Below are 72,089 nucleotides of genomic sequence, written 5' to 3' on the forward strand. Positions count from 1 at the left end.
ACAACAACAACATTAATCATCATTTCACTTATTTGTAACATACTTTTTCTAATACGTTTTCTAATCAATTCTTAATTTTAACACATTAATACTTCATTTGATCATACTTGTCATGTTAGAATCATTCTTAGACATATTCCATCGTCTTCACCACTGAGTTCATTCCGTGGGCCTCCCCATTTGCAATGGAAAAGTCCGGTATGACCTCACTTACTCCTGCAAGGTACCAAACACTGTGCAATTTAATCCAACAGCATGTATATTAATCCCATGGCATGTATATATTCCAAGATGAAACAAGCTGAAAGCAGGCTTAAAGTCATCTTTCCTGACAGCAGCAGTAACATACAAATATTATTAAAAAAATTTTTTTTTTCTTTAGATTATGTCTCTCACAGTGGACATGCACCTAAGATGAAAATTTCAGACCCCTCCATGATTTCTAAGTGGGAGAACTTGCAAACCGCAGGGTGTTCATATATATATATATATATATATATATATATATATAATGTATGTATATACAAGGTCTGTTAGAAAGTTTCCGACCTTTTTATTTTTTGCCAAAACTATATGGATTTGAATCATGTGCGCTTGCATCAGCCAAGCTTGAACCTTCGTGCGCATGCGTGAGTTTTTTCACGCCTGTCGGTTGCGTCATTCGCCTGTGAGCACGCCTTGTGGGAGGAGTGGCCCAGCCTCCTTGTCGATTTTCATTGTCAGGAAAATGGCCGAGCGACTGCCGCTTTGCTGCATGAAAATTTTTTCAGAAACTGTGAGACAGCCAGCTGGAAACCATTCAGAAAATTCAGATGGCTTTCGGTGAAGATTCAATGGGCATCAACACAGATTAAGGAGCATTACAACCAGATTAAAGACGGCCCATAGCGGCTGAGGGCGCGCCGCGCTTCGAGCGGCCATCGACAGGATGAAATGCCCAGATCATTCCAAAGTGAAGGCTGTGTTGATCCGGGACATTGTGGTGACTACCAGAGAAATGGCAGAAAAGGTGGACATCAGGCATTTTTCGTCAGATTCCCTGTTAAGGAGATTTTGTAATGAAAAAGACGTGCGGAGGCATTCGCGCGTCGGGACGAAGCCGCAATGGCGGAGAACAAAGCAAGTCCGTGTTGGAAGTCTCACGGGTCTGCCCAGGTCTTCCACCATTCAGAAGATTCAGATGCTTTCGGTGGCTTTTTAGTCGAGTGTGTATCCGAGAAATTGTGGAGACCTGGGCATGTCACAACATGTCCCGTGAGACTTCCAACACAGACTTGCTTTTGTTCTCCGCCATTGCGGCTTCGTGAGAACCTGTATTTGTTTAGCCCATAATTAATCTTCAACCCAAACATAGACATTATGAGTGATGAACCACCAGAATAGAAATCTTGTTTTCTAGACAAAATAAACGAGTGATTGTTTCAAACCCCTTGGGACTAGGAAAGAAAAAACTCATGTGGTGAAGAATCCACAACAGAAGGCAAAACAACATTTTTTCTGTTGCTCAGACACAGAATGTTGAGATTTTTCCATACGAAGAAGACTCTGAAAGTCAGAAAAGCTGAACTTCTCATTTTACAAGTCATTCCTGCAAGTGCTTCCCGAGATGACGTGGGTTATTTGTGTGGAGTAAAGAATGACAAACATTGTAACCAGTGGTGGACACAGTTCCGCTAATCTGCTAACCGCTAGTTATCGAAGCTAATGTTTTCATTATCGGATTAGCTTTTCAGATAACTTTGAAAAGCATCATCGGACCATTATCTTCCGATAAATTTTGGTCTGATAATTTTAAATCGCTAATATGTTTATTTTTTGTTTGTACACAGAAATTGATGTACGGGTGGGAGTTTATAAGCTTTTGCTTCTGCCCACCCCTTTCGCTGCACTAAATTGATAAATTGTTTGAGTTTGGTTCTAGATGTTTTAATTTTGTTTCTCCTTGACTTGTTTTGTAATGAGAGGTGTTGTCTGTGTGTGCATGCTGAATAAAATCATTCCTTCATTCATGTTTTAGCAGGTAAGTGAATAAAGCATTAACAGCTAAAAACCTTTGTTAAGTCTGATATCAAAGATTTTAGCACGTACCTGTTAAAGGTCTTGTAGTAGAAAAAAACACTCTATTCTCTGGCAATAGAAGAGCTGAAATTTAGGAGAAACCACTCTATCCTCTGCAGTCAAAGAAATCACAAGATAATTCCTTTGACACCATACAGCTCACCAGCAATATCACCCAAGTCCATCCAGAGGCATACAGTTTTAACGTATGGTTTGAATTTTAACAAAACTCATTTTGGACATGTTATTTAAATTAACATCACTTCTGAAGTTTTATATAAAGCAAAAATATTAGCTATATGTTTAGTTTTAAAGTACTGCATGAATTTGAAGGTTTTAGTGTGGATATGCTGTTGCAGGTGGTGCATTACGGGTAATGCCAGTACAGTCACGACAGGAGAAATTCATTTGAGACACTCTGATCAGGCTCCATACGGACAACAGCATTAAACTCTTTGTATATTGGTGCCTAAAACTCTCATGAATATATTCTCTGGGTTTATAGACGTTGTTACTTGTTATTGTGTTTGTTTTAAATGTCAGAAGAAGCTCAGGTTGCTTCTTTAATATTTTCCTGTTTGCTCTATGCCCAGTAGATACCTGGCCAGAGCAGTGTGGCTCTGGCCAGTAGTGTTCATGGCAGTATTCGCCCTAAGTATTGAGATATCCCATAAATTATAATTCTTTGTGCACCTGGTAGTTGTTGCTGCCTCTTGCTGCAGCTAAAGAAAAAAAATATACATTTTGGTTGTATAATGTTCATTTACAATTGTCATTGTGGATTCTGTTGTTAAAACCGCAGAACTCTCTGTGCTAATAAAAAAAACCTGTACACAAAGGATTATGGGTAAGGGTCGAAGCATCTGGGCACCAGTAGATGGCAGTGTTTCTATGCATTTTAACCCCGGTTACATCAGACGGTTGTCAAATCACAACTTGACTTAGTTATGGCTTTAACAAAATTGCTTTTTAAACATATAATTAAAATGGCATATTTTACAAAAGCACATTTAAATACCACACACACGTCACGTCACATTAACGTGTTGGTTTTTACATAGAATGAATGATCAACCAATCAGTGTTAGTGAAGGCTCATTTACCCATAATCCCTTTGACATCTGTCTTGTTTGCTACAGAATTAGTGCATTATTTAAAATTAAAAGATATGTTATATTTTAACTTGTACAAATGACAGAATTGACATTATAAATAAAGTGGAAGAAAATGGATGGATGGATGGATGGACATTAATGGAGTTATTATCTATCTGTATTAATTTATTTAAATTAAACCATAGGTCAGCACTGCTTTATTTTCCAAGACCACCGCCTCACTGCGACACTGCTATTGAGTAGAGACTTGAGCTTTGCTGCTCCTCTCAACTGCATCTCTGCTGCAAGCTATGTAGTAAACAGGAGCTTCCAGCAGGGGGCAGGACACACAAAGACGACGTGCTAACTGATTCTTTGGGTCTGTGATGGCTTTTGATGCTAACAGAAGTGATTGTGGTGTTGAAACTTAAAATCAGCTTGTTTATGGAATTTTATCATGTATGAAATGTGTGTTCTGCTCGTGCTGGCGCTTTGTCTGCAAATTAAGTTCCTAACGGATAAATAAAGTTATTTTGATTTGATTTGATTAGTAGTTCAGAGTGTACTGGAGACAAAACCCTGAAAGGTTACTGGTTAGCTGTAGCTTCTATAAATTTTTGGGTGGTTTATAGGTTTAGCTTTACAAAAGATAACTTTTCAGTTAGCTGATTATCTGTTATTGAAGCTAATTTTTTGGTTAGCTATGCCCACCACTGCTTGTAATGCCCCCCACCAACAGAAAATGTTTTAAAGCATTACATAAAATAAGCAAAGTACCAAACTGCAGTATGGGTGAAAAACCATCAGGCTCAACCTCAACTTTGGAATCCCATTGGTAATGAATGGGTGGATCAAGAGGGACTATTGGTTCTAGTGTTTTTTGAAAGAGAGGCGGCTCCTGTGAAAGTGAGAGATCTCACACATTTGTACTTCTTTGACATGTCACTGTCTGACATCAGGACTGATGTGTACAGATGTGTGTTCTTGTACAGACTGCAACAATAACCAGCATGTTTGTTCACATTCTCCAGATGATGATGACTAGATTAGTGAATAATATTTGATATCTGAGTATAACTACTCATATGCTATGCAAAACATATGATAAATGTATGCTTAAAATGTGGAGACGTTGAATTAATACTGAGTAGTGTGTTGCCTGTGGGGATCCATGGACTTTAGACTGGGTCATAGGTAGCTGACATTTTTTCAAGGGTGGTAATAATTATACAAAGTTTCTATACTGATTTTAACTGAATGTGCAAGAAATTAAAATGAGAAACTTTTGTGAATAATTTTATTCATTACTTAGCTAATTTAGTTGATGTCATGTTATACAACTGACAAGGTTGAAATATTTCCTTTGTTCAGAGCTTGTCAGGTTACCAGTGACTGATTAATGGTGATATGAACATCCATTGTTCACTGTTGTAACCTAATATCCATAATTTCTCCAAAAAATATTAGTCCTATCAACTTTCAGTTTTTGTGGTGTTCATCTTTGACCCAAAATACATAAACATACCAAACGGCAAATGTCAGCCCCCCCGTTTTCTCTGTGATTGAAGCTACACACACGTACATACATACGAGGTCTGTTAGAAAAGTAGAGAAGCTTGAATCTTCGACTGGACTGGGTTGCTTGACGTGAGGACGTTTCGCTTCAAATCACAGCTTCCTCAGCTAAAATTCTTGCTCTGGTAGTCTGACTTCTGTCTTGACTCTTGTAGAGAAGAATAAACCAGAAGCCAACAAAAGTTGGAGTTTTTTAACCTAACCAGACCCCACCTACCGAGAGGCTGACTGCTATAGGCTAGTGACTAAACAATAGCTCTAATTAGCACCTATTGTGCTTTAGTTAGCACTCTCCTAATGACAGGACGGAAGCCTCCCCTGATGGCTCCCTTGACGACTCTCTCCTGATGACGTGTATGACTCATTACCATGAACAAAAGACTGAAACTGCTTTGACCTGAGTACCACATTATAAACAGGGGACAAAGCGTGTCTGAGACCCGCTCTGCGGTTAAGGCTGGGTTTCAACTGTTTTACAAAGAATGCTTCCTTGACACCTCTCTCAAACCATTTCTTCTCTCTGGCTAAGATTTTAACTTCCTTGTCCTCAAACGTGTGGTTAGTGTCTTTCAGGTGGAGATGAACTGCAGACTGAGGTCCACTGGCGACCTCTCTGCGTGCTGGTATAGCCTCTTGTGTAAAAAAAAAATGTCTGTTAGAAAAGTATCCAACCTTTTTATTTTAAAAAGGTCGGATACTTTTCTAACAGACCTCGTACATCCACACAGAGGCCACTTGGCTTTTAATATGTAAATAATTCTGGTGCTGTTGACACCTTGCTTGATGCCTGTCACATTATAAATGACGTATTCTTTGAGATCTTTTAAGATTCATCAAATGAATAACGTGTCATACAAAACACGTGTTTAAAGTACCTAAAACATTAAAACTTTTTAATTTAATTAACATTTTAATTTCACAACTTCTCATTTCATAGTCCAAAGACATCAAGGGTTTAGAAAAATTTGTTGTTGGGGGGGACATTTGAGAATGAGAGAGTGCTGCTGCTGCTGCAGCCAGTAGGGGGGCAGAGGGCACAGGACCTGCATGGATTTCAGTTCGGTTCTGTAGTATAGTCCTGCTCAGGTCAGAGAAAGGTTGATTCAGTTCTGATGATGAGTCTGAACTTTTTCTTTGTATTGCTTCCTTGAAAATTCTTGCCTTATGACATCACAAAACTCTTGGCCTTCTTCTGTTGGTTGGTGGCAGTAACCATGGTTGGCCATTATTTCCATGGCAGAGGTGTCACATGACATGATGCAACTCCAAAATAATAATAATAAATCGGAGACAAAGGTCATACTCACAAATTTTAATTAAAGGGGTCATATTCTCACTAACAGAGAGATAGTCAAACAGATGTGAAAGACTGTGGGACATGACCCTCTCTGGACTCTAAGACAGTCACGGGCATGGCAGGCAGGAGTTCTAACCACGAGGCTAAAACCCAAGGCCTCTAGCACCTGTCGTGAAAATGTCTTTTTGCCATTGGGGAGTGAGGTTTACTTCAGGACGATGAGTGTGACAGCAGCCAGCAGGAGGTGCTATGAAAATGAAGTTAACCTGATGCTTCAGTCACATTAGCTACTAATGATGATGACAAGCAGCCGTAAGATGTCTTGTAAATCACTTCAGAGGTGTTATCTAGTTGCAAAAACAGCATTTTTAGATTTAGACATGTTAATTTCGCACTAATTTTTACAAAACATATGAGAAACATTTATACAGAACACTGCTGTTTCAGAGCGTTTTCTGCCATCTTGGATTATTTTGTTTGAACAACCAGCTGACGCCACGATGACTGTTCACTCTGATTGGCACTCTCCGTGTTGTGTCACTCAGTATTTGCATAAAATAATCTTCTGCTCTATTTTGCCCCACCTAGCTGGTGGTAGTTGTTTCTTTGCACTGCAACACGCCCACTCCGATTGACAATGAATGACAAGTCATTGCTTTACCTCTGTCGCTTGCTGCCACATAGCTAATGTGACTGCAGCTTTACTCTCCAGTTAGTCCTATTGAGGTTTCAAATCCCGCAAAATCTTGCAAAAATTCAAAGTGGTCGTTAGGCTGTGAGATATCATTAACATTGAGAACTGCATTGAGACGCTCTGATCAGTTTGCAATTTAACCGCTGCTCATGGATGCAACATAAAACTGTATATTGTGCCTAAAACACTCTTGTGACTATATTATCTGGGTTTATAGATGTTGTTGTTGTGTTTGTTTTATGTAAACATGCAAGAAGTTCAAGTTGTTCCTCTGTTATTTTCAATGAGAATAGCTGTAAGCCGCGATCACTTCCTGTTCATGTCATTCTAGGGGAAAGTGAAGTTTGCTCTTTAATGTCCTGCTTATTGTCCTTTAGAACATTGTGCTGTTTCTTCCAGAGTAATTATATTTAAAATGTCTGAAATTCGGTTTGGGTTTTTGAAGATCCACACAGATTAAACGTAGCAGACATGGATTATTTGGAATATTTATTTTAGCAAGTTTTCAGGGTCTCATGCATGCAGTCTCATATTAATGTGATGAAAAGCATAAAAAGATACATTTTGGTTGTATAATGTTCATTTGCAATTGTTGTCATGTGGATTCTCTATGTTGTTTAGACTGCAGCGACTCTCTGACGCGCAAGGGATTATAGGATATCTCAATAGGGCAAATACCAAGAGACATTCTTGTAAAAGATGCTGGAGCTCTTGCGTTTTGTCTCTTGATTACAGCACATCCCTCCCTCCAAAGCCTGTGACTGTAGGTTCTAGCCCAGAGAGGGGCATCTCACATGTGTTACATACATCCAAAAATTATTCTCTATGCACACTGAGGAAATGCATACTATAAATAATAAAATAAAATAAATTAACATGTTTCAAGGAATGCCTTTGTGCTGGTGCTTTAAATGGAAAGGAGCTGATGTTTCCCACGCAGCCATTTATTTAAAAAGAGTATGGTAGTTCTGATGTGTATGTGAAAGACACCTGCAAAGGAATGCAATACAACTAGATTTATTATTATTATTATTATTATTTCAGGGGTGCACATACAGTAACTGGTACTCATGGTGCTTGTGCATGCTAAAAATAAAAGATGCGCAGCAGAAAACGCAAAGAAAGCACTTCATAAGAGGAAAGTAATGACAGATTGTAGGAAAAGTGTTTCCCTCTGCTGTGCATGAATGATGTTTAGCACACATGAGCACAATGAGTACCTGTTATGTGCACCCTGATTATTATTATTATTGTACAGAGATTTTCAGCAGATAATTTGGACTACTTAAAAAAAATCCTTTCCTCACCTTCTCCAAAGCCTAGGTATATGTGTATATCCTATAAAAATGCATTGAGTAAGTGAATAGATAAATGTGTTACACAATAAAACCTATCATCTTGTAAGTCTCTGAATTAAAATGAGGACAGATTAATTAAATGTTGATGCCCTAGATCAGAAATTGTTGCAGGGAATAATCTTATCTTGCATTTGGAGCAGATATGTCTGAAGTTACACATAGTGTGAAGCCACCAAGGCCACCACTGCTTGTTTAAAGGGCTCGTGTTATACGTTTATTTAGCCAGGTAATGTACAGTAGGGCACCAGGAGGGGCTTAAAAATACAACATTTGTAGCCAAAAAAAAAAAAAAAACACCACATAGACACACAAGTAGCACATCCTCCAAAAATGATTACTCAATGTAATTTTTAAAATGACATCTTTAAGAAACAGAAAGGAGGTGTTAAAAAGAGAAGGGGCATGAGCAATGTAATGAGTGAACAGAACCTCTGTGCATGTCACAGAGAGCAAACTGCAGTTCAGATATAAGCACATGTGACATGTGTCACACAGGTCCAAAACAAGCTGTTTCTGACCAAAAGGTTTCTTGCAGCTCGTAAACTTCTAAGTGCACAATCATGGAATTGCGGGTCTTTGAGGCAGCTTAACATTAATTTGAGCTAAAAAAAAAAAAAGTGTAGGATCCCTTTAAAGGCCCTACCAAGATTGTAAAACTGTAAACATTGCAATGTATTTGAATTTTCATTATTTTTGACTGACTCTGTACATCTTTTTCAGGGATGAGAATTTGTCACTGTTCTTTGTAATATAATCATTTCTTTGTTCATCTATATTGCAGCGCTCTTTAGTCCATCCAGGATAAATGGAATAATATTCTGTTCTACAGCTAAGGTGGACAGTAATCACACTGTTTAATGCTGTTTTATGTTCATGTGGTCATTCGTTGTAGTCAGTCATTAATGATCATCATCTTCCTGCAGAACCAAGTTGTTAACAGAGGATTATTTCAGTCCTCAGTTAAGCATCCTTGTCTAAGTGAGAAGAAATTGTAATAATTGTAAATCCATTTGTATTGCAGCAGTGGTTCATATAGATTTATCCCCCCCCCCCCCCCCCCCCCCTCTCTCTCTCACACACACACACACACACACTACCACACATTTCCTGAAACAGAATTACAATCAAGAGCAATTTTTTTAACGGTACACCAGATTTTTCTGTCACTGAAATTCTGTGACCATAGAATTACCCAAATATCTTCACGACATAAAGGCAGTGGTTGATTGTCGGAGCTGGATTCAGATGAATCTCTCATGTATCTTCATTTCACAGTCAGTGAGGTTTGTGACTGTACTGCTTATCAAAGACTGCCACCTTGTGTTTCAATGGCAGAGCGGCATGAAGTTGAAAAGCCATTCCTCATGTTTTTTTCCTTTTCCCTTTTTTATCGTCTCCATTCAGTTGTCACAATAAAATAAATACAGAAATACATTTAAAAAATAAAGAAATCTGACAGATTAGGCGTGTCTTATTAATTGAGCGAGCAAATATCCACATGTCAAGAATTATTGACATGTGAAAAGAGAATACAGTGGTCCCTCGCTATAACGCCGTTCACCTGTCGTGGCCTTGGAGTCTCTGAGTTTTTAGTCCAATTTTGCATTTTTTTTTTACACTGTTCTGTGTTCTGCGTATCTGTTTATAAGAATCTTGTTGCCCAGAAGAGAAAAGAGCGCCAACAACTACTCATAACTGTGTTTGTCACACGGAAACACACACCTGCTGCAGTGAGATGTGAGTGGGAAAAGGCGCAGCGTCAGGACGCAGAGGAGCGATCTGTGACATACTGGTCAGTCACTATTAATAATTTCTTATGTGTCCGACCTCGTTCGTTGATCGTTAAAATTAATTCGTTAGTTCTAAATGCCATCATAATTATTTATAGGAAAACGTTCTATTTTTATTTCTCAAACAAATGTTTGGGCCTGAAAACAGTTTGGTATTATTTTCCTACTAAGGTTTGAACTTTGAGAGTGTTTACACACGAGAGAAAAGTGAGAAAATGTTCATGCCTGATTGAGAAAGTGTATAAACTGTGTAGTGAGGGGTTTTACAGCTTTGAAACGTCTATAATAATTGTAAAAAATAACACTGACTACATCGCGGTTTCGCGTATTATGGGCTATTTTTTAGAACGTAACTCCAGCGATTAATGAGGGACCACTGTAACACTTTACTGATTATATACTACAAAGCAATTGATACGACAGCCGCTTTTGACGCTCTATTGGCACGCGTCATGATTGGTGGAGTTCTTTTTCTTTGCCGTCTTCCCGGCTTCCATGTCGTAAAATGAGGGTGTGTCTGAAGTGGAGTCTGAATATTTATGGGCGTGTTTATTATAATTACGATCGTTTCCACCGCCGCATTTATCAAGATCACGTCAGGCGTATGCCAGAAATGGGCAGGTGCGCACTGCTTGATACATGTCACGGCGACTTTGGTGTATTTCAAGTTTACGCTGTAAATTTACGCCACAAGTGTGCAACATTGATACATGAGGCCCAATATCATTAAACAATTCAATAATCTGGAGGAATTTCAGTGCATGAAGGGCAAGAGGTGCAAGCATAAGCTGAACACGTGATTTCTGATTTCACTGCATCAAGAACCACCATTCATCAATAGCTGATATAATCATATGGACAAGGGAAGGGACAAGGGACATTGGGAAACCTATGGCAAGCACCACAATACAAAGTTATATTGTCAAATGCCACTTAAATAATTTCTGTGCAACAAAGAAGTCTTATCTTAACAATGTCCAGAAGTGGCATCAATGTCTCTGGGCTTGGTGCCATCTGGGTTGGACCATCACACAGTAGAAATGTGTAGCACGATGGCTTAATGGTAAGCATTGTTGGCTCACAGTGAGAGGGTCCAAGGTTAACTGGGACCCTGACTTTCTCCCACTTCCAAATACACGCACATGAGCTGAAGTGGCAACTTTAAATTGACAATAGGTGTGAGAGAGTGTGCGGATGTGTTTGTCTGTCTACATGTGTCTGCCCTGCAATAGACTGGCAGCCTATCCAGGGTGTACCCTGACTCTTGCTCAAGGACTGCTGGGATGAGACTATCTCCCCCTGATCCTTTGAATAAGTGGGTTTAGAAAATTGCCAGATGGAAGGATGGATGGACACCAAATCCAAAAGCCAGGGTCTGTCATGGTTTGGGTTTGTGTCAGTGCCCTTGGCAAAGATAATTTACATTTCTTTGATGCAGCATTGATGCAAAAAGCCTCACTCAAGAAGAGCGTACTGCTACTGGACTGGTTTGCCTGTAAGCTTGATCTGTCCCAAACAAATAATGTGCCAAGAATTTTGAAATAAAAAATGCAACCATGATGACCCTGTACTATTGCACACCTTAAGACATGTCTTTAGGAAGAATGGGAGAAAACAATACCTGAAATACTTCAATGCTGGATATCCTCAACTCCAAAATGTGTTTTAAGTCATTGCAGTCCCTCTGTGGCGAGGAAGATCACCTGTTGTTTAATTCCCAGACGGGATATCTACATCCACAATACATCCAGAGACACCTGTGCATGGGTTTGTTAATGTGAGAATGCCATTGCACACCAACAAACACACGGTCCTTGACGAAGCCTTAGCCTGGTCTGATTACTGGGGTATCCCAGACGATCGGGGTCCGAGAACCTGATGCAGGCTTCATCCGTCTTCACAGATATCGAGTTACAAATCATCACCTCCTCTGCGTGATCCACTTTTGAGAACTTTTTGTTTAACCAGAGCCCTTTTAGCCATCTCACATTCCTGGTTACTGTAGCAACCAGGGGGCACACAACGCCCCCATATCATTTCAACCCTCTACTTGATCCATTATCCAGGTTTCATGACATAGACGAGGGGTTGTATTTTGACACCCTTTCTTTTAAATGTTGCGAAAAGTGATGGGAACATTACAAAGTTGCAAAAGCTATAGAGTGCCAATTTTGTTTATTTATGTGAATGTGGCCTTAAATGCAGGAATGAATGTATATTAATAAAACATGAAATATCTTTGGTTCATATTGTCTCCAATGAAATATAAGTCACAGTAAATGGAAGAAGCACTGCCTGTCTTTTCTTTCATGTACTTTTGGAGTTGTACTTCTGTAATGAGACCTATGAATACAAATATTCAGAGGGTTAACTTTATGAAATCAGCTCCGTGCACTTGCATTATTTTTCTTTTTTCCTACTGAATGTTTTTATGTGTGCATGTTTCTCTCTTTGTGTCTGCTGATGAACCACTTTCAATTTTCCTGTAACTAATGTTTTACTGGTATATTTTCCAGTCTCTCAGGTTGTCCGTTAGCTGATAAAAGTATTCGCAGCATGCTGGCCAACAACGCACAAGAGCTCAAGTAAGACGTGGGATGACTTGCTGATACTGTACATGTTGTGCTTTTGGTTCATGCAGCCACAGAAAGTGTCAAGAACTACATATGTTTACATACACACTGGTGATCCAGAAGAGTCTGGAATTTGATGGAATTAGTTGTAAAAACTTCTCAATTTCCATAACTGGAATTATTGGGGGAAGACGTGCAATGAAACACCATGAAAATAAATCCCCCAAATGCCCTTGAAGTCTCCTCCTTTGGTGTGATGCATGTAAACAGCAGCTCCCGTATTACTCTGTGATGTTTTCAGGGCATTAGCAGAAATATGCATTGGTTAGATTGCATAATGCAAAACGTTAAAAATTAATAAATAAATAAATGCAGTAGCTGTTTGAGAAATGGGTGCTGTCATTTTCTTCATGATACATTTTAGAATCATCTATTTCTGAGTGTACCGTTTTGAAAACAGCAGAACCTTCCACATGTCAGTTTTGCTGTAGGCCCTGAGTCGTTTTTGTCCTTTCTGTCCCAGGTGCCCCACACCAGGGTGCGATGGGTTCGGGGAAGGACATATCACTGCAACTACGCCTGCACACCGAAAGGTACAACACACATTCATGGGCAACACCCAGTCCCTTCTTATTGTAGCTGTACCCATCATCCACCTGCCTCCCTCTCTCTCTCACATACACACACACACACACACACACCCATACACACATACATTTGCTTACTTCAGTGTGATGACGCTGTCTTTTATCTGCAGTCTCTCAGGGTGTCCGCGAGCCAGGAAAAGTGGGATAAAGATCATTCATAGTAAAGAGAACAAGGAGGACCAGGAGCCTATCAGGTACAGTAAGATACCAGTCATAAGTCTCTTTTGTCTCCTTTTCAAACCCAACGCACCAAGGTGATCTCTCTGCTAGCAGCACTGCTAAACTCTGAAGCACAAACTCAGCTGCTAATATCAAACTGACTGCAGACTCTGTTGACTCATGGTGGTAACGTCTTGAGATTTCTGATGGTGTGACCCTTCCTGTTTTGTATGATATTGTTGGGCTCAGATAGACAATGAGACCATTGTCCCCTGACTTGCATCTCTGTCCTGCTTTCTTGTGTGCATAGATCATGGCCTTTGCATAAGCATTGTCAGGAGGCTTTGGACACCAGTCTGAGCCTGACCCTGAGCCTGTTCTGCTGCCAGAATATTGAAGGCATCGCTGCACTCAGCCATCGCTCACGGCTGGACATTAAGCATTCCTGGCTGACAGTCAGATTGGCTTGTTTCACGTGTTTCACAGCAGACGTGTAGGTCTGCTGAAAGAAAGAGGTGTTGGGAATCGACTGAGATTCCTTAAATACATATTTATGGCTTTAGATGGTCTCCAAAATGTCTCTCACAAATTACAGAAGGGGCAGACAACAGTGTAATTACACCTATCAGCCATATCACTGCAGACCACTGACAGGTGAAGTGCATGACATTGATTATCTCCTTGTAAAGGCACCTGTCAGTGGATAGGATAAGTTAGACAGCAAGTTAACATTTTGTCCTCAAAGTTAATGTGCTGGAAACATGAAAAATGGAGCTGTGTAAAGATTTCATTGACTTTGTTGAGGACCACGTTGTGATAGCTGGACAACTGAGCCAGTTGCATCTCCATAACTGCAGCTCTTGTGGGATATTCCCATCTGTAGTGTTCAGTACCTACCAAGAGTGGTACAAGGAAGGAAGGAAAATTGGTCAACAGGAGACAGGGTCATAGGTGGCCAAGGTTCATCAGTGTTTGTGGGGAGCAAAAGGCTGGTCCTTGTGATCTGATCCAGTAAAAATATGGACTGCTAACATCTTGGTGCCAGATACTATAGTATACCTTCATAGGTCTAGTGGAGTCCATGCCTCAACAGGACAGTGCTGTTTGATGGCAGTAGAGGGACCTACAAATATAGGCAGGTGGTCACAATGTTATGGTTATCTGTGTTTTTTATGGGTTGTACAAGTGGTCCAGATGAACAGCCGGTGGGAAGAGGTAAGTTGTGCAGTGGTGAGGCTACAGAGCTAAAGTTTCTGATTCATTTTCTGTAGACATTAGTGAAGCCTAGGAATCTTTAAACCTCCTTACTCCTGTAAGGAGCGAGGTATGGCCCACTTAGCTACGGCCACAATTTTATTGGGATCCATTCTGATCTCCCCTCAGCCAACACAACCCCCAGGAAGGACACTGAGGGAATGTGAAAGTCACAGTTTTCAGCCTTGACATATAACTGATTCTCGGGCAGTTTCTGTAGTACTACTTGTACATGTTGTGAGTGGGATTCCTCATCAGGGCAGAAGATTAGGATATTGTTGAGATACACAAATACAAACTTATTCAAGAACTCACGGAGGACGTCATTGATGAGGTTCTGGAATACTGCGGGTGTGTTTATGAAACCAAAGGGCATAACTAAGTACTCATCATGACCCATAGGTGTGTTACGTAAGTCTAATTTTGTGAAAACCCTGGCCCCCTCTAACAGTTCAAAAGCACTGGCCATAAGAGTGAGAGGGTACTGGTTCTTAACCGAGACGTCATTGAGACCCCAATAATCTATGCATGGGTGTAAAGTTTTGTCTTACTTTTCTACCAAAAAGAACTCGGCCCCAGCAGGAGAGGAAAATGGGCAGATTAGCCCCACAGCGAGCAATTCTTCAGTATACTCAGACAAGGCTTGTTGCTCCAGCGCCGACAGAGAAAACAATTTACCCCTAGGGGTCTGGTTTCTGGGAGTAGGTCGATAGCGCAATCAGAGTCAGGATGAAGAGGAAGAGATTTGGATTTAGCTTTACTGAAGATGAGAGCGAGGTCATAGTAGCATGTTGATAGGACCCCAAGACCTAATTTGTCCATCAGTCCAACTGAAATTCGGGTTGTGCTGCTTAAGCCAGGGGTGCCCCAGAATCACTGGGTGAGTCATATTATCAGAAACATGAAAACTGTTAGATTTAGAGTGGATCTCAGATACACCTAATTAAACTGACTGTAACCGGAGGGACATTTGACCCAAGGAACCACCATTCACAACCCTGACCACCAGAGGGTGCAGGAGGTGATATGTTTTAAGGTGCACATCCCTGGCAAGACAAGAAGGCATTAAATTAGCATCTGACCCCGAGTCCACAAAAACAGGAATAGATACAGAGGAATGTTCTGAGCTTCAGAAGAGATACCTGAAATCAAACAATGCCTACATAAAATGTACATATAATGGTGAACTGCACACTTTCACAACTTTCCATTAACTAATCACTTTTACAGCCAGTTTCGTTTTGACAAGTCAAGGGATGGATACATGAGCATTTTCAAGTCACTAAATATTTCCTGGACTTCATTTCCATCAATAAAAATATAAACAGTATGGTACTGCAAGATAAATCTGTCTGGGGTAAGCAGTTCTCAAACCCTGAGTTAACTGTGCAAGAAGGAAAATAATCAGGGAAGCCACCCAGACAATCCAGACAGCTCCAAAGGAGCTTGTTATGGTTGACCCAGGAACTGACAGATAGGATCCAGAATGCAGACACAATCTGGAGACAGAGAACGGTTTTTTACAGTTTATTTTGGTGAGATGGAGGCAGGGCTGGCTGGAGTGGTCCAACAGGACAGTTACAGCTGAGCAGGGCAGGCAGAGGAGTCAAATATGAGTGAATCAAACAGGCAGCTGAAGACTGAAGCAAGGCAAGATGGCAACTAGGATTCTGGTGGATCAGGTGTGGAGGTTCTGAGGCACAGAGAAACAGACATCCAGGAAAATAACACCAAAATACAAACCATCTTCTCAGAAATAAGGCCAATAGTCTGTACAACAATGGAGACCGAAAGATCTGGCGTTGTCTGGATGTCTGATCTGCAGTTGAATATTGGACTTTGATTGAAGATAGGTTGCGGGTGAGCAGACTCAGCACTAGCAGAGGATCAGATGCACAGGCTGGAGGAGGGAACCCAGAGTCCACGTCCAGCACAGAGACAGACTGAGACAAACATGACACACCAGAGAGGGAAAATGACAAGACACACAAGGAAATTGCTGAAGTTGATATCAAGATAGGATACCACGTAATTCAAAGCAAAAATTGCATCTGAATTACTGTGGAGTATTTGAAGTGTTCAGTTGAAACACTGAATCGAAGCTTTGAAACAAAGTTAGTCCTGCAGACAAACAAGAAGCCAGTGTTTCCTAGTATGAAGCCAAACAACATTAAACTCCAACAGTTTCATCAAATGGAGAGTTTTAAAGCATTTCAGTGGTTCAAATAGATGAGACAGGCTCCTGTAGAGACAAACAGAGAATAATAACACACTGTGAAGGGCCACCGGAACAGCATATAGCGCTTCTACACCGTGATCTTTAAATATATTGATTTTTACGTCTCCGATGACAGTGAAGTGGAGCAGAGAAGGATTTTCCTCAGGAAGCACATGGGAGACTTGAGCTTGGACATGATGAGTTTTCTTGCATGAAAACTCTTCTCGGTTCCATTTCACCATGAAGCTGTGGCTCTCGATATGTCAAACAAAAGTGGAACAAACTATACACAGTTTCTCCAGTCACACTCACATAAGCCTATACCTCCAATCAGTTGTCACCAGTATCTCGAAGGCTTCCTCATTAGTCTCCTCCTTGCATAATCACTCAGTTTTTGACACCTGCCTCGACAGATTTACCACACAGTTCCATGCCGTTTGTGTATCCATGATTGGTGTAATTGAAGTCCCACACATGTTCCCGGACTGGAAATGTTCATGTATCCATCTCTTGACTTGTATGGAGAAAACACTCTCTAAAAGTGGTGATTATAATTCCCTTTTCTCACGAGTGAATATAATAATCAAATAATAAACAGGGACACAAATGCCTATGGACTGGGTTTATTGTTTGTTTGTTTGTTTGTTTTGTTTTTTCCAGTTAAAAGAAAAAATAAGGCAAAACAAGTTGTTAAGGCGATCTGAGGCTTTGGTCGTAACTTTTACCCATGATCCATTTCAGGAGATGAGGTATTTTGGAGTAATTTACTGCCTGGCTGCTGCGGCCTTGATGCACTGTCAAACTGTGATAACACGTCTGCTGGGACAGCTTTAAAATAAAGTGATCATATCTTTGTACATCAAAGCAACTGGGACAGAGAGCTACTGAGGAAATTAAATTTGCGCTCCCTGTGCCGCTGCACAGACGGTAAACATGCCGCTGTACCATGTGAGCGCACTGTGTGAAAGAGTACATTTGTGTTTGTGTTGACGGATGAGGTTTTATGACGACTGAGCTGGATGATTATCACATAAATCCTCCATCGGTCTCCTCAGGACTGTTTGACTCTGCCTCCTCCAGGTGTCCGGTTCCAGGTTGTGATGGTCAGGGGCATGTGACGGGGAAGTCGCGTCTCACAGAAGTGCGTCTGGATGTCCAGTTGCGGCCAAAGGCAAAAAGACGGCTATTTGAATGGGATCCAGTTCACATGGAAGTCTGGGAAGACGGAGGGCATGTCCTGCCCCACACGGGCTGCGACGGCTCGGGTCATGTCAGCGGCAGCTTCCTGACGCATCGCAGGTGGGTCCATAAATTGGTCAAGTAGTGGATTTTAGAAGAAAACATTAAGTTTATATCCAGGTCCATGATGTGGTTATAATTTCACCACAAATACCGATCTTTCAACATTTGGAGCTGGTTGCTTTCATAGGAATGTACTGATTCAAGGGGAGCAGATGAAGGCCTGCCTTTGGAGACATATATTAAAGAGATTTTTGTAAAAGTGTCAAATAACCATGCAAATCCATATCAGATCTGCTGTCGCAACCCAGAGTGAAAACAGAGAAGCCAAAAGAGTTTACTCATTATTATTAATATGTATATGTTGCAGACAATGAATGAGCGAAGCTCTTCAGCATCTCACCATGTCATTTAGGTCCCTTCAGACTTTTTTTGAGTCAATGCTTCAGGGGAGCATTAACATGGCTAAAACCTTTCAACTTCTGTTCTGTTCAGAGCCCCCAGACCCCCCACCTTTTAGACATTTTTTTTTTTTTTTTTGGCTTTCAGCTTCTGTGTGACCTCCTGTCTTTTTAAGCATTTTTCTTTTTTTGCTTTTCAACTTCTGGGGGGGGGACTCCACCCCACAGACCCCCCCAATTACAGCCCTTTTAACCCCCTGCCATTTTAAGCTTTTTTTTTTGTAGATGTAAATTAATATTCAGATTTTCAGCTAGTTGACAGTAGGGCTGTACAATATGGCCAAATTATCATATCTCAATATGTCATATCAATATGATATACAATATGACTATGATTTCACACAAAGTGCAGCAGCAGTGAAAATGAAACATTCTTAAACAAAACAGTAGTAATACCACACTCATTTTGCACTCATCATAACGTTAGGATACTGTGCCCTCCAAAAGTATTGTAACACTTGGAATTTTAACATCATTTTAATTTGTTTATGCCATTTTAAATACAAGAAATGCAAAAAAACTATATAAAGAATAAAAAAAAACAAAAAAACTAAAATGATCTTCCTCAAACTCAAACTGACAAGCAAATCTCTAAAACTTGATAATAGCTGTAAATAATCAGTTTTATTAAATGGTAGATTGTAAATGGACTGCATTTATATAGCGCTTTTCCATCTGCATCAGACGCTCAAAGCACTTTACTTTTCTTCTTCTACTAAGGTGGATTAGAACTGGATAGGAGGAACCTAGCAGTGAATATGACTCACTAATTTCAAAATGCAGCTCTTTCAACTAGACATGTGGTGCCATGACATGTCAATCATCTGTGTCCAATCAGATTTCAGGGGAGTACAGTGCAACCTTCGCCTCCGTTCTAGCCCCACCCATGCCAGGAAGTGTTCAACACTGACATTTCCTGTTTCACTGTGGACTCAAAATTTGGCACTTCCTGTTTCATTGTGAACTTGCCACTGAGTTCCCACTAGATTCCCTGAGATCTCATCTGTCAGTCCAGGAAATGTTTGACATTTGACATTTCCTGTTTCACTGTGGACTCAAAATTTGGCACTTCCTGTTTCAGTGTGAGCTTGCCACTGAGTTCTTGCAAAGATTCCATGAGATCTCATCTGTCAATCCAGGAAGTGTTTGACATTTGACATTTCCTTTTTCACTGTGGACTCAAAATTTGGCACTTCCTGTTTGGGACTCCCTGTACCATGAGCTGAGCTTTGTGCCGCTGCGTGTCACTTCTCTCATATAATTATTAGGGCCCGAGTAAGAAAAAGTCCTACGAGGACCCTATTGTAATTGCGCTGTTTATTATTATTATTATTATTTTATTATTATTAGGGCCAGAGTAGGAAAAAGTCCTATGAGGACCCAATTGTAATTGCACTGTTTATTCTTATCTTAGTTATTATTATTATATTATTATTATTATTAGGGCCCGAGTAGGACAACGTTTCTACGAGGACCCTATTGTAATTGCGCTGTTTATTATATATTATTATTATTATTATTGTTATTATTATTGCAGCTGGTCTGCTCTGTGTCAGCCTGATCCCGTCAGATCTCAGAAGCTAAGCAGAGCAGGATCTGGTTAGTACTTGGATGGGAGACCTCTTTGGAATACCAGCGGCTGTGTGTTTCTTCAGTGACGTTCTATATACAGCACTTAAAAGTCTGCTGGCAGTGTTGTGTTCAAGGTTATTTACAGACTTACTGAGCTCGTGAGAATAATACCTAGACCAGTGTTTGCGCATTCTGGGTGTCTGACCTCAGTAACGTTCTTTATGGTCACGGGTAAGTTAGGTCAGAGGCTATAATAAATACCTAAATGTCTTTCCTGTAGTGTGATGTGCTCAGATCGTGCTGTTAATTCTGAGCACAGCTTCCCTTTGATCTCTTGGTCCAAATGGCCAGATTGTAATGTTTGTCCATATCGAACTGGATTTTTATTTTTTTAATCCTGTGCTAAATTACTTTGTCAGGCATGGAGGGAAGTCAGATTTACCAGTATAAAAAACTACACAGTTTTGCTGAAAAGAGCGGCGGCCCAAGAATGGATCCCTGTGGCATTCAACAGATTTTTCCTTGTGACAGAGTCTAAAATTATTTGCAAATATTTGATTCAAATCAGTGAAGACCAATAATTGATGTTTGGATTAAAGATTAAGATTGAATGAACAAGTTTTATGCCCTCAGTCACATTCAACATTAGCAGTCAAGCCGCCAAGGTCTAGATCAGGGGTGCCCAATAGGGTTATGACTACAAAACGTTTTTCAAAACTCTAATTTTCCTGATGTTGCATTTGATGAATTTTTACCCATAGATCACTTTTTTTGAAGTTTATTTCATTGGATCATGAGGAAAACCTCCCGCACCTAGCACCACATCACTTTTAAAAAATACGAGTTTACACAATACTATTTCAAATAACATAACAAGAAAAGAATTAAGAAGTATCAAGAAATAACAAGAAAATATATACAAATAAATATATACAAAAAATTTGTCTGCAATTTGATGGTAAGAAAATTGACAATAAGTCGTACCAAGTTGTGTGCTTGAAAAATGACAGAACATTACAACTTGGCATTTTGGCAAGTGACAGTGGAACTGCTGCAGACATCTATATACCACTACAGGACCTGCTTGATGAGTACAATGCATGGAACAGTATTCAGATGATCATCTCTGACACAACAGTCAATACTGGTTGCAAAAATGGTGTTGTAGCCAGGCTTCAGAGAACATTTCGAGACAAGGGATTCAATGAACCTCAATACATTGGCTGCCAGCACCACATTCTTGATCTTGTTCTGCGACATGTGTTGGATTTTTTTCCTATACAGTCACGGTCACCTAACATTAACTGCGAGGTTAATGATGATTTTGGAACAGTATGATGATTTGCAAAATGTATACATGGGCACAGAAGGGATACCAGAATATGAGAACCTTGGCTGTAGAGATGATTTTAAATTCCTTTTTGAGCTTTGTGAAGCATACAAGTTTTACAAAACGGAGGAAAAATGGTCTTGCATCAAATGGCACAAGCTGCCATCACTTCACAGGGCCAGGTAGAACTCACGAGTGATTTTTGCACTTATTGCATTTTTCCTTCTTCCAAACTGGCGAGAACAGCTTGAGGGTAACTTGCGATTTTATTGCAACTACATGGTCGCGGGCCTGGTTTTCTAACCAACACTATTCAGAGACAGATTATGAAGTCCTGCTGTCATCAATATCCAAACCTAAGTGTCCCAAAGCTGTGAAATGCTTCTCTACTCACTGGAAAAAGGAACCATCTACTTGCAAAACAGACAAATATCTTAACAGCAAATTTATTAACACTAATACACAAATCTGAAACACTATTAAAACACACTACAAATGCTATATGTACTCATTTTCATGTATTCCTCATGTGTATTGTATGTAAAACTGACATGTTATAATAAAGAGTGTTTGAGCCGCGAGGTGTTTTAATGTGAAATATGAAACTGTCTTAGGTGCGGGAGGTTTTTTCAAGATCTGGCAAAACCAAAGTCATTTTTGTGAGTTTTAGGTAAAAGTTCATCATTTATAACCCCAGGCTAATAAATTTGAGATTTGTCATAACCCTAGTGCCCAAGTTCGGCCCTCGAGATCTACCTTCCTGCACTTTTAGTTGTCTCCCTGCTCCAACACATGTGAATCCAATGAAAGACTCGTTAGTAGGCTTTAATGAGCCCTTTCATTGGATTCACATGTGTTGGAGCAGGGAGACAACTAAAAGTGTCAGGAAGGTAGATCTCGAGGACCAAACCTGGGCACCCCTGGTCTAGTTTTAATTTCAAAATTGCACTCAAATTTTTTCCATTGTAATGCACCTAAAATGCATCATAGTAACAAAGAATACAGTTAATAATAACAGAACATCATATCTCATTTTGATTGTCATTTTGAATGTCTGACTTGAGGCCATTTGTTTTTTAGTCATTCTTGTTTTGGGGTCAACTCAGCAACCTGAAATGTGAGTTTGGGGTTTGTATGGTAAAATCGTATGCATCATAAAACTCATACTGTAAAATTCTCAAAATCTAATTATTATACATTAATACAGTGAGGTCACAGATCTGCTTCCCAACACAATCATGCATTTCTGACATTTATAAAATGCCTTTTTTTTCCTTTTTAATTTAATTTTGGGCTTTAAGTAGGAAATGCACAGGAACCTTGACAATGCTCATATCGCCCACTAGATGGTGACAAAACTGCTCAAATGTGCGACAAATTCTCAACTGTTTATTCACTTGAGAGTTAACTTTTGGTGAAAAAGGATGGGCTGACAGACAAAAATCAACTTACAGTTGTCTCTCTGCCCTCATGGGCAGTTTGTGAGGTTGTAGTTTTGGTGAGTTGCAAAGGGTGTGTATGGTTCCCTCATGAAAGCATTTGTCAAATGTCATTCGAACACTCAGCAGCTTGATTACCCTAACTATGCTTTAACCTGGATAAGTTTCAAAAGTATTTATTCCCAGTATAAGAGTATTTCTTTTCAGTGGGGACACTGTATGTGGAAACCAATGCGTGCTCTCCTTATTGATGCCTGCAGGTCTGTCCGGATGTCCACGAGCCACTTCTGCCATGAGGAAAGCCAGACTCTCCGGAGTGGAAATGCTCACAATAAAACAGCCACGTGCCAGCAACGGTAACTACAATTACACTCACCTCCACAATATAACCAATCAGGACCACGGCTGTAGGGTGATATACTGAGTTTCCTATAATAAGGCACTCAGCAGCATGTGCTTTATGTATGATTCCGAGCTCTTGAATGAAGCCCTAAGCTGGAAATAATTTTTCATTCAGGCCAAGGTTATAAATAATAAAATATCTGGGGAAAGGACTCTAAAATGCAGATGATTGAGCTCCGGCTGTTTTCTTTACACTTCACTGTGGCCTGCAGAGACTTTCAGTGGTTCATAAAGGGATGTGACAGGATCCTAATGTAATTTGTCTGGAAGATGGCTGAGTTTAATCACTTAAAAGGACCTGCCCCAGTTCTACTACAGAGGTGAAGACAGCCACACGAGATGTCAATCCAAAGTCTTCCTCCACCACAGCGCTGCATTATGTCATTTTTAATTACTTCAGTCCCAACATAAAGGCTGTTAATCTAATTCATAGCTTAGCGGGTTTGCATTAACACATTGACGCCACCGCTGTTCATCCTCTCCAGGACTCGAGCACGAAGAGGAGCTCAAGCAGCTGGATGAAGAAATCAAAGATTTAAGTGAATCAAATTCACAAGTGGAAGCAGATATGATCAAGCTTAGAACACAGGTACGTCCAATCAACAGCCGCCGCTTCTCTTACTCTGCCGTCTGTCTCCAGGTCAGAACAGAAAGTCCATTGTAATCGTCTGTCATCTTTCCTCTGCAGATTACAACAATGGAGTCCAACCTGAAGTCCATAGAGGAGGAAAACAAGGTGATTGAACAGCAAAATGAATCTCTCCTGCATGAGCTGGCCAACCTCAGCCAGTCACTGATTAACAGTTTAGCTAATGTCCAGCTCCCTCATATGGTAAGGGCCACCAGGAACGGCAAGCCGGAAAGTTGCAGAATAAAGCTAATTACAGCAGCTAATAATTTCTTTGTGTAACTGACCACAGACTATTGTGCATGTTCAGTCTCAAGTGTCGAGCATTGCTGTCTTTCCAAACAGTGAGGGGGGAGTTGTGAAAAAAAAGTTTTACCAGCTCTGCCATTCCACAGAGGAAACGTTAGAAAGACGTCTATATATCTGAGTAACTCCCCCCGTCCAACAAATCACAGCCATATTTTTCTTAACCCTTGGGCCCTATGGTGTTGTGTGGGCTGCTGAAGAGGAGGTACTGCTGGCCCACCACCACCAGAGGGCGCCCGGCCTGGAGTGCGGGCTCCAGGCACCAGAGGGCACTGCCGCCTCACAGGAGCAGCCAGGGTGACAGCTGACGCTCATCATCTTTGACAGCTGTCACCATTCATCAGGATCAGTGTTGGTATATCAGCCAGACGACATCTCCACCTCTTTGCCGAGATATCGTTCTACCTTGAAGGTAACGTACCTCAGCTGACTGTGAGACAGTATCCTTTTGTTACTTGAGCGTTGTATTGTGAACTACTTTGCCAACGAGAGGTGGAGGTAGCTTTCCTGCCATACGGATTGCTGGGTGCAAACGCGCCCTCATTTAACTGCTTTTTGTTCCTCGCCAGCAGTACCAGATCCAACATGCGGAGGCAGTGGCCACCTGGGAGTTCGGGACTTGGCGGCTCCAGTATTCCCGGGTTCTGGTGGCGGAGGAAATCGTGTGGTTCCGGTTCTGCTTTGGACAGGTGTCTCCTATCTTCGAGCCTGCCCACACGACACCTTTGTGATTTGCCTCCTGTCTAGTGTTGTAATCTGTTGTATTCGTTGTGCACATTCGCAACAGTAAATTGTTGTTATTTGACCTACTCCATTGTCCGTTCATTTGCGCCCCCTGTTGTGGGTCCGTGTACCTACACTTTCACAACAGGATATCTCGGCCAGCGTCATGGATCCCGAGGGGCGTCAACCGGCTGTTGAACGGCCAATGGAAGAACAGGGCGCACAGGCGTCCGCAGGAGGGGTGATCGGTGAGTTGCAGCGGATCCTCACCGCTTTCACGACTCGGTTGGATTTGATGACCGAGCAGAACGTCCTCCTGAACCGCAGGGTGGAGGCTCTCGCCGCGCAGGTGGAAGCGCGCCCTCCGGGCGCCGCTGCGGCTCTCCCTCCCGTCGACCCTGTGCGTAACAGTGACGTTCCACTGGTCGTTCAATGACCCCTCCCACCTTCCCCGGAAGCATACATAAGCCCCCCAGAGCCGTACGGAGGCTGTGTGGAGACGTGCGCGGATTTCCTTATGCAGTGTTCGCTCGTCTTCGCACAGCGTCCCGTCATGTACGCGACTGATGCTAGCAAAGTAGCTTATGTGATAAATCTGCTTTGTGGTGAGGCACGCGCTTGGGCTACAGCGCTCTGGGAGCAAAATTCACGGCTCCTTCAGACATATGATGGGTTTGTGAGGGAGTTCAGAACAGTGTTCGATCACCCAAATAGAGGAGAGACCGCTTCGGCCGTGCTACTGTCAATGAGACAGGGGCGCCGGAGCGCAGCTGCCTATGCAGTCGACTTCCGCATCGCGGCTGCGAGGTCAGGCTGGAATAGCACTGCCCTCCGCGCCGCCTTTGTAAACGGATTGTCATTGGTTCTAAAGGAGCACCTGGTGGCTAAGGATGAACCGCGGGATTTAGATGGGCTTATCGATCTCGTCATACGATTAAACAATCGGTTGGAAGAACGCCGTCGGGAACGAGACGAAGGGCGTGGCCGGGCACGCGCCGTCCCTCTCCCTTCCGGTTCCGATCGCGTTCCGCCCTCCCCACGCTCCACGGCCCCTGCGCCTCGTGTGGTTACAGCTCCCCCTGCTGATGAAGCTATGGACACGAGCAGGGCCACATTTAGAGCACCAAATGGACAGAGGAGGCTGGACCGCGGGGCGTGTTTTGTTTGTGGCTCGATAGAGCATCAATTGAGAGACTGCCCCGAGTGGTTAAACACCAACGCCCGCCCCTAGAGACTGGGCTAGGGGTGGGCCGAGACATTCACGTGGGACACACCCACATTGCCACACGACTCCCAGTTACAATCCTTTATGAGGATTCAACCCTGAAGGCCCCAGCACTGGTGGACACGGGCTCTGAAGGGAATTTGCTAGACAGCAAATGGGCCAGGGAGATAGGGCTCCCTCTGGTGGCGCTTACCTCGCCTGTGCAGGTGCGGGCACTAGATGGCTCCCTACTCCCTCCAATCACTCACAAGACACCACCAGTAACCCTGGTGGTGTCGGGAAATCACCGGGAGGAGATCGAGTTTTTTGTGACTCCGGCCACCTCCCGTGTGATTTTAGGGTTCCCCTGGATGTTGAAACACAATCCCCGGATCGATTGGCCGTACGGGGTAGTGGTTCAGTGGAGCGAGACCTGCCATCGGGTATGTTTAGGTTCCTCGGTTCCTCCCGGTTCCCAGGCCAGGGAGGAGGTCAGAGCCCCGCCCAATCTAGGGACGGTGCCGGTGCAGTACCATGACCTTGCGGAGGTGTTTCGCAAGGATCTGGCACTCACCCTTCCCCCGCACCGCCCGTATGATTGTGCCATTGATTTGGTTCCAGGCGTTGAGTTCCCGTCCAGTAGGCTGTACAACCTCTCACGACCTGAGCGCGAATCAATGGAGACCTACATCCGGGACTCTTTGGCTGCCGGGTTGATCTGGAATTCCACCTCCCCGATGGGTGCGGGTTTCTTTTTTGTGGGAAAAAAGGATGGCGGACTACGTCCATGCATCGATTACAGGGGGCTGAACGAAATCACGGTTCGTAACCGATACCCCTTACCCTTGTTGGATTCTGTGTTCACGCCCCTGCATGGAGCCAAGATATTCACCAAGCTTGATTTTAGGAATGCGTATCACCTGTTTCAGATCCGGAAGGGAGACGAGTGGAAGACGGCATTTAACACCCCGTTAGGTCACTTTGAGTACCTGGTCATGCCGTTCGGTCTTACAAACGCTCCCGCGACGTTCCAAGCATTAGTTAATGACGTCTTGTGGGACTTCCTGCACCGATTCGTCTTCGTATATCTGGACGATATACTCATCTTTTCTCCGGATCCTGAGACTCATGTTCGGCATGTACGTCAGGTCCTGCAGCGGTTGTTGGAGAACCGGCTGTTTGTGAAGGGCGAGAAGTGCGAGTTTCACCACACTTCTTTGTCCTTCCTGGGGTTTATCATTTCCCCTAACTCCGTCGCTCCTGATCCGGCCAAGGTTGCGGCGGTGAGAGACTGGCCCCAACCCACTAGCCGTAGGAAGCTGCAACAGTTCCTCGGCTTTGCTAATTTCTACAGGAGGTTTATCAAGGGCTATAGTCAGGTAGCTAGCCCCCTGACAGCCCTGACCTCACCAAAAGTCCCCTTCACCTGGTCGGATCGTTGCGATGCCGCGTTCAAGGAGTTGAAACGGCGCTTCTCGTCTGCACCTGTTCTGGTGCAGCCCGATCCTAGTCGCCAGTTGGTGGTTGAAGTGGACGCCTCGGACTCAGGGATAGGAGCTGTGCTCTCCCAGAGCGGGAAGACCGATAAGGTCCTTCACCCGTGTGCCTATTTTTCCCGCAGGTTGACCCCGGCCGAACGGAACTATGACGTCGGCAATCGAGAACTCCTTGCGGTGAAAGAGGCTCTTGAAGAGTGGAGACATCTGTTGGAGGGAACGTCCGTGCCATTCACGGTTTTCACTGACCACCGGAACCTGGAGTATATCAGGACCGCCAAGCGGCTGAATCCCAGGCAAGCCCGCTGGTCACTGTTCTTCGGCCGTTTTGACTTCCGGATCACCTACCGTCCCGGGACCAAAAACCAGAGATCGGATGCCTTGTCCCGGGTACACGAAGACGAAGTCAAAACGGAGTTGTCGGATCCACCGGAACCCATCATCCCGGAGTCCACTATCGTGGCCACCCTCACCTGGGACGTAGAGAGAACCGTCCGGGAGGCCCTGGCACGAAGCCCGGACCCCGGAACCGGGCCAAAGAATAGACTTTACGTCCCACCAGAAGCTAGGGCTGCAGTCCTGGACTTCTGTCACGGCTCTAAGCTCTCCTGCCATCCAGGGGTGCGAAGAACCGTGGCAGTTGTCCGGCAGCGCTTCTGGTGGGCGTCCCTGGAAGCCGACATCCGGGATTATATCCAGGCCTGTACCACCTGCGCCAGGGGCAAGGCTGACCATCGCAAGGTTTCGGGATTGTTACAGCCGCTGCCCGTGCCTCATCGCCCCTGGTCTCACATCGGCCTGGATTTTGTCACGGGCCTCCCGCCGTCCCAGCGCAACACCGTCATCCTCACGATAGTGGACCTGCGGAAGTGCCGTCGGGTGTGGCGAGCCGCCCGTTCTGCTTTGCTGAAGGCCCGGAGGAGGACAAAGGCCCATGCAGACCGTCGGCGGACCCCGGCCCCTACGTATCGTCCAGGGCAGGAAGTGTGGTTGTCAACCAAGGACATTCCACTCCAAGTGGCCTCCCCGAAACTACAGGAGCGATACATAGGTCCCTTTAAAATCCTCAAGGTCATCAGTCCCGCCGCAGTGAGGCTTCAGCTTCCGGCCTCACTGCGGATCCATCCCGTGTTTCACGTGTCAAGGATCAAACCACATCACACCTCACCCCTCTGTACTCCGGGTCCGGCACCACCTCCTGCCCGGATCATCGATGGCGAGCCGGCTTGGACTGTGCGCCGGCTTTTGGATGTCCGACGGATGGGCCGGGGCTTCCAGTATTTGGTGGACTGGGAGGGGTACGGCCCCGAAGAACGCTCCTGGGTGAAGAGGAGCTTCATCTTGGACCTGGCCCTCCTGGCCGACTTCTACCGCCGCCACCCGGACAAGCCTGGTCGGGCGCCAGGAGGCGCCCGTTGAGGGGGGGGGTCCTGTTGTGTGGGCCGCTGAAGAGGAGGTACTGCTGGCCCACCACCACCAGAGGGCGCCCGGCCTGGAGTGTGGGCTCCAGGCACCAGAGGGCGCTGCCGCCTCACAGGAGCAGCCAGGGTGACAGCTGACGCTCATCATCTTTGACAGCTGTCACCATTCATCAGGATCAGTGTTGGTATATCAGCCAGACGACATCTCCACCTCTTTGCCGAGATATCGTTCTACCTTGAAGGTAACGTACCTCAGCTGACTGTGAGACAGTATCCTTTTGTTACTTGAGCGTTGTATTGTGAACTACTTTGCCAACGAGAGGTGGAGGTAGCTTTCCTGCCATACGGATTGCTGGGTGCAAACGCGCCCTCATTTAACTGCTTTTTGTTCCTCGCCAGCAGTACCAGATCCGACACGCGGAGGCAGTGGCCACCTGGGAGTTCGGGACTTGGCGGCTCCAGTATTCCCGGGTTCTGGTGGCGGAGGAAATCGTGTGGTTCCGGTTCTGCTTTGGACAGGTGTCTCCTATCTTCGAGCCTGCCCACACGACACCTTTGTGATTTGCCTCCTGTCTAGTGTTGTAATCTGTTGTATTCGTTGTGCACATTCGCAACAGTAAATTGTTGTTATTTGACCTACTCCATTGTCCGTTCATTTGCGCCCCCTGTTGTGGGTCCGTGTACCTACACTTTCACAACATATGGATCATGAAATGGATGGTTGTGAAAATATTTGAAGCATTTCAAGCTCTTTTTGCTTAGGGGTTGGGGTTTCACTTTTCATGATCCTCGAAAAAGCAGAAAATTAACATTATCAGTATGCATCATTACAGTGTCAAAATGACCTTAGTTTCATGAAATTTGTCATGAATTTAGGTTTAAAAAAGAACACACAGAAACATATTAAAAATGACCATATATAAATGCAAAAATATAAATGCAACACTTTTGTTTTTGCTCCCATTTTTCATGAGCTGTACTCAAAGAGCTAAAACATTTTCTATACACACAAAAGACACTTCTCCTTTGCCGAGATAATCCATCGAACCTCACAGGTGTGGCATATCTACATGCTGCTTAGACAGCATGATTATATATATATATATATATATATATATATATACAAAAAATCCGGAAATCACAGTGTATGATTTTTTTTTATAATTTATTTGTATGTTACTGCTGCAAATAAGTATTTGATCCCCTACCAACCAGCAAGAATTCTGGCTCTCACAGACCTGTTAATTTTTCTTTAAGAAGCCTTCTTATTCTGCACTCTTTAACTGTATTAATTGCACCTGTTTGAACCTGTTATCTGTATAAAAGACACCTGTTCACACACTCAATCAATCAATCACCCTCCAACCTGTCCACCATAGCCAAGACCATAGAGCTGCCTAAGGACACCAGGGACAAAACTGTAGACCTGCACAACGCTGGGATGGACTACAGGACAACAGGCAAGCAGCTTGGTAGAAGACAACAACTGTTATGATTATTTGTTAGAAAGTAGAAGAAACACAAGATGACTGTCAATCTGCCTCGGTCTGGGATTCCATGCAAGATCTCACTTTGTGGGGTAAGGATGGCTCTGAGAAAGCTCAGAACTACACAGGAGGACCTGGTCAATGACCTGAAGAGAGCTGGGACCACAGTCACAAAGATTACATTAGTAACACATGATGTTCGTGGTTTAAAATCCTGCCGGGCAGCAAGGTCCCCCTGCTCAAGCCAGCACATGTCCAGACCCATTTGAAGTCACCAGTGACCATCTGGATGATCCAGAGGAGACATGGGAGAAGGTCATGTGGTCAGATGAGACCAGAATTGAGATTTTTGGAATCAACTCCACTTACCATGTTTAGAGGATGAGAACAACCCCAAGAAAACCATCCCAACCGTGAAGCATGGCGGTGGAAACATCATACTCTGGGGGTGCTCTTCTGCAAAGGGGACAGGACGACTGCACCGTATTGAAGGGAGGATGGACGGGGTCATGTATTGCAAGATTTTGGCAAACAACCTCATTCCCTCAGTAAGAGCATTGAAGATGAGTCATGGCTGGGTCTTCCAGCATGACAGTGACCCCAAACACACAGCCAGGGCAACTAAGGAGGGGCTCCTAAGAAGCATTTCAAGGTCCTGGAGTGGCCTGGCCAGTCTCCAGACCTGAACTCAATAGAAAATCTTTGGAGGGAGCTGAAACTCCAAACCTGAAAGATTTGGAGAAGATCTTTATGGAGGAGTGGACCAAAATCCCTGCTGCAGTGTGTGCAAACCTGGTGAAAAATTACAGGAAATGTTTGACCTCTGTTATTGCAAACAAAGGCTACTGTACCAAACATTAACATTGATTTTCAAAGGTGTTCAAATACTTATTTGCAGTGTCAGATCCCGCTTTTTAGTTACACGGCACACGCTCACCCTCCGATGAGTGTGTTTGTGTACAAAACCAGCTCTCCGTCTCTGGGGTCCGACCTTCGTGTCTCCACAGGTATTACCCGGCAGGGCTGCACAAAGGCTGTTCAAGCTGGTGGCGAGGAGATTCGTCTAGCTGCTCACTGCCTCCATCCGGACGTCCACCCCGCTGAAGCTGATCTCGCACCCTGGTCGAATAGCCTTCTCAGGAACCAGGATACGAACCGGCCACGCCCGTTAACGGCAGCTCTCCTCTTATGGATCAGGGCTCTTGGAATGTTGCTAGATTTTAAATTTAGTGACTCGTACAGCGAGTCCCCAGGATGTGTTATTTTCATTAAAAACCAGACTAACCTTTTAGAGCCTTTTGATATTGTACACCCAATAAACTTTAACTTTTACACCTTAAGAAGCATCAATAATCCAATGTCCAAGCCTTAACACTTTAACTGCATGCTTGGAAATTTATTGCAGGTTTTGCAAGTGCCAATAACATAATCAACATGGATTATATGGTGATAATTTCACAACAGTAATTCAAGTATAATTAAAATAATGATTGGCAGAGATTTTTGTTTTTAATTCAATATTTCTGACTGATCTTACTTTGACTGGGACTGGATTGACTTCTTAACAATTTTTCCTAGGAGTGAGGGAAGGAGGTTTTTGAGGTTAGGGTCCCCAGCTCGATGAACTTGATTTCCTCTTCATCAGCTATTAATCGTTAGCTGACCACGATCCTTGTGTGATGTTGTAATCCTTCAGGAAGTTAATCCACATAAGAATTTATTCCGTCTTCAATGCTACTCCGTGACTGGACGGCCTGAGTGGGAGTTGAAAACTCTCTCAAATGATCTTTATGGCTCCAATCCTCTCACTCCACGATTCCAATTGCTGCTCACAAGATGGTCAAGTCTTGTGATCTCCTCATAGCAGGGGAGTAGTGCCAACAGCACCTCTCCCTGGAAGAATAACCCCATTTTCTTGTGTTTCATAGTTTATATATGTGCTTGACTCTTGTTGTCCTCAGATGATCTTGGTTACCATGGGGATGCTGTTGACTCAAAACCTCCTCTCTTCTCCTTCTGCTTACTGGAAATCTCTGCAGCCCTTGCCAGTAACTTATTTCTCAAGTTCCTCTTTTCTGTTAACACTTCAGCTTTTCTGAGAATTCATTCTTTTAAATCATTTCTTCAAAATCACATCAATCATATTCAATCATTTCATTACAACTCTCTTTCACATAAAAACAATTCATATGATCATATACAAACATTTTCATTCCTTATTATTCATTTCATATTTTACCACATCTTAATCATTTGATCAGTTGTTTATCATCAGCTTTACTTGCCCTGCTTGCGACATCTTCTTCACTTCCTCTTTTTCTGTGACTCTGCACTCTTTATGAAAAACAACAACAACATATAATCATTCATTTCACTTATTTGTAACATACTTTTTCTAATACGTTTTCTAATCAATTCTTAATTTTAACACATTAATACTTCATTTGATCATACTTGTCATGTTAGAATCATTCTTAGACATATTCCATCGTCTTCACCACTGAGTTCATTCCGTGGGCCTCCCCATTTGCAATGGAAAAGTCCGGTATGACCTCACTTACTCCTGCAAGGTACCAAACACTGTGCAATTTAATCCAACAGCATGTATATTAATCCCATGGCATGTATTATATTCCAAGATGAAAACAAGCTGAAAGCAGGCTTAAAGTCATCTTTCCTGACAGCAGCAGTAACATACAAATATTATTAAAAAAATTTTTTTTTTCTTTAGATTATGTCTCTCACAGTGGACATGCACCTAAGATGAAAATTTCAGACCCCTCCATGATTTCTAAGTGGGAGAACTTGCAAACCGCAGGGTGTTCATATATATATATATATATATATATATATATATATATGTATGTATATACAAGGTCTGTTAGAAAAGTTTCCGACCTTTTTATTTTTTGCCAAAACTATATGGATTTGAATCATGTGCGCTTGCATCAGCCAAGCTTGAACCTTCGTGCGCATGCGTGAGTTTTTTCACGCCTGTCGGTTGCGTCATTCGCCTGTGAGCACGCCTTGTGGGAGGAGTGGCCCAGCCTCCTTGTCGGATTTTCATTGTCAGGAAAATGGCCGAGCGACTGCCGCTTTGCTGCATGAAAATTTTTTCAGAAACTGTGAGACAGCCAGCTGGAAACCATTCAGAAAATTCAGATGGCTTTCGGTGAAGATTCAATGGGCATCACACAGATTAAGGAGCATTACAACCAGATTAAAGACGGCCCATAGCGGCTGAGGGCGCGCCGCGCTTCGAGCGGCCATCGACAGGATGAAATGCCCAGATCATTTCCAAAGTGAAGGCTGTGTTGATCCGGGACATTGTGTGACTACCAGAGAAATGGCAGAAAAGGTGGACATCAGGCATTTTTCGTCAGATTCCACTGTTAAGGAGATTTTGTAATGAAAAGACGTGCGGAGGCATTCGCGCGTCGGGACGAAGCCGCAATGGCGGAGAACAAAAGCAAGTCCGTGTTGGAAGTCTCACGGGTCTGCCCAGGTCTTCCACCATTCAGAAGATTCAGATGGCTTTCGGTGGCTTTTTAGTCGAGTGTGTATCCGAGAAATTGTGGAGACCTGGGCATGTCACAACATGTCCCGTGAGACTTCCAACACAGACTTGCTTTTGTTCTCCGCCATTGCGGCTTCGTGAGAACCTGTATTTTGTTTAGCCCATAATTAATCTTCAACCCAAACATAGAGACATTATGAGTGATGAACCACCAGAATAGAAATCTTGTTTTCTAGACAAAATAAACGAGTGATTGTTTCAAACCCCTTGGGACTAGGAAAGAAAAAACTCATGTGGTGAAGAATCCACAACAGAAGGCAAAACAACATTTTTTTTCTGTTGCTCAGACACAGAATGTTGAGATTTTTCCATACGAAGAAGATCTGAAGTCAGAAAAGCTGAACTTCTCATTTTACAAGTCATTCCTGCAAGTGCTTCCCGAGATGACTTGGGTTATTTGTGTGGAGTAAAGACTGACAAACATTGTAACCAGTGGTGGACACAGTTCCGCTAATCTGCTAACCGCTAGTTATCGAAGCTAATGTTTTCATTATCGGATTAGCTTTTCAGATAACTTTGAAAAGCATCATCGGACCAATTATCTTCCGATAAATTTTGGTCTGATAATTTTTAAATCGCTAATATGTTTATTTTTTGTTTGTACACAGAAATTGATGTACGGGGTGGGAGTTTATAAGCTTTTGCTTCTGCCCACACCCTTTCAGCTGCACTAAATTGATAAATTGTTTGAGTTTTGTTCTATATGTTTTAATTTTTGTTTTCTCTTGACTTGTTTTGTAAATGAGAGGTTTTGTCTGTGTGTGCATGCTGAATAAAAATCATTCATTCATTCATGTTTTAGCAGGTAAAGTGAATAAAGCATTAACAGCTAAAAACCTTTGTTAAGTCTGATATCAAAGATTTTAGCACTTACCTGTTAAAGGTCTTGTAGTAGAAAAAACACTCTATTCTCTGGCAATAGAGAAGAGCTGAATTTAGGAGAAACCACTCTATCCTCTGCAGTCAAAGAAATCACAAGATAATTCCTTTTGACACCATACCAGCTCACCAGCAATATCACCCAAGTCATCCAGAGGCATACAGTTTTAACGTATGGTTTGAATTTTAACAAAACTCATTTTGGACATGTTATTTAAATTAACATCACTTCTGAAGTTTTATAAAGCAAAAATATTAGCTATATGTTTTAGTTTTAAAGTACTGCATGAATTTTGAAGGTTTTAGTGTGGATATGCTGTTTGCAGGTGGTGCATTACGGGTAATGCCAGTACAGTCACGACAGGAGAAATTCATTTGAGACACTCTGATCAGGCTCCATACGGACAACAGCATTAAACTCTTTGTATATTGTGCCTAAAACTCTCATGAATATATTCTCTGGGTTTATAGACGTTGTTACTTGTTATTGTGTTTGTTTTAAATGTCAGAAGAAGCTCAGGTTGCTTCTTTAATATTTTCCTGTTTGCTCTATGCCCAGTAGATACCTGGCCAGAGCAGTGTGGCTCTGGCCAGTAGTGTTCATGGCAGTATTCGCCCTAAGTATTGAGATATCCCATAAATTATAATTCTTTGTGCACCTGGTAGTTGTTGCTGCCTCTTGCTGCAGCTAAAGAAAAAAATATACATTTTGGTTGTATAATGTTCATTTACAATTGTCATTGTGGATTCTGTTGTTTAAACCGCAGAACTCTCTGGTGCTAATAAAAAAAACCTGTACACAAAGGATTATGGGTAAGGGTCGAAGCATCTGGGCACCAGTAGATGGCAGTGTTCTATGCATTTTAACCCCGGTTACATCAGACGGTTGTCAAATCACAACTTGACTTAGTTATGGCTTTAACAAATTGCTTTTTTAAACATATAATTAAAATGGCATATTTTACAAAAGCACATTTAAATACCAACACACACGTCACGTCACATTAACGTGTTGGTTTTTACATAGAATGAATGAGTCAACCAATCAGTGTTAGTGAAGGCTCATTTACCCATAATCCCTTTGACATCTGTCTGTGTTTGCTACAGAATTAGTGCATTATTTAAAATTAAAAGATATGTGTTATATTTTAACTTTGTACAAATGACAGAATTGACATTAATAAATAAAGTGGAAGAAAATGGATGGATGGATGGATGGACATTAATGGAGTTATTCTATCTGTATTAATTTTATTTATAAATTAAACCATAGGTCAGCACTGCTTTATTTTCCAAGACCACCGCCTCACTGCGACACTGCTATTGAGTAGAGACTTGAGCTTTGCTGCTCCTCTCAACTGCATCTCTGCTGCAAGCTATGTAGTAAACAGGAGCTTCCAGCAGGGGGCAGGACACACAAAGACAGACGTGCTAACTGATTCTTTGGGTCTGTGATGGCTTTTGATGCTAACAGAAGTGATTGTGGTGTTGAAACTTAAAATCAGCTTGTTTATGGAATTTTATCATGTATGAAATGTGTGTTTCTGCTCGTGCTGGCGCTTTGTCTGCAAATTAAGTTCCTAACGGATAAATAAAGTTATTTTGATTTGATTTGATTAGTAGTTGCAAGTGTACTGGAGACAAAACTGAAAGTTACTGGTTAGCTGTAGCTTCTGATAAATTTTTGGGTGGTTTATAGGTTTAGCTTTACAAAAGATAACTTTTCAGTTAGCTGATTATCTGTTATTGAAGCTAATTTTTTGGTTAGCTATGCCCACCACTGCTTGTAATGCCCCCCACCAACAGAAAATGTTTTAAAGCATTACATAAAATAAGCAAAGTACCAAACTGCAGTATGGGTGAAAAACCATCAGGCTCAACCTCAACTTTGGAATCCCATTGGTAATGAATGGGTGGATCAAGAGGGACTATTGGTTCTAGTGTTTTTTGAAAGAGAGGCGGCTCCTGTGAAAGTGAGAGATCTCACACATTTGTACTTCTTTGACATGTCACTGTCTGACATCAGGACTGATGTGTACAGATGTGTGTTCTTGTACAGACTGCAACAATAACCAGCATGTTTGTTCACATTCTCCAGATGATGATGATGACTAGATTAGTGAATAATATTTGATATCTGAGTATAACTACTCATATGCTATGCAAAACATATGATAAATGTATGCTTAAAATGTGGAGACGTTGAATTAATACTGAGTAGTGTGTTGCCTGTGGGGATCCATGGACTTTAGACTGGGTCATAGGTAGCTGACATTTTTTCAAGGGTGGTAATAAATTATACAAAGTTTCTATACTGATTTTAACTGAATGTGCAAGAAATTAAAATGAGAAACTTTTGTGAATAATTTTATTCATTACTTAGCTAATTTAGTTGATGTCATGTTATACAACTGACAAGGTTGAAATATTTCCTTTGTTCAGAGCTTGTCAGGTTACCAGTGACTGATTAATGGTGATATGAACATCCATTGTTCACTGTTGTAACCTAATATCCATAATTTCTCCAAAAAATATTAGTCCTATCAACTTTCAGTTTTTGTGGTGTTCATCTTTGACCCAAAATACATAAACATACCAAACGGCAAATGTCAGCCCCCCCGTTTTCTCTGTGATTGAAGCTACACACACGTACATACATACGAGGTCTGTTAGAAAAGTAGAGAAGCTTGAATCTTCGACTGGACTGGGTTGCTTGACGTGAGGACGTTTCGCTTCAAATCACAGCTTCCTCAGCTAAAATTCTTGCTCTGGTAGTCTGACTTCTGTCTTGACTCTTGTAGAGAAGAATAAACCAGAAGCCAACAAAAGTTGGAGTTTTTTAACCTAACCAGACCCCACCTACCGAGAGGCTGACTGCTATAGGCTAGTGACTAAACAATAGCTCTAATTAGCACCTATTGTGCTTTAGTTAGCACTCTCCTAATGACAGGACGGAAGCCTCCCCTGATGGCTCCCTTGACGACTCTCTCCTGATGACGTGTATGACTCATTACCATGAACAAAAGACTGAAACTGCTTTGACCTGAGTACCACATTATAAACAGGGGACAAAGCGTGTCTGAGACCCGCTCTGCGGTTAAGGCTGGGTTTCAACTGTTTTACAAAGAATGCTTCCTTGACACCTCTCTCAAACCATTTCTTCTCTCTGGCTAAGATTTTAACTTCCTTGTCCTCAAACGTGTGGTTAGTGTCTTTCAGGTGGAGATGAACTGCAGACTGAGGTCCACTGGCGACCTCTCTGCGGTGCTGGTATAGCCTCTTGTGTAAAAAAAAAATGTCTGTTAGAAAAGTATCCAACCTTTTTATTTTAAAAAGGTCGGATACTTTTCTAACAGACCTCGTACATCCACACAGAGGCCACTTGGCTTTTAATATGTAAATAATTCTGGTGCTGTTGACACCTTGCTTGATGCCTGTCACATTATAAATGACGTATTCTTTGAGATCTTTTAAGATTCATCAAAATGAATAACGTGTCATACAAAACACGTGTTTAAAGTACCTAAAACATTAAAACTTTTTAATTTAATTAACATTTTAATTTCACAACTTCTCATTTCATAGTCCAAAGACATCAAGGGTTTAGAAAAATTTGTTGTATTGGGGGGGACATTTGAGAATGAGAGAGTGCTGCTGTCTGCAGCAGCAGTAGGGGGGCAGAGGGCACAGGACCTGCATGGATTTCAGTTCGGTTCTGTAGTATAGTCCTGCTCAGGTCAGAGAAAGGTTGATTCAGTTCTGATGATGAGTCTGAACTTTTTCTTTGTATTGCTTCCTTGAAAATTCTTGCCTTATGACATCACAAAACTCTTGGCCTTCTTCTGTTGGTTGGTGGCAGTAACCATGGTTGGCCATTATTTCCATGGCAGAGGTGTCACATGACATGATGCAACTCCAAAAATAATAATAATAATAAATCGGAGACAAAGGTCATACTCACAAATTTTAATTAAAGGGGTCATATTCTCACTAACAGAGAGATAGTCAAACAGATGTGAAAGACTGTGGGACATGACCCTCTCTGGACTCTAAGACAGTCACGGGCATGGCAGGCAGGAGTTCTAACCACGAGGCTAAAACCCAAGGCCTCTAGCACCTGTCGTGAAAATGTCTTTTTGCCATTGGGGAGTGAGGTTTACTTCAGGACGATGAGTGTGACAGCAGCCAGCAGGAGGTGCTATGAAAATGAAGTTAACCTGATGCTTCAGTCACATTAGCTACTAATGATGATGACAAGCAGCCGTAAGATGTCTTGTAAATCACTTCAGAGGTGTTATCTAGTTGCAAAAACAGCATTTTTAGATTTAGACATGTTAATTTCGCACTAATTTTTACAAAACATATGAGAAACATTTATACAGAAACACTGCTGTTTCAGAGCGTTTTCTGCCATCTTGGATTATTTTGTTTGAACAACCAGCTGACGCCACGATGACTGTTCACTCTGATTGGCACTCTCCGTGTTGTGTCACTCAGTATTTGCATAAAATAATCTTCTGCTCTATTTTGCCCCACCTAGCTGGTGGTAGTTGTTTCTTTGCACTGCAACACGCCCACTCCGATTGACAATGAATGACAAGTCATTGCTTTACCTCTGTCGCTTGCTGCCACATAGCTAATGTGACTGCAGCTTTACTCTCCAGTTAGTCCTATTGAGGTTTCAAATCCCGCAAAATCTTGCAAAAATTCAAAGTGGTCGTTAGGCTGTGAGATATCATTAACATTGAGAACTGCATTGAGACGCTCTGATCAGTTTGCAATTTAACCGCTGCTCATGGATGCAACATAAAACTGTATATTGTGCCTAAAACACTCTTGTGACTATATTATCTGGGTTTATAGATGTTGTTGTTGTGTTTGTTTTATGTAAACATGCAAGAAGTTCAAGTTGTTCCTCTGTTATTTTCAATGAGAATAGCTGTAAGCCGCGATCACTTCCTGTTCATGTCATTCTAGGGGAAAGTGAAGTTTGCTCTTTAATGTCCTGCTTATTGTCCTTTAGAACATTGTGCTGTTTCTTCCAGAGTAATTATATTTAAAATGTCTGAAATTCGGTTTGGGTTTTTGAAGATCCACACAGATTAAACGTAGCAGACATGGATTATTTGGAATATTTATTTTAGCAAGTTTTCAGGGTCTCATGCATGCAGTCTCATATTAATGTGATGAAAAGCATAAAAAGATACATTTTGGTTGTATAATGTTCATTTGCAATTGTTGTCATGTGGATTCTCTATGTTGTTTAGACTGCAGCGACTCTCTGACGCGCAAGGGATTATAGGATATCTCAATAGGGCAAATACCAAGAGACATTCTTGTAAAAGATGCTGGAGCTCTTGCGTTTTTGTCTCTTGATTACAGCACATCCCTCCCTCCAAAGCCTGTGACTGTAGGTTCTAGCCCAGAGAGGGGCATCTCACATGTGTTACATACATCCAAAAATTATTCTCTATGCACACTGAGGAAATGCATACTATATAAATAAATAAAATAAAATAAAATTAACATGTTTCAAGGAAATGGCCTTTGTGCCTGGTGCTTTAAATGGAAAGGAGCTGATGTTTCCCACGCAGCCATTTATTTAAAAAGAGTATGGTAGTTCTGATGTGTATGTGAAAGACATAACCTGCAAAGGAATGTGCAATACAACTAGATTATTATTATTATTATTATTATTATTTCAGGGGTGCACATACAGTAACTGGTACTCATGGTGCTTGTGCATGCTAAAAATAAAAGATGCGCAGCAGAAAACGCAAAGAAAGCACTTCATAAGAGGAAAGTAATGACAGATTGTAGGAAAAGTGTTTCCCTCTGCTGTGCATGAATGATGTTTAGCACACATGAGCACAATGAGTACCTGTTATGTGCACCCTGATTATTATTATTATTGTACAGAGATTTTCAGCAGATAATTTGGACTACTTAAAAAAAATCCTTTCCTCACCTTCTCCAAAGCCTAGGTATATGTGTATATCCTATAAAAATGCATTGAGTAAGTGAATGAATAGATAAATGTGTTACACAATAAAACCTATCATCTTGTAAGTCTCTGAATTAAAATGAGGACAGATTAATTAAATGTTGATGCCCTAGATCAGAAATTGTTGCAGGGAATAATCTTATCTTGCATTTGGAGCAGATATGTCTGAAGTTACACATAGTGTGAAGCCACCAAGGCCACCACTGCTTGTTTTAAAGGGCTCGTGTTATACGTTTATTTAGCCAGGTAATGTACAGTAGGGCACCAGGAGGGGCTTAAAAATACAACATTTGTAGCCAAAAAAAAAAAAAAAAAACACCACATAGACACACAAGTAGCACATCCTCCAAAAATATGATTACTCAATGTAATTTTTAAAATGACATCTTTAAGAAACAGAAAGGAGGTGTTAAAAAGAGAAGGGGCATGAGCAATGTAATGAGTGAACAGAACCTCTGTGCATGTCACAGAGAGCAAACTGCAGTTCAGATATAAGCACATGTGACATGTGTCACACAGGTCCAAAACAAGCTGTTTCTGACCAAAAGGTTTCTTGCAGCTCGTAAACTTCTAAGTGCACAATCATGGAATTGCGGGTCTTTGAGGCAGCTTAACATTAATTTGAGCTAAAAAAAAAAAAAGTGTAGGATCCCTTTAAAGGCCCTACCAAGATTGTAAAACTGTAAACATTGCAATGTATTTGAATTTTCATTATTTTTGACTGACTCTGTACATCTTTTTCAGGGATGAGAATTTGTCACTGTTCTTTGTAATATAATCATTTCTTTGTTCATCTATATTGCAGCGCTCTTTAGTCCATCCAGGATAAATGGAATAATATTCTGTTCTACAGCTAAGGTGGACAGTAATCACACTGTTTAATGCTGTTTTATTGTTCATGTGGTCATTCGTTGTAGTCAGTCATTAATGATCATCATCTTCCTGCAGAACCAAGTTGTTAACAGAGGATTATTTCAGTCCTCAGTTAAGCATCCTTGTCTAAGTGAGAAGAAATTGTAATAATTGTAAATCCATTTGTATTGCAGCAGTGGTTCATATAGATTTATCCCCCCCCCCCCCCCCCCCCCCCCCACTCTCTCTCTCACACACACACACACACACACTACCACACATTTCCTGAAACAGAATTACAATCAAGAGCAATTTTTTTAACGGTACACCAGATTTTTCTGTCACTGAAATTCTGTGACCATAGAATTACCCAAATATCTTCACGACATAAAGGCAGTGGTTGATTGTCGGAGCTGGATTCAGATGAATCTCTCATGTATCTTCATTTCACAGTCAGTGAGGTTTGTGACTGTACTGCTTATCAAAGACTGCCACCTTGTGTTTCAATGGCAGAGCGGCATGAAGTTGAAAAGCCATTCCTCATGTTTTTTTCCTTTTCCCTCCTCAGAAACCTCTGGCACACAAAGAGGTTCCGCTTAGAAATAACAGCTGCTTACAGATGCACCAGCAAGTAAGCAAATCAGTTATTACATCTAAATTGTTTTGATGATGTCACGTGTTTGTTTAATAATGTGTTATTACTTTGAAATGTATTTTCCCCCTCATATCTCACTCCTGCTCATTACGTCCGCCAAGGACGTCATAAAATCATCTGCATTTATTTGTCTGTCTGTTTGTTAGCAGGATTACATCAAAACTACTACACAGATTCTGAATAACATTTCACCACAGATAGATATTAGGCCATGGAAGACACCATTAAATTTTGGAGGTGATCCGGATCCAGAGACACATTCTGGAACAAGTTTGACTTTACAGGCTTCTTACCAAATTTTCACCACAGATACATATTAGGCCATGGAAGACACCATTAAATTTTGGAGGTGATCCAGATTCTGGATCAAGATTTCACTTTGTATACGCTTTGAAGGATTACATCAAAACTACTTCACAGATACTCACCAAAATTGAACGACAGACAGATATTAGGGCATGGAAGACTCCATTGAATTTTGGAAGTGATCCAGATCCGGATTCTGGATCAAGCTTCACTTTATATAGGCTTTGAAGGATTACGTCAAAACTACTTCACCTATTTTCACCAAATTTGCACCACAGATAGATATTAGGGCATGGAAGACTCCATTAAATTTTGGAGGTGATCCAGATTGTGGATCAAGATTCATTTTATAGGCTTTGAAGGATTACGTCAAAACTATTTCACCTATTCTCACCAAATGTGCACCATGGATTACGTATTAGGCCATGTAAGACACCATTAAATTTTGGAGGCAATCTGGATCTGGATTCTGGATCAAGATGTCACTATATATACGATTTGAAGGATTACATCAAAACTGCATCACAGTTTTTGATAACATTTTCATCACAGACACATATTAGGCCATGGAATACTCCATTAAATTGTGGAGGTGATCTGGATTTGGATCCGGATTCTGAATCAAGATTTCCCTTTATATAGGCTTTGAAGGATTACGTCAAAACTACTTCACAGATTCTCACCAAATTTGCACCACAGATAGATATTAGGGCATGGAAGACTCGACTGAATTTTGGAGGTGATCCAGATCCAGATTGGTGGACGTCAGAAATCTCTGACTGCTCTTGTTTGATATTGTTATTAATATTGTTATTAATTCATATAATAGCATCTCTGTGTATAGTAACACAGGCGGCTCTATGAAGGTGCAAATGGGGACAAGTGCCACTGCAGGAATTGATTGGCCATTCAACATCACCTCAGTGTTTATAGCAAATCAGTGGTTTCTACCTCACTGAAGGGACGGGTGTTTGACCCACAAAATATATGTGAGAATACTCACAGTTTGGCTAACTGAACATTTAAATTACCTTTGACGTACAACTTCACTTTCGCCGAACCTTCGTCATATTAAACATTGTAAGCAGTCAAGTTTCTGATTGCTATATTCACCTTTGACAGTTGTATGAGAAAAGTTCCTTTTTCCATAATTGACTCAAAAGGAAATACGTGGGTATCAATGGGGCACCAGCATTCAAGTACTACATGAACTCTAATGCATCATATACCTGAAAATATTAACTCCTCCAAAGTCACTTTATGGATGTCAACTAAACTTCACACAACAGTAATACACTATGTGAGGATGTGTATGAAGGAAATCGGTTCTGGTACGATATCATCAAGGGAAGATAATTGGGCTTTTTAATACATCATATTTGTCAGTGACTTTTATAGAGGTTGATCAGTTTGTTAATTGGGGTGATTCATCACAAAAGAGTTACGACCACTGATACATTATGTGGCCCTGCAATAGATTGGTGTCCTGTCCAGGGTGTACTCCCCCAAGTCTCGCACTATGACTGCTGGGATAGACTTCAGCCCCCGCGCCCATGACTCTTAATTGGAGTAAGCCAGTATAGAAAATAAATGACTGATATGCAGTGGTGGGCACAGCTAATCAAAAGGTTAGCTTCAGTAACTGGTAATCAGCTAACTAAAAAGTTATCTTTTTTTAACACTAAACTGCCTAAAATCTTATCGGAAGCTACAGATAACTGATAACTTTCAATTTTGCTTCAAATACGTTCTCAGCTACTAAGAAGCTGATTTTGACTTTAAACACGGCCAAAGCTTCTAACAGAACCAATGGCAATCACAAACCCAAACAGCCAATGAGCCAGCATTTCTGTCTTTGTGCACTCTGTTCCCTGCTGTACAAAAGTGTTATTTACCCTGACAAAACACAGTGGTCCAGCGATGAGGCAGAGGTCTTGAAATGGAAAGCAGGTTTGAATTATGGTTTTGCTTTATAAATAAAATTATTCCGGATAGATTAACTACATTAATGTAAACTCTTAAAATGTACAAAGTGATATATAACACATATCTGTTAATTTTAAAATAATGCACTAATTCTGAAGATTTGACAGACATTAACAGACAGAAGCCCAAAGGGATTATGGGTAAACTAAGCCTCCACTCATACTGATTGGTTGATTCATTCATTCTATGTAAAAACCAACACAAGTGAATCAATGTAACACATGTTGGTGTTTACAAATAAATGTGCTTTTGTGAAATATGTCATTTTTTTCATTTGACCACCAGGCACTCGCGCGTGAGCCCTAACCCCAGGCCTGGCTCCAGGGCGGGGCCCAGGCCATACCGGGCAACGTCTCGGTCCTTGATTTTGTGTCGGTCATGGGAGCTTTTGAACTGCCCTTAGTCTGGCCCGTCACCTAGGACCTGTTTGCCATGGGAGACCCTACCAGGGGTACGAATCCCCCGACAACGTAGCTCCTAGGATCATCCGGGAACGCAAACTCCCCCACCATGATAAGGTGGCAGTTCGAGGGGGAGAATGACATTCCCATGTTAAGCACATCCACGTGCAGGTATCTCTAGATCAACCCTGGATGTAGATTTTCTCCACGTCCACCATCCTGTCTGGGAATCGATCAAGAGGCAGTCTTCCTCACCACCCAGGGATTGCCATGATGATTTAGTTAGCAAGATTACTCAGAACATTTTCAAAATATTTGGTGAATAGTTTTGATGAGGCTGGGAAAGGAAACTAATAAAAACTAATTAAAACTAATTAAACTCTAATACGCCCACCAAAAAGGAGAGTTAAAATCTAATATGCCCACCAAAAAGGAGAGTTAAAATCTAATATGCCCACCAAAAAGGAGAGTTAAAATCTAATACCCCACCAAAAAGGAGAGTTAAAATGTAAGTCACCCACCAAAAAGGAGAGCTAAAATCTAATACCCCCACCAAAAAGGACAGTTAAAATGTAATACATCCATCACACTAGAGGCCGAATGAGCCGGAATTTCATCTGAATGAAATTTCGATCAACATTTGGAGAGCGTCAAGGTGCACTGGACAGCATTCTCAGAGCAGTCAGGCACAGTCATGTGGCCGCCTCAAATGTTTTGCACATGTTCAAAACAGTTGTAGCACAGTCGAGGTGGAACCACTATCGAATGGCAGTCGAAGTGCCATCTGACCACCGTCTGACCGCATTCTGACCACAGTTGAAACAATTGAACAGCGTGAAAATGGCATTCGTGACATTCTGATTGTGTTCGTTGGGACTTTCGGCATGTTCCCACCATGTCGAACGGTGGCCGAATGTCCCGAATGTGCCTGAATGCAACACGAGTGTGCCTCGAGTGCTGCTGGATTGTATTCTGCCGAACCGCTATCGGTCCGCAATCGTGCAGCTTGTGTGTGCATTGTTGTTGTTCCTGCTGCGATCTGGCAGCTGCCCAGGTACTCTCACTGCGTTCCATGTACATTTGTACTGTGTTTGGAAGCTCATGCACATGCACATGCATGAATCAGTAAGGGTGCGTTGGAACGCAGTCTGGGTGTTTGGACGGCTGTCCTCCGCAATTCTTATTCCTTCACAGATGTGGCACAAATTCTGTTTTTGTTTTTTGGTTTTTGACATTCTGCCTGATTCTGTGTGTCTCGTGCTCATTCGTACGTAAGTGTGACGGGGGGTGTTAAAGAACACTATTTAAGGACACGTCTCTCATTTGTCCTACAGGAGTCGATAAGTGAGCAGAACTTTGATGCCTACGTAACCACTCTAACAGACATCTACACAAACCAAGACCAGTACCAGAGCGCCGAAAACAAAACTCTGCTGGACAATATCAAGCAAGCTGTTCAAGGAATCCAGGTGTAACGGCTCCGCAGCAGGAGAGCTCCTCGCCGGCACACGTCCAAACCCACAGGCAGGAAGGAAGGCGCTCATGGTTTGGTGCAGTAACTTATATAGTGTTATATATTCTTCTTTAGCGGGAGGGGGGGGGGTATTATGCTTAGAGAGATTTCAAGATAATTTCTTCCTTTTTCTTTTCGGGTCTTGCTTTGAAGAAGAACATAAAAGAATAAAACCACAAAATAGTTTTTGAGGACATTCACATTTTGTACGTTTTCATATGAGCTGACATAGTGTCATGTAACGTTTCTAGCTGCTCATGTATGCACATTTTTAGTGTATATTTCTGAACAGTAAGCTAATGATAACGGAGCAGGTGTTCCCAACACACATTCTTTTTATCGCTTGACAACGAAGCATTTTAGATGAGAAACTGGACAGTGAAAGAAAAACTAAAACCACACAGAAAGGATCAAAGACTGATTTTCTGCGAACACAAAAATTTGGGACTTGAAGATTTTAGCTTTTTTATTATTATTATTATTATTATTATTATTATTTATTAATTTACTTTATTGTAGATTGTGCAAGAGCAACAACTGGTCGCAAATTGTTTTCTTTGCTGATAATGCCTGAGAAAAAGAAAACTTGTTTTTGAAAAAAAATGTAAAAAAGGAAGCGTAGCTGTTAGGTGGGGGCATTTTTAAATCGGTGCTGGAGAGAAAATAGACATGATGTTTGTATGAATGTATGTATGAACAGTTATATTGTAAACATCATTACACGGAAACCTGATGGTGAAAATCCCATGACGTAGGAGAGACAATTATTTCCCAGAGGAACACATCTGTGTGTCGTGCTTGTCGCGTTCATCCTGACCTGACCTGAAAAAAGAAAACGACTCACGGGGACGATATCCGAGCCTTTCTCAAATCAAATATGTCCCATTTTTGAGACCTGTTGGATCAGGAAGCGTCTCAGCAATATAAGTAAATCAATTGTTTATAGACGATATGGGATGCAATCTGAAGAAAAGAAGAAGAAAAAAAAACGTTGGGTATATGCAATTTCTTGTTTATAGGCAAAGCGGGGTAATGTGAATCTTTTTAATATAGCCTATGTAAAATATTGATTTTTATACAAATCTTTTAATACAAAATGTCTTTTTAAAAGAGAAGAAGACCGAACCTGGGTATTCCATTTTCGAAGCGAAAATGTATACTTTCCACTTTTTTTCTGTACAATTTTGCACAGGGACACCTTCGTTTCCATGTTTTGATGTTCTTACAGAAACTAAAAGCAGTACCAGAGAGCCTCCAAGGAGGGCGCCAGAGGGTTTGTAAAGAGTATTTATGGAGTATGACAGCGGGACTTACAGGGTCACTGTCCCCACTTATGTGCCAGTAGACTATTTGCACTTGTCCTTGAAGATATTATCCTTACGTACGTGCAATTTTCCAGGTAAGTGCTCATGGCACGGGATTGGAGTGACGATCTGCTTGGAGCTGCAGGTGTGAATTTAGTACCACTCAAAGAGTAAGGACGGGGAGCATGATTTGAATCATAGCAGTTATACTGTATTATCAAGTGTAAAAAAAAAAACATGAACAACGTTCTTTAATTTTTGCTATGTTTTAGGAAGACGAAGTTATCCCCCAGCAGCACTTTATATCTAATCACTGTACAAAGGATTAAATAGTCAATCAATTCAAGGTTTATTTGTTTTTTGAGCAGAAGAAAGGAAGGTTTGGTGCTGCCAGACCTCGGAGGGGTGCTCTGATTCAGCCTGGCCACGTCCGCCCCTCCTTCCTCTTGTCCTAGTTGTTAGCGATCATGTTCAGAATTTGCCTTTTTGAGAGCTAATGCAAAAGGTGCTTGTTGTTCACCTGAATGAAACTCATCTGTTGTACATTACTGTCCTCTTTCAGGACTCTATATCATCCATGACTGCATACGCCTTTTTCCACAGCATCGTGTCTGCAGCTTTTTGCCAATATAGTAATGCTTCAGTAGAGTAATAGCTAGTACCAGTTTTTGAATTCATTCTCATTATCAGTGAAAACGGAGTCGGGATCTTAAAGCACAAACCAGCTGCTCATCTGATGTTGGGACATACTGAACAAATCAGAAAAGAGTTATCTGTGACTATCTATAGGGAACACAAAAAGGTTGTCACATATTTAGAATGCTGACTTTTCAGATGAAATTATTGTGAATTCATCAGAGTTTATGACTTTATTTGAGCCCGTTCTTTTGGAGATTGATTTCAGTGACCATGAACAAAGACAGGATTTTGTATAAACTATTGTGCTCTCTGTGGAACTGAAGTTTGATTTATTTTTGTACTACACAGCATGGATTTGTTGACATTTTAATTTTGCTATAAATGTGTGAGATCACAAGTTGCAGTGATATTTCATTTATAAATTGTGAACTTTGTACATTTTTTGTCATGCTGGATGTTAACACATCTTACTCTGAATAAAGAAAAAAACTGTTGCCAGAATGAATGCACTGCATTTATATTGCCCTTCTCCATCTGAATCAGAAGCTCAAAGTGCTTTACAATGATGCCTCACATTCACACACACAGATGTCAGGGTGCTGCCATGCAAGGTGCTCAACTGTACATCGGGAGCAACTTTGGGATTAAGGACTTTGTTTAAGGGTCCTTACTGATTTTCCAGTCTGGCGGGCGCTTGAATCAAGGCTCTTCTGGTCTGAAACCGACCGCCCACTAGGCCATCTATTTTATTTATTTATTTTTATTTTACAACCCCAATTCCAATGAAGTTTGGACGTTGTGTAAAATGTAAATTGAAAACAATACAATGATTTGCAAATCCTCTTCAACCTATATTCAATTGAATACACCACAAAGTCAAGATATTTAATGTTCAAACTGGTAAACTTTGCTGTTTTTGTGCAAATATTTGCTCATTTTGAAATGGATGTCTGCAACACATTTCAAAAAAGCTGGGTCAGTGGTATGTTTACCACTGTGTTACATCATCTTTCCTTCTAACAACACTCAATAAGCACTTGGGAACTGAGGACACTAATTGTTGAAGCTTTGTAGGTGGAATTCCTTCCCATTCTTGCTTGATGTCCAACTTCAGTTGTTCCGGGGTCTCCATTGTCGTATTTTGCGCTTCATAATGCACCACACATTTTCAATGGGTGACAGGTCTGATCTGCAGGCAGGCCAGTCTAGTACCTGCACTCTTTTACTATGAAGCCACAATCTTGTAACACATGCAGAATGTGGCTTGGCATTGTCTTGCTGAAATAAGCAGGGACGTCCCTGAAAAAGACGTTGCTTGGACGGCAGCATGTGTTGCTCCAAAACCTGGATGTACCTTTCAACATTGATGGTGCCATCACAGATGTGTAAGTTGCCCATGGCATGGACATTAACACACCCCCATACCATCACAGATGCTGGCTTTTGAACTTTGCGCTGGTAACAATCTGGATGGTCGTTTTCCTCTTTTGTCCAGAGGACACAAGGTCCATGATTTCCAAAAACAATTTGAAATGTGGATTCATCAGACCACAGCACACTTTTCCACTTTGCATCTGTCCATTTCAAATGAGCTCGGGCACAGAGAAGGCAGCAGCATTTCTGGGTGTTGTTGATGTATGGCTTTCGCTTTGCATGGTAGAGTTTTAACTTGCAGTTGTAGATGTAGCGACGAACTGTGTTAACTGACAATGGTTTTCTGAAGTGTTCCTGAGCCCACGCGGTAAGATCCTTTACACAATGATGTCAATTTTTAATGAAGTGCTGCCTGCGGGATCGAAGGTCAGGGGCATTCAATGTTAGTTTTCGGCCTTGCCGCTTACGTGTATAAAGTTCTCCAGATTCTCTGAATTTTCTGATTACAGCAGTGTTCAGAATAATAGTAGTGCTATATATGTGACTAAAAAGATTAATCCAGGTTTTGAGTATATTTCTTATTGTTACATCGGAAACAAGGTACCAGTAGATTCAGTAGATTCTCACAAATCCAACAAGACCAAGGTAACTCCAGACTGTCTTTGATCATCCTGGAGCTGATCAATGGGTGATCCTTTGCCATTCTGGTTATTCTTCTATCCATTTTGATGGTTGTTTTCCATTTTCTTCCACGCGTCTGTTTTTTTTTGTTTGTTTGTTTGTTTTTGTTTTTTGTCCATTTTAAAGCATTGGAGATCATTGTAGATGTACAGCCTATAATTTTTTGCACCTGCGTATAAGTTTTCCCCTCTCCAATCAACTTTTTAATCAAACTACGCTGTTCTTCTGAACAATGTCTTGAACGTTCCATTTTCCTCAGGCTTTCAAAGAGAAAAGCATGTTCAACAGGTGCTGGCTTCATCCTTAAATAGGGGACACCTGATTCACACCTGTTTGTTCCACAAAATTGACAAACTCACTGACTGAATGCCACACTACTATTATTGTGAACACCCCCTTTTCTACTTTTTTTTTTACTAATAGCCCAATTTCATAGCCTTAAGAGTGTGCATATCATGAATGCTTGGTCTTGTTGGATTTGTGAGAATCTGCTGAATCGACTGGTACCTTGTTTCCCATGTAACAATAAGAAATATACTCAAAATCTGGATTAATCTTTTTCATCACATAGCACTACTATTATTCTGAACACTACTGTATATTATGGACTGTAGATAATGGAATCCCTAAATTCCTTACAATTGAACATTGAGAAATATTGTTCTTAAGCTGTTGGACTATTTTTTTTCACGCAGTTGTTCACAATGTGGTGATCCTCGCCCCATCTTTGCTTGTGAATGCCTGAGCCTTTTGGAGATGCTCCTTTTATACCCAATCATGACACTCACCTGTTTCCAATTAGGTGTTCTTTGAGCATTCATCAACTTTTTTGTTGCCCCATCCCAACTTTTTGAAACGTGTTGCAGGCATCCATTTCAAAATGAGCAAATATTTAAACAAAAACAATAAAGTTTATCAGTTTGAACATTAAATATCTTGTCTTTGTGGTGTATTCAGTTGAATATAGGTTGAAGAGGATTTGCAAATCATTGTATTATGTTTTTATTTACATTTTACACAATGTTCCAACTTCATTGGAATTGGGGTTGTATTAATGAGCCTTCAGAAATTGCTATACTCTAGGTGAAGTCAGACAGTCCACACAGACACAACTTCTCCAACTTCCCAGTAAGAACCAAATCTCCGTCATGGTGCTAATGATACTCATCATCTGTGTCACCCTAGGTTCTTCTGATGCAAAGTGTTTTCAGTGTTACCCAAGGATCCTCCAAAGAGACATAGTACCATAGGCATCCATTCGTTGCCTTTGGTCACTGGTTGGTGTCCAAGTCTCCAACCATACAGTAAGACAGAAAGCATTGGCACCGTAAAGACCTCGGACTTCTTTTTGCTGCAAAGCTATCAGCATCGCCAAACGCCTCTGTCCAGCGACCTCATAACTCCGTATGTTCTTCCCAGGTATCTCTCAATCTCAAAGGTTGAAGATACACAAACATGAATGACACTGTTGAGGTAAGTGAATGTCTCCACAAGTTCAACACTTTCACCACACAAAGATCCACATCTGATGGCCAAGTCCAGAAAGTCACTGAATGCCTGGGTCTTAAGCCCCAGTCACACGGCACGCAACGATAGCTGAACGAAGGAAAAAAGTCACAAATCGTCGAGAAAAGGTGAACAAATGATCCTGCACTTTTCCCATCACCTAAAAGCCTCCAAATCAAGAGCGCAAAAAGGAACAAAACTAATGAAAGAAAAACAAAGCGAATGTCGACCTTGACGCTCTAAACAAAACATTTATGATGACGTGACTGACAGCGGATATGAGACTGAGTAAATAGTTACAGTAGTTGATAAAACATTCTTCCCACTATTGTTTCTGTATGACAATAGCACACATGGACGAATCATCAGCAATACAAGGATGTTACGTTCAAAGTTTGAGCTTTACGAGGTCTGTTAGAAAAGTATCCGACCTTTTTATTTTTTGCAAAAACCATATGGATTTGAATCACGTGTGATTGCATCAGCCAAGCTTGAACCTTCGTGTGCATGCGTGAGTTTTTTCACGCCTGTCGGTTGCGTCATTCACCTGTGAGCAGTGGTCCCCCCCCTCGTCGGATTTTCATTGCGAGGAAAATGTCTGAAAGATTTGGAGCTTTGCTGCATCAAATTTTTCCAGAAACTGTGAGAGACAGCCAGGTGGACAAAATTCAGAAGATTCAGACGGCTTTCAGGGACAATTGTGAATGTGCCGTTCATTTCCAAAGTGAATGCTGTGTTGATCCGGGATGTCGTCTGACTAACAGAGAAATGGCAGAAGAGGTGGATATAGCACTTTTTCGGCACATTGAGACAGACGTGCAGAGGAATTCATGTGTCGGGACGGAGCCGCATGGCACAGAACAAAAAGCAACGCCATGATGAAGCCTCACAGGACATGTTGTGGCATGTCCAGCTTGTCCACAATTTCTCGGATAGTCACACGTCTGAAAAGCCACCGAAAGCCGTCTGAATTTTCCGAATGGTGCAAGAGCTGGGCATGTTAGGGCTTGTCCTGTGAGACCAACACTTGTGAGACCAACTGCTTTCGTCCCGCGCCATGAGCGGCTCCGTGGCGAATTTCTTTGCTCCTCTTTCCATTACAAAACTCCTGTAACAGTGGAATGTGCCGAAAAAGTGCTGATGTCCACCTCTTCTGCAATTTCTCTGGTAGTCAGACGACGTCCCGGATCAACAAAGCATTCACTTTGGAAATGATCTGGTCGTTTCAGCCTGTCGATCGCCGCTCGGAGCGCGGCGCACCCTCAGCCATTGTGCGCCATCTTTAAACCAGTTGTAACACTCCTTAATCTGTGTAATCCCATAGAATCGTCCCTGAAAGCTGTCTGAATCTTCCGAATGGTTTCCACCTGGAGGTCTCTCACAGTTTCTGAAAAAATTTGATGCAGCAAAGCTCCAAATCGTTCAGACATTTTCCTCGCAATGAAAATCTGACGAGGGGGGTGGACCACTGCTCACTCAAAGCCTGCTCACAGGCGAATGACGCAACCGACAGGCGTGAAAAAACTCACGCATGCGCACGAAGGTTCAAGCTTGGCTGATGCAAGCGCACATGATTCAAATCCATAAGGTTGTTGCAAAAAATAAAAAGGTCAGATACTTTTCTAACAGACCTCGTAGTTATTGATCCGTTCAGATATCGTCAGCATTCATGCAAAAGATGTTAGATTTGGGAGGTTGAATGAAGTTGGGTGACAGTCAAACGGAATGTTGACGTTATGGAAACTACGCAAACAATGAAGAATTGTCAAGACAGAAAGCAAATGAAAATATGGACGAATCGAGGTTGTCATTGGGATTCGTTCACATTTTTTGACAGTTTAAAAATTCTGATGAAGCGCCAGCTACAGCAACGAAGCTGGACGATGGTTAAGTGATGCCAACGTAAGTCCAGATTTCTTGCCTCATTTGGGCTTCGGTGTTCTTCGTTAGTGCTGTGTGACCAGGGCTTTAGTTTTGATCAAGGACAAACGCAAACCCAGAAACTCCTGATTCCTCACTCAGTTTTTCAAATGCTACAATCAGGGTATCCAGATTCCACAAAGATCACAGAATTGTCCACAATGTCAAAGTCTGTAAGCCTTTCCTTGCCAACAAAGATATCAACCCCAAAGCACACTACATGCAGTTATATACTGTAGCTCACATACTTTATATGAAAATTCATATGAAAATTCATGAATGACCAGCATATGTCAACAAACTCAATCTGTGAAGGGATCTAATATGTCATAAAGGCTCTTTATGCTCAGTAAAGGCAGCAAACAATCTTACGAGTCTTGCTGATTGTCTCACTTCAACTCTTCTCACATTGTCCATTAGTATTTAAATAACAGCTGAGTGGATCCTTGTCATTTGATTGGTGCTTTCTATGTCATGTGACACGAATTATTCGTCCCATTTGTGTTGCGTTGCATTTAGTGTGCAATTTGGTTCCATTTACTGTGCAAATTTGGTTCCATATGTTTTGTACCATTGCACGCTGTGGACCCCGCCCACTAGTGGGGGCAGGGTTTAGCTAAACACGCGGAGTTTGTTTTGCTGATGGCCGACAATTTGAAGATGCCAATTGACTATGCTAATTCTTCTAAAATATACACACACAAAAGCAAATCCATTATGCTGTTAGCTGTCTGGGGGCAGGAAGAGCTGTTACGATGAAAAGCTGGACTAATTTCTGATGGGATTTTTTGCCTGAACTGAGGAAGTACACAGTACTTTTGGGGGGGGAGGGTGGGGAGTGCAGGAAAGCGGTGCACAGCTTCACAGACTACTGCTTTGTGGGAGAGGTGAGAGGTCATCTGATCCAAACACAGTGCTTGAGCGGTGCTATTTAAATCCAAGTAATTTCTCTTTGTTTATCAGTATTTTGTGTCTGTCTGGTAATTCCAGCTCCAATAGCATTACTGCAGTTATGAGCTTTTGCTCATAGTTGGATCTCAGTGCTCTTAACTGAGTGTCCGTGGGGTCCGAAGTGCTTTTTTTAGGACTTTATTAGAGCAAAACAGAACAAAGGAATACAGTGACAACTCTCAGTATCTATAATAAAGAATCAGATGTGATAACGAAGCGATGATGAACCTCCAAAGAAAATACAATCTGCATTACAGCACTTCCTCAATGAGTCGGGTGGATTGTATCCATTATAATGTGGTCTGAAGTGTTAACTTTGAAAATTAGAGTGTTTAAAGCGAGCCGGGTCACGTGGATATCCCAGCTACGAATAATGCAACAGGACTGCGTTTCTATTTTGTACGTTTTCTTCTTTTAACTGGGGCCATGATTAGGAGGATGGCCAGAGGCTAGAGGTGAATGTTTTCATTAAACAGGAACGAAAGTCGGAAGTTCGAAGACAATCAGATAACGTAGTTCCGACCATAAGCAATGACAACTCACAATCCGGCAGCGTTATTCCCATGACCCTATGGGCAGCGTTTGGTGTGACACCGGGAAGATGGGTGAAGATGGAAGGGCACCACCAGGAGCCTGCAGATTAATTTGATTCAACATGGGAAACCTCACCCGGCCCGGACACGGAAAGGATGAACAGATTGATCGCTCTTTGGCTCCCGTCTGTATTTATTCTCACTTTTCTTAGTTGGTGGAGCGATGTGTCTGGTTAATTCCGATAACAGACAAGACTCCGGCATTGTTGTGTGGGCCGCTGAAGAGGAGGTACTGCTGGCCCACCACCACCAGAGGGCGCCCTGCCTGGAGTGCGGGCTCCAGGCACCAGAGGGCGCTGCCACCTAATGGGAGTAGCCGGGGTGACAGCTGTCACCCATCACCAGACTCAGCTGTTCCACTCAGCACAGAGGTATATCAGGAGGACGGCGTCTCCACCTCAGTGCCGAGATATCGCCTTACGTCGAGGTAACGTTCTCTGCACTAATACTCTGATTAACTGGCTAAAAGCTTTGTTAAACCTTTGCAGGACAGCTGCTTATTGTGTGCTAAATTGCTTGGAGAAGTACTCACCTTTCTGCAGTATTGACGTGAGGTGGAGTCAGCTTCTTCCCTTTCTGTGTACTGGGTGCAGCCGCACCCACACCTGTGTGTTTGTTCTCTTGCCAGCAGTACCGGATCCGACGAGCGGAGGCAGTGGCCACCTGGGAATTCGGGACTTGGCGGTTCCAGGATTTCCAGGGTTCGGTGGCAGGGGAAATCTGGGTGGTTCCGGCTCGACTTGGACGGACGTCTCCTACCTTCGAGCCTGCCCACACGACACCAGTGGAATTCGGTGCAAACCCAAATTGTCAATTGTTGTATTGGTTGTGCATTTTCACAACAGTAAAACTTATTTACTTTCTCAATTGTCCGTTCATTGCGCCCCCTGTTGTGGGTCCGTGTTCCAACACTTTCACAACAGGCATGCTAACTAGTTGTGCAGCCCCGTGTGGTCGGTGTCAGCTTCTTAGAAGGACTAGTGGCACTCAGCCACATGAGACTTCGACTCCTTAAATGGAACATTCCAGTTTTCACCAAATTAAACATTCATTATTTGTATATTTTGTACAGTGACACAATCTTTGTCATTTTGCTTCTGTGCACCGCCACAGTGGAGATGAAATGAAACAATCAACATATGTTTATAGTGTTTTAGCTTTAATTTAAGAGAATTAAGAAAAAATATCACATTTATCATTTAGAAATTACAGCCTTTTTCACACGGTACCAACGTTTCCAGAGGCCACAAGTAAATATAAGAACTATTGCTCATAAAAATTGTGACTTTTACAGCAAGTCAGGAGATGAAACATGAACATTTCCATGTCACTGAATTTGTTTTGGACTTCATTTCCATCAATCCTTAAACACTACAAACAGTGTGGTACTCAATGGTGAATCTGTGTGGCAGTTATCAAAAATTGAAGGGGAGTAATGAGGGAAGCCTCCAAGAGAACACTGAAGGAGTTACAGGCTTCTCTGGTCATGGCTGGAGAAACTTCTTCTGCATCATCGGTTGCACAGCTTCATGATGTAGTGGCACAGAAAAGGATGCTTACACTGCTCCGTGAGTCAGATGTTGTTTTCACTGGAGTGTGTCTGTGTGTCTGGGAACAAGATGAATCAAAAATGGTGGATGTATTTCCTTTCAAACCTGGTGGAAATATTACTTGGATAGATACCTCGAGATGTACTAGGTTTTGGAGTACTTTAGTCAAAGGTCAAGATCAAGGAAAACTTCTTTCTTCCACTTTATTCGGCTGTTCCCGTTAGGGGTCGCCAGATCATCCGTTTCCATCTCACCTTGTTCTCGGCATCTTCCTCTGTCATGCCAACAACCTGCATGTCCTCCTGCACCACATTCATAAACCTCCTCTTTGGCCTCCCTCTTCTCCTACTGCCTGGTGGCTCCATCCTCAGCATCCTTCTCCCTATATACACTGGGTCCCTCCTCTGCACATGTCCAAACCATCTCAATCCCACCTCTCTGACTTTGTCTCCAAACCATCCAGCCTGATTTGTCCCTCTGATATGTTCATTCCACACATATTTATCAAGCTGGTGCATGGTGGTTTAATGTACATCAGTAAGTCATCAACTGTTGATGAATCCCACTTGTTCTAAACCACCTCACGTGCACATTCCTGGTCATTTGACATGACCCACATGCTACAGAAAGAGCAGGCCAATGGCCCCCGCCCCCTTTTATTGGGACCACCCACTGGAGCACAGGGTGGAGGTACCCCAGGGCACTGCCAGGCCCTCCGGGGTCAAGGTCCCCACACACCCACATAGCCCACAGGTGGCGCTGGACAACCTTGCGGCTCGTCATCCCAACTACCAACTCCACCTAAACCTAAGACACCCCCTGCCTTTGGAGGATCCAGAACAAAACCAGGCCCACAAGAGAAAACTTGCCATGAAGCCACACCCACTGCCCACAGCCAGAAAGACCAGGCATTATGCCCCAGGGTTTGAGGTGGGGCCTCAGGCACCCCCAACCCCACCTGGCTTTGGGTATTTTATTTATGTATCATTCCACACAAAGTCACGAGTCAAAAATCATTGTTAGTTGTTGCTTGCTATATGTGAGTCAAGTGCCTTCATGTGGGGACACTTCCAGTGGAGGCGCCACTCCGTTATCCGTCCCTCTTACTGCAATCAAAGAGGATTATGGACAGTGAGGAAGCAGTGACTGAGACATGACTAATTGGAAAAAAGCTCTTACATTATCACTGAGACCAGCTGTTACACAAACACAACAGCATTAATATTCACCCCAACTCCCATTCTAACTCTAAAGCTGACTTTTAGCTCCAACAGTACAAGTGACAAGTGACAAAGTTTTTTTATTCGGCACACAAAATATTCAAATAGAAAAAAATGAACAATTCCACAAACAAACACAGACAAAACTAGTGAGTCCGAAAGGGTGTGGGCTGAAACAAAGCTTATTAGTGCCCACCCCTGCTAGTACAAGTCCAACATTTCTAATCAGTCATATTTACATAAATACAAATTCACTACTACATGTCGACACACAGACATACACATCAATATACTATTCACTTATAATTATATTTATATAGTACCAGATCACAAGAAAATCGAATCAAGGCACTTTACGCCAGTAAGGACTAACCTTACCAAGCCCCAGAGCAAGCACTAGGCAACTGTGGTGAGGAAAAACTCCCTATAAGGAAGAAACCTCAAGCAGACCAGGCTCTTGGGGGTGACCCTCTGCTTGGGCTGTGCCACATATACCTATATACATACGTATATACTTTACAAACATAAATATATACATGCATATACACAGTCACTTATATACATATACACCTACCCATATCTATATATCTACATACGCATATACATACCCACACATTCAAATATACAATAAGTCCCACTTATAAATTGAACATTCCATATAAATCAAATTATATTTGCTTCTTTATGATACTTAGACATAATGTTCTTTTTGAGTAGTTTCTTAAATCTCACTAAGGTACTACTCATTCTAACCTCTGTTGAACATTTGTTCCATTTCCTCACCCCAACCACAGACACAAAAACCCTTTACATTTGTTCTTACTGGTGGTTTCATAAAAATTGCACAACCTCTTAAACTATATCTGGATTCCCTCAATCGGAACAGACTCTGGACATGTCTCGGTAAGGCTTGTTTTTTCGCTCGAAACAAAGTTTGAATTGTAATGTAATCGACCAAATCTATGAATTTTAATAAATTTAAAGACACAAATAGAGAATGAGTTGGTTCACGATATTGTTTATTGCAGATGATTCGTATGGCTCGTTTTTGCAAAAGGAATATTGGATTGGTATTTGATTTGTAAGTGTTTCCCCATGACTCAACACAATATGTCATATATGGTACCATCAGAGAATGATATAAAGTAAGTAACCCTTCTTGCGGCAGTAGGTCTTTGGCTTTATACAAAATGGCTATAGTTTTTGACAATTTTGATTTCACATAATTTATATGTGGTTTCCAGCTAAGTTTATTATCAATTATAACACCTAAAAATTTATTCTCTGTTACTAACTCAATTTCCTTATTGTTTATAGTTACATTTTTACATTTTGGTGCCTGTTTATTTCCAAATATAATACATTTAGTTTTCCCAAGGTTGAGTGACAACTTATTAGCGTCAAACCAAACCTTAAATTTTTCCAGTTCTTTCTCCACTATGTCCAGAAGCTGTTCAAGATTTTCACCGCTACAGAACACAGTTGTATCATCCGCAAAAAGGACACATCTCAGTGAACTCGACACCCAACTTATATCATTTATATAGATTATAAACAACAAAGGACCCAGCACTGAGCCCTGTGGCACCCCACATGTGACATCCCTGAGTTCAGAATTTGTATTATTGAACATACTGAAATCTGCCTTGTAAATAACTAGCTATCCATTCATATGCCAGACCTCTGATTCCATATTTCTGCAGTTTAATTAATAGTATTCCATGGTTAATTGTGTCAAACACTTTCTGTAAATCAAAAAAAAAAAACACCTATTGTGTATTGTTTATTGTCAATTGCAGTTGCTATACTTTCCACAAAGTCCATCAAAGCATGTGATGTAGTTCGAGACCTTCTGAATCCATATTGTTCTTCACAAATGATGTTATGCTTCAGTAAATAATCATTTAATCTTTTAGCAAATATTTTTTCCAAAATTTTGGAAAATTGTGGCAGGAGTGATATAGGTCTATAATTAGAAAATGTGTGTTTGTCACCAGTTTTAAATAGAGGAATTACTTTGGCTATTTTCATTTGAGAAGGAAATTTACCAGTACTTAGTGACATATTGCAAATATAATTGAACGGTTTTACTATACAATCAATAACTTTTTTTTAATAAAGCCATATCCAAATTATTAAAATCAGTCGATTTCTTACTTTTTGAACCATGAACCAGATCAAGTATTTCCCTTTCATGAGTACCACCAATGAACATTGAAACAGATTTGTTAAACGTTGAATTATTTACCCAGAAGTTATTAGTTGATGAGTCAATTTTACTGGCAAGATTTTTACCCACATTAACGAAGTATTCATTAAAGTGTTCAGCAATAGACTCGTCGTTATCAATTGTGATGTAGTTGTTGGGAAAGTGTCAGTACACGGACCCACAACAGGGGGCGCAAATGAACGGACAATGGAGAAAGTCAAATAACAAGGCTTTACTGTTGTGAACGTGCACAACGAATACAACCAATCACGAAATGGACAACAGTCAATTCACAAAAGTGTCGTGTGGGCAGGCTCGAAGATAGGAGACGCCTCTCCAAGGTAAGACCCGAACCACACGGCTTCCTCCGCCACAGGACCCCGGAAATACTGGAGCCGCCAAGTCCCGAACTCCCAGGTGGCCACTGCCTCCGCGTGTCGGACCTGGTACTGCTGGCGAGGAACAAATAACAGTTAGATGGGGGCGCGTTTGCACCCAAGACTCCGAACAGCAGGGAAGTTACCTCCACCTCTCGTTGGAACAGTAATCCACAAGCTATGCACTAATCCAAAAGGATACACTCCGTCAGCTTTGATACGTTACCTCATAGGTAGAAACGATATCTCGGCAATGAGGTGGAGATGCCGTCCTGCTGATATACCCCACGGATGATTGCTGTCAGCTGTCTCAGGTGATGGGTGACAGCTGTCACCTTGGCTGCTCCTGTGAGGCGGCGGCGCCCTCTGGTGCCTGGAGCCCGCACTCCAGGCAGGGCGCCCACTGGTGGTGGTGGGCCAGCAGTACCTCCTCTTCAGTGGCCCACACAACAGTAGTTGTTACTCTGAAAAAATGAAGGATAATCTCTAGTTACTCTATTCTTTTTTACTATTTCATTTAATATGTTCCATGTGTTTTTGATATTATTTCTATTTTTGACAAGTAACTCATTATAATATATTTTTTTACTGAGTCTCATGATATTGATTAACTTATTCTTATATGTTTTATACTTACTTTCAGCTTCCTTAGTTCGTAGTTTTATGAATTGTTTATATAGTACGTTTTTCTTTTTACATGCCCTCTGAAGCCCCTTAGTTATCCATGGTTTGTTGCTATATTGATTTCTATATATTTTGTCAACAAATGGACAGTGTTTATTATACAAACTGGAAAAAATGGAAATGAAAGCATCATATGACCTGTCAACATCATCAACAAAAACATCTGACCAATTCTGACTTGATAAATCCTCCCTTAAATTATCAATTGTTTCAGGTGTTACTTTTCTACTCATGAATTTGATATTGCTTCGATACATACAACAACCCTCCAATGCAAAGACTGAGAAAACTGGCAAGTGATCACTGATATCACTGACCAGTAGTCCCCCACTAAGATTACCGGATATAACGTTAGTTAAAATATTGTCAATGAGAGTTGTTGTATCCATAGTTATTCTGCTAGGATGAATGATGGTTGGAAACAGTCCTAAACAGTACAAGGTGTTTATAAATGAGGTAATTTGTGGATGATTGTGAGGGTTTAAAAAATCTATATTGAAATCTCCACAGACAAATAAATGCTTATTTCTGTTGATTTTGTTGTACATTCCTAAGATAATGTCTTCAAAGGTGTCAATATTTGTCCCAGGAGCTCTGTAAATGCAACTAACAACTATGTTTTTGGAGTTTATAGATGTCATTTCTATGGTAACACATTCCATGATGTTGTCCACTGTAAATGACATGTTAATGAGTTTACAGTTATAATCTGACCTTACAAACAACGCAACGCCTCCGCCCCTTCTCATCTGCCTATTAACCAGGAACAATTCATAACCATCAAGATATACCAGATCTTTATTATCCTCATTTAACCATGTTTCTGAAATTGCAATAACTGAAAAATGTTTTTTGGATGTTTTCAAACAATCATTAATAGTGGACAGATTACGAGAAAGACTTCTGCTGTTGAAATGTATAATTGAAAAATCTTCATCATTGATGTTATAATTTTTGAATTGTTCTTCTGTAAAATATTTGCACTGTCTCACAATATTCTCACTGAAAAAGGTATCAGGATCATTTTCAGATTCGAAGGGTTGGTTAGCAGAGTTATTATAATTAAATGTATCTAGACAGAGCTCCTGGGCAGAAATAAACGGATCATTATCCTTAGTCATTATTTCTCTCTTGTCTCCGGGTGTAGATGATGTGGATGAGTGGGTTGCTCCAGTCTGCATCATGGTGCTGTGATGTGTTTGAGTCCTCATACCTATTGTTCATATTTGTCCAGCTCCTCGATGTTCCTTATTGCCATGACTTTTGCTTGTTCTGGTGATCCGTTCAGTTTGATGAATATTTTACAGTTTGAAGTCCATGTGTGCTGGATTTTTCCCTGTTTCTTTAAGAAGCGTGCTTTCCTGGCGATGTCGGCATTCCGTTTGGTGAGATGTTCATTGATGAATACGTTTGTCCCTTTCAGTTTTCTTCCTTGTTAACAGTGCTGTTTTGTGTTTTCTGTTGATGAATCTCATGATGACGGTTCGTTTATCACCGTCATTTCTCCGGGGCAGAGGGTGGCACGCTTCAATGTTATTTAAATCCATTTTTATACCTTTAGATAGGAGGAAATCAGCAACCTGTTTTTCCACAGAGCTGACCTCCTGTTCACTGGGCTCCCCTCCGCTCTCATCTGTTACCGCCCGTGCGTAGGACCGTGGTTTGATATGAAGACCTGTGATGATGACGTCGTTAATTCTGGTGTACTGCTCCAATTCAGCCACTCTATTTTCCAGCTGCACCAGATGCCGGTCTTTCTCGGCGTTCTGGAGCCGTAATGCCTTCACCTCCTCCACCAGATCCATGATTGATTTCTGTTGCTGCTTCACAGCAGAAATCTTCTCTGATAGAAAGTCCAGAGATTTTTTTAATATCGTCACCTTCCTCCGCTGTCAGAACCTTCTTAGGCCCCATGGTCGGCTTATGAGCAGCTTGTCGATCGCCGATGTTAACAGCCTGCGTTGTTTGTCACCGGGATGGATCTGCAGTGCGCTGGTGCCGCGCGGCCTCGGTGTTTCCGCGCTGATGGATCCGCGGTGGCTGCACGAGGCCTCGGGGAAGCGGCACTCGTGACGCGCGGCTCTAATGACGCAGCGCGCGGCCTCAGTGAATTCACCACGTTGAGCGGGCCTCGGACGTTGTTGCTGTCCAGTCGCGGGGCTACGTTGCTGGTTGAGGTGGTATTCCCACTGTCCGGGTTGGCAAACACCGGCGTGGCAGATGGCAACTACAAACACCACCTCTGAAAACTCAGGTACAAACTTTTTGCCGCTCGCTCTGACGACACGCAGCTCTGAGAGAGCTCATTGGAGTAACCAGGGAGCTATTCAAATGGGCCAACTAGTGAACCTGACTTTAACTCAAACTCTACTCTGACATGAAGTGTCTCAGTTTCCCTGCAGCCAGAGAGGTCAAGTTTGTGTTCTTATTTCACCAGCAGATGGCAGCAAACACAAACTAATGTTTGTTGATGAGTCCCGCCCATTTATCCATCCTATGGGACATGAGACATGTTCAAACAGAATGCTTGTCTTTGGGACAGCAGTACTGGATTAAATGTTCAAAATTTCTATGTGTCTGCTGTTGGCATGTGATACATGTTAATAAATCATTTTTATCAAAGGCAAAACCTGAAGAGAAAACATAAATTTACAATATGAATAATTAACACCTGCATTTTGCCTCAACTGACTGGGTTTGTCCACAGCTTGTTTAATCCTCTGGGGTCCAGGGGATAATTGGCTGTTTTTGACTACTTTTGGTTTTACTTTCAGAATTTACCTTAAAAACTGTTTACTTTGCCTTGTTTGGTGACAGTTTTTAGCACAACTTCACCTGTGTGACTTTACAGTTTTTCGTTCATTCTGAACCTAAATTCACACAAAAACATAAAATCCAAATAGAAAAAAGTTTTGTTTTTTTTACTGTGAAAACCACAGACATTAACCATTTTTTATGCAAGGCCAAAATATGGTCATCGGGTATTGCGAAGGCCTTGAGTCCATCTGTCCATCTCTCTGTTCTCAGCAAAAGTCCAGTCCCATTACTGCTGGGACACAAGTTCAAAGATGGCTAACCTTGACCTATTTTAAGAGGTCAAAAGGTCACATTCTGTTCCCTATTGTTATGCTCATACAGCTGAGGGTATTTTAGCATTGCATTATTTTTATAACTTAGAATTGAATTTTATAACTTAAATTGTCAATTTCAAAATCATATGTACAAATGTAGCAAACAAAGTTATATACAACTATTTATATTAAAATACATGAAATGCTTCTGGCAATTTTTGTACAAATATTTAGAAAGCAATAAGATGTCATACAAATTATTTGTGCCACTCAAAAAACAATTCTTGCCCAAAACAACTGTGGACACAGGGCTCACCCACAGTAGTGTCACTCCTCTTGTCCAGCTGGAGGCAGTGTTGGTGCTGTCATTTGCCTTGGTTGCTTTTTGACCAGAATGTGCTCAGCAACCCCTTCACTTGGGTAGGTGACCAACCCACATGTGGTTGGTGATTTTGATTGGTTGAGATCATGTGTTTTTCCACCCACAATAAAGAGGACACCTTTTTCCAGCTCTCTCTTCTGCAGTCTGAAGGACCTGGCTGAACAAGGAAATGAAACTTCCATTTGGTGTGCAGTTCAGCAAATATGTGCACCAAAAATGACCATAATATTCAGGGGAAAGCTGCAAGTATATTATTAATCATGATTCAAGTTATACTAGGCCTATCAACACAATTTAACAAAACTGGTATATAGTTTGAAGTCTGCACTTGCAACACACATTCAAATGGAGACTCAAACTGCTGTAGATTGGATGGTACAGCTGCTTAATTTGGTCATATGACTTTGACGTGGAGATGCTACTCTGAAAAATGAGCCTTAAATCAGTCAAAATATTTGATATCTGTTATATGATATCTGTTTATGACTGTTTTTGTCCTGTAAAAGTCCTATTCTCATTCATTAAGTGCACACGTCAGTTGATGTCCAGCAAGTCCAACAGAATTTTTTGTGCATACTCAAATCTTTGAGTGGAAGATGGCCAGACAGCTTTCCTGGTAATTGCATGTTTGTTTGTTTGTTTTTTCTTTCCCAGTCCCAGAGACATGAATGTCACTGCTGAGCTAAGTGAATGTCTGCACAAATTCAGCGTTTTCACCTCACACACTTCTGATGGCCAACTGCAAAAACAGACACTCCCCAAATTATACTGGTTAATCACTAATAATAATAATAATAATAATTATATATATATATATATATATATATATATATATATATATATATATATATATACGAGGGCTGTCAATAAAGTAACGGTCCTTTTTATTTTTTTCAAAAACTATATGGATTTCATTCATATGTTTTTACGTCAGACATGCTTGAACCCTCGTGCGCATGCGTGAGTTTTTCCACGCCTGTCGGTGACGTCATTCGCCTGTGAGCACTCCTTGTGGGAGGAGTTGTCCAGCCCCTCGTCGGAATTCCTTTGTCTGAGAAGTTGCTGAGAGACTGGCGCTTTGTTTGATCAAAATTTTTTCTAAACCTGTGAGACACATCGAAGTGGACACGGTTCGAAAAATTAAGCTGGTTTTCAGTGAAAATTTTAACGGCTGATGAGAGATTTTGAGGTGATTCTGTCGCTTTAAGGACTTTTCACGGTGCGAGACGTCGCGCAGCGCTCTCAGGCGGCGTCATCAGCCTGTTCAAGCTGAAAACCTCCACATTTCAGGCTCTATTGATCCAGGACGTCGTGAGAGAACAGAGAAGTTTCAGAAGAAGTCGGTTTCAGCATTTTATCCAGATATTCCACTGTTAAAGGAGATTTTTTTAATGAAAGACGTGCGGACGGGACGCAGCTGCCGCGACGCTCCGCCACAGGAAAAACACCTCTGTTGGAAGCCTTAAGGACAAGTTGGAACATGTCCTGCTGTTAAACAATTTCTCATATACTCACTCCACTGAAAGCCATCAAAAGCCGCCTGGATTTTACAAATGGTTATCAACACGGAGGTGTTTTTCCTGTGTCCCGACGCGCGGATCCGTCTGCACGTCTTTCATTAAAAAAATCTCCTTTAACAGTGGAATATCCGGATAAAATGCTGAAACCGACTTCTTCTGAAACTTCTCTGTTCTCTCACGACGTCATGGATCAATAGAGCCTGAAATGTGGAGGTTTTCAGCTTGAAACAGGCTGATGACGGCGCCTGAGAGCGCTGCGCGACGTCTCGCACCGTGAAAAGTCCTTAAAGCGACAGTCTCACCTCAAAATCTCTCATCAGCCGTTAAAATTTTCACTGAAAACCAGCTTAATTTTCGAACCGTGTCCACTTCGATGTGTCTCACAGGTTTAGAAAAAATTTTGATCAAACAACGCGCCAGTCTCTCAGCAACTTCTCAGACAAAGGAATTCCGACGAGGGGCTGGACGACTCCTCCCACAAGGAGTGCTCACAGGCGAATGACGTCACCGACAGGCGTGGAAAAACTCACGCATGCGCACGAGGGTTCAAGCATGTCTGACGTAAAAACATATGAATGAAATCCATATAGTTTTTGAAAAAAATAAAAAGGACCGTTACTTTATTGACAGCCCTTGTATGTATATATATATATATATATATATATATATATATATATATATATATATATATATATATAACTGCTTGTATCCATTGTTTTGGGTTCTGTAAGAGCAGATCTTGTCTGTAAGAGAAGTTCTTGCAGGTCCCAGGCCTGATTATTTTTGCTGTGACTTTGATTAAATTTAAAAGTGCGGAATACTTTGAGGTTGTACTTTGTAAGAGGCAGTATTACAGAAAGAACTGGGGGAAGAAATAATAGGTGCCACAGTTTCAGAGATATACCCCTTTGCACTGATGACACAACGTACCATTTTGTGACTTTTAGTCAAAAATGGTGTTTCCTGGGCCGGTAAAATTATGCCCACACTATCTTAAATTGTATTTTGGCTTCTTTCTGTCATTGATAAGCATTATTTATCCAACTGTCAATTTTTGGCAGTTACGAAGGGTGACTTGGAACCAATGTAGAGTAATGTTCAGATGTATCAAAAGTGAAATGACTGTGGAAATGTTGGTGCGCCATGCCAAGTTCATGGCTGGCATACGCATGTTTCTACAGCTATTATTTCACTGGTGACATGTAGAGGTGATGCTGGGAAACTGTTAACTGTGTGAAAACAAGAAGTCACCAGAGTGATGTCCACACCAGAGACACACTTATGAACAATTAACACACCCACGTTAATTATTAATTATATGGGTGGATATAAAAGCACACGCAAAGCGATGAAGAAAATGGCACAAACAGTGGCTGCATTAGAGTTGTTAGAGGACCTTGCAAATGGTGCAATCTGTAATTTTTTATGGACTCATGAGTCTTTTTTATGGAATCATGAGTCTTGACTGAATATCTTTCCATGTTCGACACATTCACTGCATAGATATGTATGTATACTTATGATGGCCAAGTCCAGAAATTCATTGAAAGCCTGAATCTTCATTTTGAGACGGATAAATCCAGGCATTCCACATCCTCCTTTAGCTTCTCTACTGCTGCAATCATCAAATCCATTGATTCTGCAAAGATCAAAGCATTGTCTCCTTAGTCAGGGTCAATAAACCTTTCCTTGCCAAAAAAGGCACCTGCTTTCCACAACCCTACCAAGCAACCAGGTCCATGCAAGCACTGAACAAAGAGCAGAGCTACAACACATCCCCGCCAGTAGCCACTCAGAAAAAGTCAGTGATACTGTCCCCACTCCATACAGTACTCAGCTGGTTCTGATGTCCAGAACTATTTGAATTGTCAGTATGATTCTAAGAGTAGGCCGATCAACTGAGTCAAATGCTTTGTGAAAATCAAAATAGGCTGCAAAGTACTGCCAATATTTACCTCCACTGTCAAAGTTGGGCGGAGGTTATGTTTTCGCTCCTGTTTGTTTGTTGGTGAACAGCTTAGAAGCCACAATTGACAGAGGATTCACATCCTGATAGGCAGGAACTGATTAAATTTTCAAGGTCAAAGGTCAAAGTCAGGAAAATATTAGAAAAAAATCCCTATACTTTAACATTGAACAATTTTTTTAAAATTCATAACTCTGGCAAAAAAGATTAAAATTATTTCATATTTGACAGGATTATGTAGGATGGTATCCTCTATTGATTGATAAAGTTTGATCCGCATCTGAGATGGTCAACCCCCTGTGCCTGCAGTTAATCTTGGTTTATATTGTGGTTGCAGTGTGCGTTAAAAAGGGACAAAGCATGGTTCCCACTAAGGAATTATTTAAATGGCATACAACAGGCGAGCTACTGTGATTACTTCCATCTTCCCTTCCCGTCTTCCTGTCACACACACACACACACACACACACACACACACACACACACACACACACACACACACACACACACACACACACACACACACACACACCAGAAGGTGCGCTCTGTGCTGCTTGATATTGACTGTACGATGAGTTTACATGTTGGTGGTCGAAGAACATCATACTAGTCGTCATAGCAGAATTCTTGTCATCTGCAGTGGCAGGCTGTAGGTGATGATGTGATGGACAGCCATTTTTTTCAATACTAACATTTTGGACAATAATTTACTTCATTGAAAGATGCAATGTTTTTGTGAGGTTATAGCTTCATTCTGCTCTGTCATATCACACAATTTATTCATGTTTACCTCATTAAAACTGGGTGATTCTCCACACTTAAATAATCTATGTCTGGTTTTCTGTCTTTGCTCCTCATTAAAGATACAAGATCAGTTTTACCATCTGCTACAGTCGACATGTGAACACAGCATAGGTAGTGTATTCTACACTCACTGTACAAATCCTTGTTTGTATCAGTGTCTATCTTTTTTTTTTTTTTTAAATGGGCATCAAACAAGAATAAAAAGAATATTCTGCCTCACTGGTATGGATTCCCCTCACAATATAGACCTCTTTTTCTGCTTCTATTTTCTTGAAGTCCGCCCGGAAGAAGAAGATATTGCAGTTCCTTGACTAGCCCCTTGAGGCTGGCTTCAAAAGCGAGCAGGCCATATTCATTCATTCATTCATCTTCTACCGCTTAGTCCATTTAAGGGTTGCGGGGGGCTGGAGCCTATCCCAGCAGTCAGAGCGCGAGGTGGGGTACACCCAGGACAGGACGCCAGTCTGTCGCAGGGCCACAAACAGACAAACAAACACAGACACACACACACCTACAGACAATTTAAAGATCCCAATCCACCTAACCCGTATGTCTTTGGATGTGGGAGGAAACTGGAGCACCCGGAGGAAACCCACGCAAACACAGGGAGAACATGCAAACTCCACACAGAAAGGCCATGGGACATGAACCCACGACCTTCTCGATGTGAGGCAACAGTGCTAACCACTAAGCCACCGTGCTGCCCGCAGAACATATTAAAATGTCTAATTCTTAATTTAAGACATTTTAAAACCATAAAGTTCTATAAATTTGGGGATGTGGTCACTTTGAGTGATAGCTGCTGAGTCGAGCGTCTCCATGCCTCGTCTGTAGCTCAGTGTCCACTCGATGCTGCTGGTAAGTGGAGACCGTGTCTGCTTCTTTGGAGCATTTTATGACAAACACCTGCATTAATCTGCCTTGTTGTTCAGTGGAACATCCAAACAGATCAGCTGTCTCTGTTGCAATATTCGTGCTGATAAGAAAAGTACAGTTGTCATGGAGGCGGAAGCTATCTATAGAAACCAAAACCATTCTTCGGACCAGGCTGTAAACATGTTTATTTCTGGTCGAAATTTGGACATTTTAGCCTTGAGTCCTACGGGAACATGCTCTGTTTTGGAGCCAGCCTCAAGTGGCCAAAGAACTGCACTTCAGCGTCAGCTTCATTTCAAGCAGCGTCACGTTGGCCCTTGGTTTGGACTCAGAGAGGAGTGTGTACAGACTTCTTCTGTCACACAGGCCCCAACTCTTTGTTCATGTAAGGGATCATGGTGACCAAGCTTGGGGAGTAACGGAATACATGTAACAGTGTTACGTAATTAGGATACAAAAAAAAGGTAACTGTATTCCACTACAGTTACAGAAAAAAAGACGTATTCAGATTACAGGTATATTTAGTAAAAATGGGGATTAGTTCGCAGGATTACAACTTTAATGCATTTTATGATATTATCTGTATACAATATATTTTTTTCTTTGAAATGAAAACGTCCCTTCATGCACAGCGACATGACGTCTCCTAACCGGGCAAAATATTGATGAAGTACCTGGATGTTAATGCATTTTTAATGGAGATCCACGACTGAACACACTCAGAAAAATGGTTGCAAAATACATGTTAAAATGCCATTTTGACCTGGATATCGAGCCAGTAAAATTAAATTACATTAAATTATGTCAGGAAAGTATTAAACTTACTCTGACACTCACACATTCCCAAATATTAATGTTGAAAGTTACACGGATCTGCGCTGTTCAAGCTACGCTGCTCGGCTGAGCTGCTGCTGTTCAACGCAGCGCGGCTCCTAAAACCATTGCAACACACACACACACACACACACACACACACACACACACACACACACACACACACACACACACACATATATATATATATATATATATATATATATATATATAAGATTTTTTTATATATATATAAATATTTTTGTGTAAAAATATTTTATATATATATATATATATATATATATATATATATATATATATATATATATATATATATATAAAATATTTTTACACAATTATCCTTTATTGACCGAGTTTCACTCATGAAGTCAGTGGTGTGTGTGGGCACACATCTCTCTGTGTGGGTGTGACTGTGAGCGGCACAGCGCGGGTCATTATAATCTCATTATTTTAAGGTGCAAATTAAAAAAAAAAATCCCCAGTCTTGTCGAACAATTTTAATCACTAACGACAAGTATTTTTACTAGACATTGGTCTAGCAGTGGAAAATATCAACTAGATATGAGTGAAGAGTTAATGGTCCGTGTCATCGGGCAACACAGGTACGGCAGGAAACATACAGCTGTTTATCATCCAAATATCACGGACGAAGTGACAAGAAGAACCAAAACCACTTACTTATGGAAGGAAATATTGTCTCACTTGTTCCTCCGTTTGTGGTTTTGCCAACATGCGCAGCTTTCCGGCATATTCCACCTGTTTCTTGAACTTCTATGCGCGCAAATCACTAACTTGCCCGGAATTAAAATGGTGACCACGCCTCCTTACTGACAGTATTTACTTAATGGTTTTCATTATGCTGTTGTTCTTATTTTTAAAGTTCAATAAGTGGACTGATATGTTAAACATGGTGCGAATTTACTGAACAAATTCATCCACACACGCCTGAGTTTTCATTATCCTTCATTTGGCATTTTTTGTTGAAAATTTAGCAGGTGAACACTGGGTGTGTTTAAAACAATGTTGTGGC

The 72,089-nt window shown here is 41.6% G+C and overlaps 1 protein-coding gene and 1 pseudogene across 1 annotated transcript; both read left to right on the top strand.

Moving 5' to 3' along the window:
- The first annotated feature begins 13,173 nt into the window (after positions 1-13,173).
- LOC117501061 lies at positions 13,174-18,041 on the top strand (annotated as a pseudogene).
- A 4,984-nt stretch (positions 18,042-23,025) lies between these two features.
- On the top strand, positions 23,026-47,001 carry LOC117531774 (myelin transcription factor 1-like protein). Its single transcript, XM_034194917.1, has 5 exons — positions 23,026-23,114; positions 23,646-23,749; positions 23,849-23,992; positions 42,306-42,368; positions 46,420-47,001. Exons 1-5 carry the CDS (start codon positions 23,051-23,053, stop codon positions 46,558-46,560), a joined length of 516 nt encoding a protein of 171 aa, XP_034050808.1. The 5' UTR covers positions 23,026-23,050; the 3' UTR covers positions 46,561-47,001.
- Positions 47,002-72,089: the final 25,088 nt, after the last annotated feature.

Source organism: Thalassophryne amazonica, chromosome 19 (genome assembly GCF_902500255.1).
Source record: "Thalassophryne amazonica chromosome 19, fThaAma1.1, whole genome shotgun sequence".
NCBI classification, from domain to species: domain Eukaryota; kingdom Metazoa; phylum Chordata; class Actinopteri; order Batrachoidiformes; family Batrachoididae; genus Thalassophryne; species Thalassophryne amazonica.

What these genes read in the sequence shown, in the direction of transcription:
- LOC117531774 (XM_034194917.1), top strand. Translation starts at nt 23,051, where the DNA reads ATGAGGAAAGCCAGACTCTCCGGAGTGGAAATGCTCACAATAAAACAG. An exon ending in ACAGCCACGTGCCAGCAACG is followed by an intron (nt 23,115 to 23,645) that starts GTAACTACAATT and finishes CATCCTCTCCAG; the next exon opens with GACTCGAGCACGAAGAGGAG. An exon ending in TGATCAAGCTTAGAACACAG is followed by an intron (nt 23,750 to 23,848) that starts GTACGTCCAATC and finishes TTTCCTCTGCAG; the next exon opens with ATTACAACAATGGAGTCCAA.